Source organism: Ranitomeya imitator, chromosome 4 (assembly GCF_032444005.1).
Source record: "Ranitomeya imitator isolate aRanImi1 chromosome 4, aRanImi1.pri, whole genome shotgun sequence".
Lineage (NCBI taxonomy): Eukaryota > Metazoa > Chordata > Amphibia > Anura > Dendrobatidae > Ranitomeya > Ranitomeya imitator.
Window position 1 is genome coordinate 710,051,623 of NC_091285.1, and position 72,089 is coordinate 710,123,711.

A 72,089-nucleotide genomic window follows, 5' to 3' on the forward strand; every position below is an offset into this window, starting at 1 on the left:
CCATTCCACTTCACTTGGTCTGGCCTACTGGTTAACCAGTTGATATACGATGTGGAATTCAACTCTGCACATGTTGCAGTGACGGTGACAGAAGTGCAGTATGACATTTTGCATAGCCTGGGACAATGCAGTTCAGACATGGTGAAATTCACACATAGTAGACACAGATGAAAGACCTCTGCACCCTTCTGCACATTTTCAAAATGACTTCTAAGATGGTTAGCTGTGATGATGCCATCATCAATATTGCTATTAATGTCATCTACATGCTGGAGCACACTTTAAATGATCTGAGTGAGGAGGTGGTGTTGGTCCTGGGGTAAGAGAAGAAAGCAGAATAAGTTGCATTTAGGGTTAACAATATCTTTAAGTACAGGTCTGTCTTCTTACAGGCGGTTGGCAAGGGAGGAATAAATGGAGAAGGACCAGGAAAAGGCCGAGAAGGAAGAGGTGGTGAACGTGCAACAGTTAGGAGATGAAGACAATAATGATTCCCTCTCTGTAGTCTGTGGTTACCAGGAGGGGATGAAGGAAGAAAGCGTGAGTGTTATACCGCCACCAACACACTGTGGAGAGTGACCTTATGAATGAGCCCAACCAATGAGCGCCTTCTTGCAGCACTATCTGCAATACGATTGTTACCTGTATTGTTACGATTCGAAATATTGCTGACTACTGGGCTGCCTGTGTGTTCTATCCACAATATAAAAGTACATTTTGCCAGTTGCTTCTCCCCCTGGAAGGGTCACCCATGCTGCACTTTCTAAACATGCTGGAAGACAATCTTGACAGTGGTTTTCCTCAAGACAGCAGTGAGGCATGCAGTTTGCATAGCATTGCATCTAACCACAAAAACATTCAGTCGTCAACGCAAAAACATTAGAAGCCTTGCAGAGCTGGAGTCCTGTGCTCCAATCGCACCAAGAGCAGCATCTGCAAAAGTTTGTATGTTCTAGTGTATGTTATGTTCTCCAAAGACATACAGATAGCTAATTAAGATTGTGAGTCCCAATGGTGACAGTGTGAGTAATGTCTGTGAATGTCTGTAAAGCAAATGTTGAATTATTGGCGCTATACAAGTGATAAAAAAAGGAAAAATTAAATTGCTGCTCAGCCACACTCAGGTGGCACAAACATCAGTTTTGTACATTACTATTGCCAGATAAATCTAATGGTAGCTGAATCAAAAAGAGATTGGATGACTGCCACTATCTGAGGCCTACTGCTGCAGGAAACACCCATGAAGGAGACCAAATCAGGAATCTACACATTTCCAAAAATTTATTGGCAGAAACCAACAAAGTTACATTAATTTTACCATAGTAAAAATAGTCTAATAGGGACCAGAAGTTGTCATATGTGTTTGGATAGGGCATGACGTTGTTGGTTCAATAGGGCATTCACAAGCATTAAAACCTACCACACATACACTTTGAATACCAACCCTGATCCCCCTTCCACCACTACCTCCCTTTTCCCCTATCATGTTGTTCAGATAGCGTGATAGGAGCACATTATTTAAAACTAAAAATTAGATTTTTTCTCTGCACATAGCTGAATTTCAAAAGCACTAAAGAAGGTGAAGTATGGCATGCTCAATTGTGTTAGTCACAGATTAAAGCACTGTTTCAGTGTGGATAATGCATGTATAACATAGAATAGATGCTCCAAACAATTTGAAAGTGAGATTTCACCTACTGTATGACATTAGTAACAGAAGAAACATTTGTGTAAGGGTGGATGAGGTCTGTATGACAAAGAAGATAAGCTCCAAACAATTTTAAAAGTAAGATATTCTCTACTGTATGACATTAGTAACAGAAAAAATTACTTTTTAATGGTGGATGAGGCCTGTATAACATAGATTAGATGCTCCAAACAATTTCAAAGTCAGATTTCCCCTACTGCATGACTCTAGCAACAGAAGAAATAATTATGTAAGTATGGATGAGGGCAGTATGACGAAAGAACATATTCTCCATACAATTTAATATTAGATCTCCCTACTGTATGATGTTAGTAACAGGAAAAACTTTTTGCGACCTGTGGATGATGCCAGTATAACTTTGACTAGATGCTACAATTTTAAAGTGATATGTCCCCTACTGTATTACATTAGTAACAGAATATTTTTTTCTTGACTTATGGATGAGGCCTAAGTAAGAGACTAGATGTTCCAAACAATTTCAAATCAATATCTACCATATTGTATAATGTTAGTATTTAACACATAGGTCCAAGATTACATGATAAGGCCAAAAAAATAAGATACATTAAACCACTACAAGAAGGAGGAAAATAAATCAGCACCAAAGAGTGTAATCCTTTTAAATCTAATATATAATTGCAATTGGCTCTGTCACAGCTTCCGGCGATTGTGCCGCTATCCCACAATCCACTGCTGCCAGAAGTGACAAAAACGGCACCGCTATTCCGACAACATACAGTACATACAACATACAGTACATACAACATACGGTACATACAACATACGGTACATACAACATACGGTACATACAGTGCATACAACATACAGTACATACACAAGGTATAACATACAGTACATACAACATACAGTACATACACAACGTACAACATACAGTACATACAACATACAGTACATACAACATACAGTACATACAACATACAGTACATGTAGTAAATACAATATACGGTACATACACAACATACAACATACAGTACATCCAGTAGATAGTACATACAACATACAGTACATGTAGTACATACAACATACAGTACATACAACATAAAGTACATACAACATAAAGTACATACAGTACATACAACATACATTACATACAACGTACAGTACATACAGTGCATACAACATACAATACATACACAACATACAACATACAGTACATACAACATACAGTACATCCAGTAGATAGTACATACAACATACAGTACAGAGAGTACGTACAACATACTGTACATACAGTACAAACAGTACATCCAGTACATACATCATACTGTACAAACAACATACAGTACATACAACATGCAGCATACTGTATATACAACATACAGTACATATAACATACAGTACATACAGTGCGTAAAACCTACAGTGCATACAGTAAATACAAAATACAGTACATACAACATACAGTACTTACAACATACGTTACATATAACATACAGTACATGAAACATACATTACATACAACAGAGTACATACAATACATATAACACACAGTATATACAACATACAGTACAGACAGTACATACAGTAAATATACACAACACATACAGCATACAACACACAGTACGTACAGTACATACAGTACATACAGTGGGGCAAAAAAGTATTTAGTCAGTCAGCAATAGTGCAAGTTCCACCACTTAAAAAGATGAGAGGCGTCTGTAATTTACATCATAGGTAGACCTCAACTATGGGAGACAAACTGAGAAAAAAAAATCCAGAAAATCAAATTGTCTGTTTTTTTTAACATTTTATTTGCATATTATGGTGGAAAATAAGTATTTGGTCAGAAACAAAATTTCATCTCAATACTTTGTAATATATCCTTTGTTGGCAATGACAGAGGTCAAACGTTTTCTGTAAGTCTTCACAAGGCTGCCACACACTGTTGTTGGTATGTTGGCCCATTCCTCCATGCAGATCTCCTCTAGAGCAGTGATGTTTTTGGCTTTTCGCTTGGCAACACGGACTTTCATCTCCCTCCAAAGGTTTTCTATAGGGTTGAGATCTGGAGACTGGCTAGGCCACTCCAGGACCTTGAAATGCTTCTTACGAAGCCACTCCTTCGTTGCCCTGGCGCTGTGCTTTGGATCATTGTCATGTTGAAAGACCCAGCCACGTTTCATCTTCAATGCCCTTGCTAATGGAAGGAGGTTTGCACTCAAAATCTCACGATACATGGCCCCATTCATTCTTTCATGTACCCGGATCAGTCGTCCTGGCCCCTTTGCAGAGAAACAGCCCCAAAGCATGATGTTTCCACCACCATGCTTTACAGTAGGTATGGTGTTTGATGGATGCAACTCAGTATTCTTTTTCCTCCAAACACGACAAGTTGTGTTTCTACCAAACAGTTCCAGTTTGGTTTCATCAGACCATAGGACATTCTCCCAAAACTCCTCTGGATCATCCAAATGCTCTCTAGCAAACTTCAGACGGGCCCGGACATGTACTGGCTTAAGCAGTGGGACACTGCAGGATCTGAGTCCATGGTGGCGTAGTGTGTTACTTATGGTAGGCCTTGTTACATTGGTCCCAGCTCTCTGCAGTTCATTCACTAGGTCCCCCCGCGTGGTTCTGGGATTTTTGCTCACCGTTCTTGTGATCATTCTGACCCCACGGGGTGGGATTTTGCGTGGAGCCCCAGATCGAGGGAGATTATCAGTGGTCTTGTATGTCTTCCATTTTCTAATTATTGCTCCCACTGTGGATTTCTTCACTCCAAGCTGGTTGGCTATTGCAGATTCAGTCTTCCCAGCCTGGTGCAGGGCTACAATTTTGTTTCTGGTGTCCTTTGACAGCCCTTTGGTCTTCACCATAGTGGAGTTTGGAGTCAGACTGTTTGAGGGTGTGCACAGGTGTCTTTTTATACTGATAACAAGTTTAAACAGGTGCCATTACTACAGGTAATGAGTGGAGGAAAGAGGAGACTCTTAAAGAAGAAGTTACAGGTCTGTGAGAGCCAGAAATCTTGATTGTTTGTTTCTGACCAAATACTTATTTTCCACCATAATATGCAAATAAAATGATAAAAAACAGACAATGTGATTTTCTGGATATTTTTTTCTCAGTTTGTCTCCCATAGTTGAGGTCTACCTATGATGTAAATTACAGACGCCTCTCATCTTTTTAAGTGGTGGAACTTGCACTATTGCTGACTGACTAAATACTTTTTTGCCCCACTGTATACAGTACATATACAGTACATACACTATATACAACATAAAGTACACACTTACCAATCACCTTGATCCCGAAGCCATTGATCACCCATAAAAAATATTAAAATAATAAACCAACATGATCTACAGTAATCCAATTAATATGTATATCCCATGATGATCTCCCGTGTAGAGCTGCCACTTCAGCTGATGTGATCGCTCTCCAGGGGCTCCGGCGATACAATGATGGAAAGTATCCTTCAACACTGTATCTATCCACCGCTGTGAGTATAGTTCATACTCTCACTTGCGGCACTGCTATGTGGGAAAATTCCTACACAGCTTTACCATAACGTGAGAGCCTGAACTCAGGTAACCTCTTCAGTGATGCACCGCAGGAGCCATTGTCTCTCCTGTCAGTGTTTCACTGGAGGCCCTATAGAGCAGTGACATCAACCGATGTCACTGTTTAATACGGGAAAGGAGTATATGGTTTGTTTATTATTTTTAAATTTTTGCAGGTGATCGAGGGCGTCGCAGGAAGTAGGCGTGTTTGTAATTATGGTGAAATTAAGAATATTAAAATAGTTTTTTAGGACTGTATTTTTTTATCTTTCACTACTATAGGATTAGCAATGTATAGGCGTCTTATTGACGCCTCTCCATTATTAACTGGGCTTAATGTCACCTTACAATAGCAAGGTGACATTAACTCCTTATAACCCCATATCCCACCGCTACATGGGAGTGGGAAGAGAGGGGCTAAGTGCTGGAATTGGCGCATCTTACAGATATGCCATTTATGGGGTGGCTGCGGACTGATATTTGTAGTTGGGGAGGGCAAATATCCATGGTCATATTTGGGGGGCTCCCCCTATTTTAATAGCCAGTAAAGGCTATGCAGACAGCTGCGGGCTGATATTCATAGCCTGGGAAGATCTATGGGTATTACCCCTTTCCCAGGCTACAAATATGAGACCCCCGGCCGTTGGCTTTCCCCCTCTGGCACAGAAAATTGAACAGGAGCCCACGCCATTTTTTTTCCCTTTTTTTTTAAAATTAAACATGTTCATTAATAAACATCGGCTTTGCTATTATATATCTATGGATAGATGTAAATATATATATGGATAGATATATCTATGTATCTATAGATATACCTAACTATCCATATATCTATCTACATCTATCCATAGATATATCTATAGATAGATATATGAATAGATATATCTATCTATCTCATTCTATCTATCTATACCATATCTATCTATCTCATTCTATCTATCTATACCATATCTATCTATCTATAGATAGATAGAAGGAATGTGATAGACAGATAGATAGATAGATAGATAGATAGATAGATAGATAGATAGATAGATAGATAGATAGATAGATAGATAGATATTATAGCAAAAAGTGAGAGCAGCACAGAAAAAACAAAATCTGGGTGCAAAGCCCCTCAGGCATGTACCAAACCTTATAATGAGAGTCCAAGAAGTCAGAGGCAGCACATTATTGCAAAAGAGTTCAAAAAGTGTTCAAGTTTAATAGCCCATCATGGCGACGTTTCAGCTCATGGAGCCTTTCTCAAGCAAGGTAATGGTGTACAAACCTGGTATTTATCATACAGACAATTGAAACATACTTAATAGTATTTGTGCAAAAAGGTTCTAACAGCTCATGAGAGACAGTTTACATAAAGTGCAGATAGTGGCCAAAGATAAGTGCCAGTGTAATAAAGTGCAAGTGCAATAATACACAAACATGAGATAACATCCAGTAAACGATTCAGTATTAATTAGCAATCTACACTCCGCTGCATTTCATGAATCATTTCATGGCGCACCCCATCCTGCAATCACATCTGCGGCCGTATTCAGCATCCTGCTGCAAGAAGTGCACATGTCCAAACACATGTGCGCATGTCTCCTCCTATCTCTCTGACCGATCCTTCACTGTATGTTTTGCTGGTTCCTCCTCCTCTCACCTTCCCCTTACTGTTGGGGTTCCTCAAGGATCAGTCCTAGGCCCCCACCTCTTCTCGTTGTATACTGCCCCTATTGGACAAACAATCAGTAGATTTGGTTTCCAGTACCATCTCTATGCTGATGACACACAATTATACACTTCTGCTCCCGATATCACACCGACCTTTTTAGAAAACACCAGTGATTGTCTTACCGCTGTCTCTAACATCATGTCCTCCCTCTATCTGAAACTAAACCTGTCAAAAACTGAACTCCTCGTGTTCTCTCCCTCTACTAACCTAACCTACTTTGCCTGACATTGCCATCTCCGTGTGTTGTTCCACCATTACTCCAAAGCAACATGCCCGCTGCCTTGGGGTCATCCTTGATTCTGACCTTTCATTCACCCCCTACATCCGATCACTGGCTCGCTCTTCTTATCTGCATCTCAAAAACATTTCTAGAATTCGCCCTTTTCTTACTTTCGACTCTGCAAAAACTCTGACTGTTTCACTTATTCATTCTCGTCTGGACTATTGTAACTCTCTACTAATCGGCCTCCCTCTTGCAAAACTCTCCCCGCTCCAATCTGTCCTGAATGCTGCAGCCAGGATCATATTCCTCACCAACCGTTACACCGATGCCTCTACCTTGTGCCAGTCATTACACTGGCTACCCATCCACTCCAGAATCCAGTACAAAACTACTACCCTCATCCACAAAGCACTCCATGGCTCAGCACCACCCTACATCTCCTCCCTGGTCTCAGTCTACCACCCTACCCGTGCCCTCCGCTCCGCTAATGACCTCAGGTTAGCATCCTCAATAATCAGAACCTCCCACTCCCATCTCCAAGACTTTACACGTGCTGCGCCGATTCTTTGGAATGCACTACCTAGGTTAATACGATTAATCCCCAATCCCCACAGTTTTAAGCGTGCCCTAAAAACTCATTTGTTCAGACTGGCCTACCGCCTCAATGCATTAACATAACGATCCCTGTGTGGCCTATTTATAATAAAAAAAAAAAAAAAAAAAAAAAGGTTCCTCGCATCATGTTCTCATACACTTTATGCAGTATTAGCCCTCTGTGTCTGTACTGCTACATACTTAGGCAGGTAACTGGTTCATGCAGCTTTACATGAACACCTGAGCCTTACACTATGGCCGGTCCGAATAACTAAAGCAATTGTTACCATCCACCTCTCGTGTCTCCCCTTTTCCCCATAGTTTGTAAGCTTGCGAGCAGCAGGGCCCTCACTCCTCCTGGTATCTGTTTTGAACTGTATTTCTGTTATGCTGTAATGTCTATTGTCTGTACAAGTCCCCTCTATAATTTGTAAAGCGCTGCGGAATATGTTGGCGCTATATAAATAAAATTATTATTATTATTATTATTATAAAGGGAAAAAAAACAGAACCACATAACAAAAAGCTCCTGCCCATCCGCACGTGTGCAGTAGACAGCGTACAGAGCCAGCGCCATCTTGGTTGCTGGAAAACCAATCCCAAGACTCCACCTGCTGTCAGAATGAATGGTAATCCACACACGGAGCGTATGTTGTAACAGCGCCACCTTCTGGGCAATGGAGTTTAAAAGACAAAAGGAGTTCAAAACACTAAAAAATATGTTAAAGGGGCCTTAGCCCTCATACACTCCTATTAGATGTCTCATATGGTATAGCTTCATAACCCAACAGTGCTGGGATGGCCATGGTTAACCCATAATGGTACGTACACCCCCCATTTGCTGGGGCTGGTCACGTACCATAAAGGACCAAGGGAGACCAATGACCTGTGACAGACATGATCGCATCCTCAGTTACCACTGGGAACATCAAGCAAATCTTCAATAACTGTGAGAAAAGAGAACCACCATAAATGCCCACTCGGATTCCATTCTATTCACATATCCAATAAAACAAACATAACAAAAATAAATTTAATGAAAAAAGCATTCCAATAGTTGACTTCATGAATAGGGTAAGCCATGAACCCTGATGTTCAGACAAAAAAAATCTTCTTTCATACTTCTCAATATATCTAGAAAATAGAAAACATAAAAAAAAATTGTAATTAATACCATCACATTGCTATACCCATGAAAGAGGCAAGACCCCAAGTACAGATGAAAAGGAATATATACTGCAATCCTACTATAATGTTACTTGCAACTTAAAATCCACATTTAAACCGTGTGGCTTCAATGTGTTTAGTCTTCGAATCCACTTCAGTTCTCTGATCTTTAAAAGATGCGCTCCGTGTGTGGATTACCATTCATTCTGACAGCAGGTGGAGTCTTGGGATTGGTTTTCCAGCAACCAAGATGGCGCTGGCTGTGTACGCTGTCTACTGCACACGTGCGGAGGGGCGGGAGCTTTTTGTTATGTGGTTCTGTTTTTTTCCCTTTGGACATGTGCACTTCTTGCAGCAGGATGCCGAATACGGCGTGCATATGTGATTGCAGGATGGGGTGAGCCATGAAATGATTCATGAAATGCAGCGGAGTGTAGATTGCTAATTAATAGTGTTGAGCATTCCGATAGCGCAAGTATCGGGTATCGGCCGATATTTGCGGTATCGGAATTCCGATACCGAATTCCGATACTTCCCGCGTATCGGATACCGGAATCGGAAGTTCCCAGAATTCAAACTGAACGCAGGAGCCAATGAGGAATGATTGGAAGTGTGGGCACATCCTGTTTAGCATGGTGGGCATGTAAGTACTGGCAAGGCTTGGATTGGCTGCTGAAATGATGTCACTCTGCACTATAAAAAACGCTGCCGCCATTTTGGGATCACTCTGCTGTGAATTCAGTTAGGGACAGGACGCTGTGTTCTAACTGAGGGCCAGTTGAGATAGCTTATTGCTTTATTTTCCTTTCCCAATGCTAATTTAGCAAAACGCTGTGTTCTTCACTGTTCACCTTGCTCTTGCCTTGCAGCGCTGTTTTAACAACGTTCTGCAACGTCTCTGTGTGTGTGTACAGCTCACTCTGTAGTCTGTGTGCAGCCATATACCCGGTTGTATTCAGCTCAGGGGGGGTTCACACTGCCTCACACAGTTGTTCTTTTTTGCTCTTAGTGCAGCCTGCTGCACATTTTTTCTCAAATTTCCTATTAGTGTTTTTCCACCAGTCTCCAGCTCTATTGTGGAAAAACACTACATAGGATAACCTAGAGGAGGGTTTTTTGGCCTTGCAGCGCCGTTTACGGCTGTCTGCACGGTCTCCGTGTGAGCCCAGCTCGCCCTGCAGTCTGTGTGCAGCCATAGCCGGTTGGATTCAGCTCAGGGTTCGTTACTGGCTCATACCTTGCGAAAAATTTTCCTTTTTTTCAAATAGTGCAGCCTGTTTAAAATTTGAAAAAAAAAATTCCTATTAGTGTCTTTCCACTCGTATCCAGCTAAATAGTGGAAAAACACTATATAGGATAACCTAGAGGAGGGTTTTTTGGCCTTGCAGCGCCGTTTACGGCTGTCTGCATGGTCTCCGTGTGAGCCCAGCTCGCCCTGTAGTCTGTGTGCAGCCATAGCCGGTTGGATTCAGCTCAGGGTTCGTTACTGGCTCATACCTTGAGAAAAATTTTCCTTTTTTTTCAAATAGTGCAGCCTGTTTAAAATTTGAAAAAAAAAAAATCCTATAAGTGTCTTTCCACTCGTATCCATCTAAATAGTGGAAAACCACTATATAGGATAACCTAGAGGGGTTTTTTTGGGCCTTGCAGCGCCGTTTACGGCTGTCTGCACGGTCTCTGTGTGAGCGCAGCTCGCCCTGTAGTCTGTGTGCAGCCATAGCCGGTTGGATTCAGCTCAGGGTGCGTTACTGCCTCATACCTTGAAAAACAATTTCCTTTTTTTCAAATAGTGCAGCCTGTTTAAAATTTGAAAAAAAAAATTCCTATTAGTGTCTTTCCACTTGTATCCAGCTAAATAGTGGAAAAACACTATATAGGATAACCTAGAGGAGGTTTTTTTGGCCTTGCAGCGCCGTTTACGGCTGTCTGCACGGTCTCCGTGTGAGCCCAGCTCACCCTGTAGTCTGTGTGCAGCCATAGCCGGTTGGATTCAGCTCAGGGTGCGTTACTGGCTCATACCTTGAGAAAAATTTTCCTTTTTTTTCAAATAGTGCAGCCTGTTTAAAATTTGAAAAAAAAAAATCCTATAAGTGTCTTTCCACTCGTATCCAGCTAAATAGTGGAAAAACACTATATAGGATAACCTAGAGGTTTTTTTTGGGGCCTTGCAGCGCCGTTTACGGCTGTCTGCACGGTCTCTGTGTGAGCGCAGCTCGCCCTGTAGTCTGTGTGCAGCCATAGCCGGTTGGATTCAGCTCAGGGTGCGTTACTGCCTCATATCTTGAAAAACAATTTCCTTTGTTTCAAATAGTGCAGCCAGTTTAAAATTTGAAAAAAAAAATTCCTATTAGTGTCTTTCCACTTGTATCCAGCTAAATAGTGGAAAAACACTACATAGGATAACCTAGAGGAGGGTTTTTTGGCCTTGCAGCGCCGTTTACGGCTGTCTGCACGGTCTCCGTGTGATTTAAACTAGCTCTGTAGCCCGATCTGCACCAAAAAAAAAGTTAAGTTCACCAAACACAACTTAACACTTGTGTAGGCCACATTTGAAAAATAATAAAGTTTAGTCCACAATTTACAACATTAGTGTTTCTTACACCTGTTAGGAGGAGCATTACAGGAATAAGCACACTAAGGCGTTAGTACTTTTCTGCTTATCTTTATCTGTCAACCAAGATGAAGAGGGCAGGGAGTAAGGCACGTGGGCGTGGGCGCGGAGCAGGGAGAGGAGCAGGGAGAGGACGTGGTGATTCTGTGCCTGCTGCGGGCGCCGGTGACTCGTCGTCACTCAGTTTCAGCAGGGAACAGTCCTTCATGCGCAGCTTTGTCGGAGAGCGCCGTGCACCGCTGCTGCGTGAAGACCAAATTGAAGCCGTTGTCAGGTGGATGGCAGCTAACGCCTCGGCATCGACTTCAGTTAGTGCCACATCCTCTCAGGCACAGAGCACTGGAGAGCAGCCATCTGTCTCTTCACCACCTGCCAAATTGGCCAGGCAGTCAGAGAGCCCAGGACAGGAGCCGTCTCTACTTCTGTTCTCTGAATCTCTTGGCTTGGAAACAGGGGGCCAGCCAAGCAGCATTGGAGAAATGGAAGAAGAGGCAGTGTGCAGTGATGCCCAACACCTTTTTCTCTCTGACTCTGAAGAGGCAGGTGGGCCAGTGCCTCCGGTGACCACAGCGCAGTACGCATCTGATGATGAAACTCAGGTGCCGCTTTCTCGTGCGTACTGTGCTGCTGAGACTACCCAGGAGGAGCAGTTGGTGGCAGAGGGTAGTGGAGATGATGAGGTCCTTGACCCATCGTGGCGTGAGGAACAGGAAGGTGGTGGGAGCAGCTCAGAGGAAGAGCTTCCTCTTACGGGCCAAAGAGGGAGAGGGAGGGGGAAGACTGCGGAGCCTGTAGCCTCCACTTTGGCACCCGTTAGGAGCCTGTCTCTTTCCAAAGCCAAAAAGGGCGCTCCCAAGACTTGCAGTGCCTGGTCCTTTTTTGACACAGTTGCAGATGACATTTGTTTTGTCAAATGCAAGCTGTGTCATCATAAAGTAAAAAGAGGGAAACATGTCAGCAACCTCAATACCACAAATATGTGGAAACATGTGCGGACCAGGCACGCGGTGGAGTTACAGAAACACACTGAAGATGTAGGCCAACCAACAGCGGCAGCTACCACCTCTTCAGCTCGTGTTGCCTCTTCCTCCAGCTCACGCACAGCTGGTTTGGCTTCCTCCCAGAGACCTTGTGTAATTCCACCCACAGCACCACCTTCCCAGTCATCCTCACACTCCCAGTCTACTCTACAGCCATCGGTAGTACAGGCATGGGAGAAAAGGCGGGCATTCTCGGCCAACCACCCACGAGCACAGGCTCTGAATGCAGGCATTGCCAAACTGTTGTCCCTGGAAATGCTCTCGTTCAGGCTGGTGGAGACTGACAGCTTCCGTGACTTGATGGCATTGGCAGTCCCACAGTACAAGGTGCCCAGCCGCTTTTACTTCAGCAGGCAGGCTGTCCCTGCCCTGCACAGGCATGTTGAGGCAAACATAAAACATGCGCTACTGAACGCCGTCAGTAGCAAGGTCCACCTCACCACCGATGCGTGGACCAGTCAGCATGGACAGGGGCGATATGTTTCCCTAACTGCCCATTGGGTTAATGTTGTTGAGCCAGGTACAGATCGTGCGAGTGGCGCAGGACGTGTCCTGCCCACTCCAAGGATTGCAGGAATCCAGTCTGTACGCATCGACTCCTCCTCTTACACCAGTTCCTCTGATTCCTCTCTGCAGGATCCGTCACAGTCCACCCCCACATGGACCCGTGAACGTTTACCTATGACCGACATGAGCACAGCCGTGGCCAAACGTCAGCAGGCCGTCTTGAAACTAGTTTCATTGGGGCATCGAAGCCACACAGCGCAGGAGCTCTGGAATGCCATCAAGCAGGAGAGCGATGTGTGGTTACTGCCAGCGAATCTCCAGCCAGGCCTGGTAGTGTGTGACAATGGCCGAAATCTGGTGGCAGCTTTGGCCCTTGGCAACCTCACTCACATCCCATGTCTGGCACATGTGCTCAATTTGGTTGTGCAGAGTTTTCTGAGGGACTATCCGGATCTTGATGCCCTGCTGCACAAGGTCCGCCTAGAGTGTGCTCACTTGCGGCGTTCCAGCTTGGCCAGATCCCGCATTGCTGCTCTGCAGCGCAGATTCCGCCTTCCGGAACACCGCATCATATGTGACCTACCTACCCGGTGGAATTCCACGTTACATATGTTGGAGCGGTTGTGTGAGCAGCAGCAAGCAGTTATGGAGTACCAGCTGCATCAGGCGCAAAGAAGTCGCAGTCAGCGCCGATCAGACTTCACAACCACAGAGTGGGCCACTCTGAAGGACGTCTGCCAGGTTTTGTGTCCTTTTGATTATTCCACGCGGATGGCAAGTGCAGATGATGCACTAGTCAGCATGACTGTCCCCCTTATCTGCCTGCTTCAGCAAACTTTGCAAGGGTTAAGGGATGATGTGGTGGAAGAGGTGGAGGATGAGGAGTCACCTTTTCCATCAGCTTCTGGAGAGTCAGCGCCACGTGGTTCCTCACAAAGGGGTACGCAGGGGCCAATTTGTGAGGAGGATGAGGAGGAGTCAATGGACGAGGAAGAGCTCCGTCCAGAGGAGGGAGCGACACAATTGTCCAGTGGTCAGTGTGTACAGCGAGGGTGGGGTGATGACGAGCGGGCAGAGATCATGTCTCAAGCAGGGGACAGCGTTTCTGGGCCGGTTGGCACTCTGCAGCACATGGTGGATTTTATGCTGCAGTGCCTGAGAAATGACCGCCGCATCGACCACATTCTCAACATGCCTGATTATTGGGTGTTCACCCTCCTCCATCCTCGCTACCGGGACAACGTCCAAAACCTCATCCCTGCGTTGACCCGGGAACGTAAATTGCGGGAGTACCACGACACACTGGTGAATTCCATCATCTTCTCCTGTCCAACTGAGAGGAGTGCTGCTAGTGCTTTACAAAGCAGCTCAGTGCGTCGAGGCAGTGGGGGAGGCTCTGCCCAAAGAGGGAGCAGAAGCAGTGCCTCTGCCCAAGGCAAGCCGAGTATGGCACAACTCTGGCACACTTTTGTGTGCCCGCCCCAAATGTCTACACCATCACCGGCGGCTCCAGTCAGCAGGAGGCAACGGTTCCGTCAGATGGTGACAGACTACATGGCTTGCCCTCTTACTGTACTCCCCGACGGCTCTTCCCCGTTCAAGTTTTGGGTCTCTAAGCTGGATACATGGCCAGAGCTAAGTCAGTATGCATTGGAGGTGCTGGCTTGCCCTGCGGCTAGTGTCTTATCGGAACGTGTCTTTAGTGCCGCAGGTGGTGTACTAACAGACCGTCGCATGCGACTATCCTCCGAAAACGTTGACCGGCTTACTTTCCTGAAAATGAACCAGGCCTGGATCTCGCAGGAATTTGCCACTCCTCTGCCTGATTAATTAATTGGGTGTCATCCAGGTCTTCTGCTGTGTTCATCTTTCTACCACCTGAAATGCTATTCCTGGGCTCCAACACCGCCAGTTGCGGCTCAGAAGTGCAGGCTGCACAGTCAAAACATACGACCCAGTGTTATTGGGTTTCAGTAACGTCAGCTGATCCCCAGCTGTGTAGCCGGCAATGTGTCCTGCGACCGCTACGCTGGCACAACAACCTGAATGTAAGGGAACCTGCCCCCCCCCCCCCGTCGTTTGTTACTGAAAGAGCCATCTTGTGCAGCAGTAATGCTGCACAAGGAAAAGGTAGCTATTTTTTTTGGGCTCCTTGCACACGCAGAACTTAACACTTATAAAATGTGTTCACTGATACCGTTATACCGTCCCAGAGCTGGGACTTTCCTTCGTAATGTGACGCAGCACAGCCGTCATTCCTACCCCCTTGGTGCCATGCGCTGCCTCCTCAGCGTTGTTTTAAGCTGTCACGGAGCCTGCGCTGTTCTGTTATCCCTTGGCCATGCCCTATTTGCGCTGCCTGTCTTCTGACATAATTTGGTGTCAGGCTGGCTGCGCCTGTGCGGCCGCGCTGCCATAGATCCCGCCTCGCAGTGTCTTCTGATTGAGTCACACTGCGGGCCTGGGATCCATGGGCATGCGCAGTGCATATCTTCCCCTCGGGCTCTCGCTCATTTCCCTCCGCCTTCTTTAGACTGTGCGCCGTCAGCTGATCCCTAATAGCATGCCACGGCCGTGACAACGCACAGTCTGAAGAAGAGGGAAGGAGGGGAGTGAGAGTCGAGGATATGCACTGTGCATGCCCATGGATCCAAGGCCCGCAGTGGGATTACGTTAGACGAGACTGCGAGGTGGGATCTGGAGCAGCGTGGACGCACAGGCACTGACAGCCTGACACCAAATTATGTCAGAAGACAGGCAGCGCTAATTGGGCATGGCCAAGGGATAACAGAACAGCGCAGGCTCCGTGACAGCTTAAAACAACGCTGAGGAGGCAGCACACGGCACCAAGGGGATAGGAATGACAGCTGTGCTGTGTCCCATTACGAAGGAAATTCGCACCTCCGTGACGGTTTAACGGTATAAGGGGACACATTTTTAGTGTTTACTTCTGTGTTTGCAAGGAGCATAATTAAAAGAGCAACCTTTTCCTTTTGCATCCTTAGCGCTGCACAAGATGGCTCTTTCAGCTACAAACGTCTTGGGGGGGGCGGTTAAAGGTTCCCTTTCAACTTGCTCCAATCAGGCTTCGGCCTACACTCTGTTCCTCTGCTCCTCCTGCTGTCCCTGGGCTCTAACACCGCCAGTTGGTGCCTGGAAGTGCTGTGTGCACAGTCAACAGTCGCTCCTCTGTTATTGGGGTTCAGTAACGTCAGCTGATCCCCAGCTGTGTGTGTGGTAATACCTCCAATCTGCTCCTCCTGCTGTCCCTGGGCTCTAACACCGCCAGTTGGTGCCTGGAAGTGCTGTGTGCACAGTCAACAGTCGCTCCTCTGTTATTGGGGTTCAGTAACGTCAGCTGATCCCCAGCTGTGTGTGCGTTAATACCTCCAATCTGCTCCTCCTGCTGTCCCTGGGCTCTAACACCGCCAGTTGGTGCCTGGAAGTGCTGTGTGCACAGTCAACAGTCGCTCCTCTGTTATTGGGGTTCAGTAACGTCAGCTGATCCCCAGCTGTGTATCCGGCAACGTGTCATGCGACCGTCACGCTGGCACAACTAAAATGTAAGGGGACCTGTCCCCCCCCCCCCCCTAGGCGTTTGTTACTGAAAGAGCCACCATGTGCAGCACTAATACTGCACAAGGGAAAGGTCGCTCTTGAAATTAGGCTCCTTGGAAACGCTGAACTACACACTCATGTAATGTGTCCCCTCACACCGTCCAACCGTCCCAGAGGTGGGACTTTCCTTTGTAATGTGACGCAGCACAGCCGTCATTGCTACCCCCTTGGCACCGTGCGCTGCCTCCTTAGCGTTGTTTGATTCCGTCATGGACCCTGCACTGTTATGTTATCCCTTGGCCATGCACAGTTTGCGCTGCCCGTCCTCTGACATCATTTGTTGTCGTCCTGGCTGCGCCTGTGCGTCCACGCTGCCCGAAATCCCACCTCGCAGTGTCGTCTAATGTGATCCCACAGTGGGCCTGGTATCCATGGCCATGCGCAGTGCATATACTAGCCTCTCATTCCCCTTCTTCATGCTTCTTCAGACTAGGCGGCGTCAGCTGATCCCTAATAGCATGCCACGGCCGTGACGCCGCACAGTCTGAAGAAGCATGAAGGAGGTGAGTGAGAGGCGATGATATGCACTGCGCATGCCCATGGATCCCTGGCCCGCAGTGGGATTACATTTGATGACACTGCAAGGTTGGATCTCGGGCAGCTTTGACGCACAGGCACTGCCAGCCTGACACCTAAATGATGTCAGAAGACGGGCACCGCTAACTGTGCATGGCCAAGGGATAACATTACAGCGCGGGCTCCGTGACAGAACCAAACAACGTTGAGGAGGTGGCGCACGGCACCAAGGGGGTTGGAATGACGGCTGTGCTGTGTCACATTACAAAGGAAAGTCCCACTTCCGGGACGGTTTGACGGTGTGAGGGGATACATTATATGAGTGTGTACTTCAGCGTTTGCAAGGAGCATTATTTTCGGAGCCACCATTTTCCATGTGCAGTATTACTGCTGTACAAGATGGCTCTTTCAGCAACAAATGCCTGGGGGGGGGGGGGTTAAAGGTTCCCTTTACACTTGCTCCACTGCAGGCTTCGGCCTACACTCTGCTCCTCTTTGATTCCCTGGGTTTCAACACTGTCAGTTGACACCTGGAAGTGTTGTCTACACAGAAAAAACACTAGGTGATGTGTCAGTGGGGTTCAGCACCGCCAGCTGTTCCCCTGCTGTGTAGTCGGCATCGTGTCCAGCACAAGCCACGCTGGCACAACCGACCAAAAGCTTCCACCAGTGCAGGCTTCGGCCTACACTTTGCTCCTCTCCTCCTCCTCCTGCTGACCCTGGGCTCTAACACCGCTAGTTTTTGCCCGGAACTGCTAGCTGCACAGAGAAAAACACCAGTCAATCTGTCAGTGGGGTTCAGCAACGCCAGCTGTTCCCCTGCTGTGTAGCTGGCAACGTGTCCTGCAAACGCCACGCAGGCACATGAACTGAAATTGAAGGGAGCCTGGCCCTCTCTCCCCCAGGTGTTTCTATGTATAACAGCCACCTTGTACAGCAGTACTGCTGCATTTGTACAAGGTGGCTGACTTTTTATCCTTGCCCACGTGGAACTCAACACGTACAAAATGTGTCTCTTTGAGACCATTCCACTGTCCCTGAGGTGTGACTTTCCTTTCTAATGATACGCAGCACCCCCCTTGGTAGCGCTTCCCGTCTTCTGACATCATCGGTTGGCTAGTTGCGCCTGTGCGTCCGCCCTGCCTGAATAAAATGCTCCTCGTTGTCTTAATTATTTTGACTGCGAGGGTGTGATTGATGGGCACGAGCAGTGCATATCTTCGCCTGTCTTAACTCATCTCCTTCCGCCTTCTTCAGACTGTGCAGCCTCATGGCCGCGGCATGCGAGAAGGGATCAGATGAGGCCGCCCAGTCTGAAGCAGGTGTAAGGACATGTGTGAGCGGCAAACATATTTAGTGCACCAGGGCACGAATCCCAGCACCGCAGTGTGATTTTTTAAAAACACACTGTGGGTCTGGGATTCATGTCCACCGCTAACCGCAACGGCCAACATGAAATGAGGTCATAAGACAGGAAGCGCTCACAGCGCATGGCCAAGGGATCACAAGAGCGCAGACTCCTGTACAGCAAATAACAACGCTCAGGAATCTGCGCACAGCAGCTATGTGTTAATTTTGACACCTGTGCTGCATCTCCGTAAAAAGGAAAGTCACGCCTCCACTACTGTTTGACAGTATAATGGGCTAAATAGTGTACGTGTTTTATTCATCGTGTGCAAGGAGCAAATTAAATAGAGCAACCTTTTACTTGTGCAGCATTAATGCTGCACAAGGTGTGGCTCTTGTACCTTGCAACACCTGAGGGGGGGTTAAAGGTAACCTTTGAAATTGGTTCAACTAGGCTTCGGCCTACACTCTGCTCCTCTACTCCTCCTGCTGACCCTGGGCTCTAACAACGCTAGTTTTTGCCCGGAAATGCTAGCTGCACAGAGAAAAACACCAGCCAATGTGTTAGTGGGGTTCAGCAACGCCAGCTGTTCCCCTGCTGTGTAGTTGGCATCGTGTCCAGCACAAGCCACGCTGGCACAACCGACCAAAAGCTGCCACCAGTGCAGGCTTCGGCCTACACTTTGCTCCTCTCCTCCTCCTGCTGACCCTGGGCTCAAACACCGCTAGTTTTTGCCCGGAAATGCTAGCTGCACAGAGAAAAACACCAGCCAATGTGTTAGTGGGGTTCAGCAACGCCAGCTGTTTCCCTGCTGTGTAGCTTGCATCGTGTCCAGCACAAGCCACGCTGGCACAACCGACCAAAAGCTGCCACCAGTGCAGGCTTCGGCCTACACTTTGCTCCTCTCCTCCTCCTCCTGCTGACCCTGGGCTCTAACACCGCTAGTTTTTGCCCGGACATGCAATCTGCACAGAGAAAAACACCAGTCAATGTGTCAGTGGGGTTCAGCAACGCCAGCTGTTCCCCTGCTGTGTAGCTTGCAACGTGACCTGCAAACGCCACGCAGGCACATGAACTGAAATTGAAGGGAGCCTGCCCCCCACCCCCAGGTGTTTCTATGTATAACAGCCACCTTGTACAGCAGTACTGCTGCATTTGTACAAGGTGGCTGATGTTTTCTCCTTGCCCACGTGGAACTCAACACGTACAAAATGTGTCTCATTAGAGACCAATGCTAATGTCCCTGAGGTGTGACTTTCCTTTTTAATGACACGCAGCACCCCCATTGTTAGCGCTGCCCGTCTTCTGACATCATTGGTTGGCTGCCTGTGCCTGTGCGTCCGCCCTGCCCGACACAACGCCCCTCGTTGTCTCATATTTTGGATGCGAGGGTGTTATTGATGGGCATGTGCAGTGCATATGTTCGCCTGTTTTAAGTCACCTCCTTCCGCCTTCTTCAGACTGGGTGTCCTCATGGCCGCGGCATGCGATAAGGGATCAGATGAGGCCGCCCAGTCTGAAGCAGGTGTAAGGACATGTGTGAGCGGCAAACATATTTAGTGCACAAGGGCAAGAATCCCAGCACCGCAGTGTGATTTTTTAAAAAAACACTGTGGGTCTGGGATTCATGTCCACCGCTAACCGCAACGGCCAACATGAAATGAGGTCATAAGACAGGAAGCGCTCACAGCGCATAGCCAAGGGATCACAAGAGCGCAGACTCCTGTACAGCAACTAACAACGCTCAGGAAGCTGCGCCCATGCAAAAAGGTGTTATTTTCGACACCTGTGCTGCTTTTCTTTAAAAAGACAAGTCACGCCTCCACTACTGTTTAACAGTATAATGGGCTAAATAGTGTACGTGTTGCATTCAGCGTGTGCAAGTAGACAAATTAATAGAGCAACCTTTTACTTGTGCAGCATTAATGCTGCAGAAGGAGTGGCTCTTGTACTTTGTAACACCTGAGGGGGGGTTAAAGGTAACCTTTGAAATTGGTTCAACTAGGCTTCGACCTACACTCTGCTCCTCTCCTCCTCCTGCTGACCCTGGGCTCTAACACCGCTAGTTTTTGCCCGGAAATGCTAGCTGCACAGAGAAAAACACCAGCCAATGTGTTAGTGGGGTTCAGCAACGCCAGCTGTTCCCCCGCTGTGTAGCCGGCATCGTGTCCAGCAAAAGCCACACTGGCACAACCGACCAAAAGCTGCCACCAGTGCAGGCTTCGGCCTACACTTTGCTCCTCTCCTCCTCCTCCTGCTGACCCTGGGCTCTAACACCGCTAGTTTTTGCCCGGACATGCGATCTGCACAGAGAAAAACACCAGTCAATGTGTCAGTGGGGTTCAGCAACGCCAGCTGTTCCCCTGCTGTGTAGCTTGCAACGTGACCTGCAAACGCCACGCAGGCACATGAACTGAAATTGAAGGGAGCCTGCCCCCCACCCCCAGGTGTTTCTATGTATAACAGCCACCTTGTACAGCAGTACTGCTGCATTTGTACAAGGTGGCTGATGTTTTCTCCTTGCCCACGTGGAACTCAACACGTACAAAATGTGTCTCTTTGAGACCATTCCACTGTCCCTGAGGTGTGACTTTCCTTTCTAATGATACGCAGCACCCCCCTTGGTAGCGCTTCCCGTCTTCTGACATCATTGGTTGGCTACTTGCGCCTGTTCGTCCGCCCTGCCTGAATAAAATGCTCCTCGTTGTCTTGCTTATTTTGACTGCGAGGGTGTGATTGATGGGCACGAGCAGTGCATATCTTCGCCTGTCTTAACTCATCTCCTTCCGCCTTCTTCAGACTGTGCAGCCTCATGGCCGCGGCATGCGAGAAGGGATCAGCAGAGGCCGCCCAGTCTGAAGCAGGTGTAAGGACGTGTGTGAGCGGCCAAAATATTTACTGCTCAAGGCCACGAATCCCAGCACCGCAGTGTGGCTTTATGAAAAGACACTGTGGGTCTGGGATTTATGGCCATCGTTAACCGCACAGGCCAACATGAAATGATGTCATAAGATGGGCAGCGCTAACAGGGCATTGCCAAGGGATAACACAAGAGCGCAGACTCCTGTACAGCAAATAACAACGCTCAGGAAGCTGCGCCAAGCACCAAGGCGTTATTTTGGACACCTGTGCTGCGTCTCATCAAAAAACCAAGTCATGCATCCACTACAGTTTGACTGTAGAATGGGGTAAATTGTGTATGTCTTTCATTCAGCGTGTGCAAGTAGACAAATTAATAGAGCAACCTTTCACTTGTGCAGCATTAATACTGCACAAGGTGTGTCTCTTGTACTTTGTAACACCTGAGGGAGGGGTTAAAGGTTTCCTTTGAAATTGGTTCAACTAGGCTTCGGCCTACACTCTGCTCCTCTCCTCCTCCTCCTGCTTCAACACGGGCTCTAACATCGCTAGTTTTTGCCCGCAAGTGCTAGCTGCACAGAGAAAAACACACGCCATTGTGTTAGTGGGGTTCAGCAATGCCAGCTGTTCCCCCAGTGTGTAGCCGGCAAAGTGTCCTGCAAACGCAACGCAGACACAAAGCTGCCTCCAGTGCAGGCTTCGGCCTACACTCATCTCCCCCTGCTTACCCTTTGCTCCAACACCGCTAGTTGGGGCTCTAGGAAGACAATCTTTAATAGGCAACGCATCCGGGTTCCAGCACCGCCAGCTGGTTCTCGGCAGTGTTCTTGTCACAGGTACTCCCTCGTGCCAAGCCTGGTTTCAGCACCGTCAGCTGTTTCCGGGTTGTGTCAAGCTCACTGAGACGCCTATGCTTGCCCCGTCGTGGTGCGGTCGAGTTAGCCAACTCCAGGGTGCCTCCAGTTTAGGAGCTTCCTATGTGGGCTGCGTGAACTGGTAGTCAAGGCTGGTTCTGTAGTGCCAGTAGGCCCAGCTCCCCCTGTAGGACTGTTGGGGTTCGGTAACTGCGGCTGCCTCGCGGCCTAGCTGTTCTCTCCTCTCCTGTGGACCTTCGGGTCCACCACCTGGTTCCAGCACCGTCAGCTGGTTCCGGGCCGAGCCTTTGGCTTAGGTGCCTCCTCCTGGGTATCCGAGTTCCGCCAACGCCAGGCGGTCCTTGGTAGTGCTTTTAAGCGCGGGCACCTACAGCTTAGTAACCGGGTTCCAGCACCGTCAGCTGGTCCTCGGTCGTGCCATTGGCTCTTGCACACTGGGGCAACGCATCCGGGTTCCAGCACCGCCAGCTGGTTCTCGGCAGTGTTCTTGTCACAGGTACTCCCTCGTGCCAAGCCTGGTTTCAGCACCGTCAGCTGTTTCCGGGTTGTGTCAAGCTCACTGAGACGCCTATGCTTGCCCCGTCGTGGTGCGGTCGAGTTAGCCAACTCCAGGGTGCCTCCAGTTTAGGAGCTTCCTATGTGGGCTGCGTGAACTGGTAGTCAAGGCTGGTTCTGTAGTGCCAGTAGGCCCAGCTCCCCCTGTAGGACTGTTGGGGTTCGGTAACTGCGGCTGCCTCGCGGCCTAGCTGTTCTCTCCTCTCCTGTGGACCTTCGGGTCCACCACCTGGTTCCAGCACCGTCAGCTGGTTCCGGGCCGAGCCTTTGGCTTAGGTGCCTCCTCCTGGGTATCCGAGTTCCGCCAACGCCAGGCGGTCCTTGGTAGTGCTTTTAAGCGCGGGCACCTACAGCTTAGTAACCGGGTTCCAGCACCATCAGCTGGTCCTCGGTCGTGCCATTGGCTCTTGCACACTGGGGCAACGCATCCGGGTTCCAGCACCGCCAGCTGGTTCTCGGCAGTGTTCTTGTCACAGGTACTCCCTCGTGCCAAGCCTGGTTTCAGCACCGTCAGCTGTTTCCGGGTTGTGTCAAGCTCACTGAGACGCCTATGCTTGCCCCGTCGTGGTGTGGTCGAGTTAGCCAACTCCAGGGTGCCTCCAGTTTAGGAGCTTCCTATGTGGGCTGCGTGAACTGGTAGTCAAGGCTGGTTCTGTAGTGCCAGTAGGCCCAGCTCCCCCTGTAGGACTGTTGGGGTTCGGTAACTGCGGCTGCCTCGCGGCCTAGCTGTTCTCTCCTCTCCTGTGGACCTTCGGGTCCACCACCTGGTTCCAGCACCGTCAGCTGGTTCCGGGCCGAGCCTTTGGCTTAGGTGCCTCCTCCTGGGTATCCGAGTTCCGCCAACGCCAGGCGGTCCTTGGTAGTGCTTTTAAGCGCGGGCACCTACAGCTTAGTAACCGGGTTCCAGCACCGTCAGCTGGTCCTCGGTCGTGCCATTGGCTCTTGCACACTGGGGCAACGCATCCGGGTTCCAGCACCGCCAGCTGGTTCTCGGCAGTGTTCTTGTCACAGGTACTCCCTCGTGCCAAGCCTGGTTTCAGCACCGTCAGCTGTTTCCGGGTTGTGTCAAGCTCACTGAGACGCCTATGCTTGCCCCGTCGTGGTGCGGTCGAGTTAGCCAACTCCAGGGTGCCTCCAGTTTAGGAGCTTCCTATGTGGGCTGCGTGAACTGGTAGTCAAGGCTGGTTCTGTAGTGCCAGTAGGCCCAGCTCCCCCTGTAGGACTGTTGGGGTTCGGTAACTGCGGCTGCCTCGCGGCCTAGCTGTTCTCTCCTCTCCTGTGGACCTTCGGGTCCACCACCTGGTTCCAGCACCGTCAGCTGGTTCCGGGCCGAGCCTTTGGCTTAGGTGCCTCCTCCTGGGTATCCGAGTTCCGCCAACGCCAGGCGGTCCTTGGTAGTGCTTTTAAGCGCGGGCACCTACAGCTTAGTAACCGGGTTCCAGCACCGTCAGCTGGTCCTCGGTCGTGCCATTGGTTCTTGCACACTGGGGCAACGCATCCGGGTTCCAGCACCGCCAGCTGGTTCTCGGCAGTGTTCTTGTCACAGGTACTCCCTCGTGCCAAGCCTGGTTTCAGCACCGTCAGCTGTTTCCGGGTTGTGTCAACTTCACTGAGACGCCTATGCTTGCCCCGTCGTGGTGCGGTCGAGTTAGCCAACTCCAGGGTGCCTCCAGTTTAGGAGCTTCCTATGTGGGCTGCGTGAACTGGTAGTCAAGGCTGGTTCTGTAGTGCCAGTAGGCCCAGCTCCCCCTGTAGGACTGTTGGGGTTCGGTAACTGCGGCTGCCTCGCGGCCTAGCTGTTCTCTCCTCTCCTGTGGACCTTCGGGTCCACCACCTGGTTCCAGCACCGTCAGCTGGTTCCGGGCCGAGCCTTTGGCTTAGGTGCCTCCTCCTGGGTATCCGAGTTCCGCCAACGCCAGGCGGTCCTTGGTAGTGCTTTTAAGCGCGGGCACCTACAGCTTAGTAACCGGGTTCCAGCACCGTCAGCTGGTCCTCGGTCGTGCCATTGGCTCTTGCACACTGGGGCAACGCATCCGGGTTCCAGCACCGCCAGCTGGTTCTCGGCAGTGTTCTTGTCACAGGTACTCCCTCGTGCCAAGCCTGGTTTCAGCACCGTCAGCTGTTTCCGGGTTGTGTCAACTTCACTGAGACGCCTATGCTTGCCCCGTCGTGGTGCGGTCGAGTTAGCCAACTCCAGGGTGCCTCCAGTTTAGGAGCTTCCTATGTGGGCTGCGTGAACTGGTAGTCAAGGCTGGTTCTGTAGTGCCAGTAGGCCCAGCTCCCCCTGTAGGACTGTTGGGGTTTGGTAACTGCGGCTGCCTCGCGGCCTAGCTGTTCTCTCCTCTCCTGTGGGCCTCCGGGTCCACCACCTGGTTCCAGCACCGTCAGCTGGTTCCGGGCCGAGCCTTTGGCTTAGGTGCCTCCTCCTGGGTATCCGAGTTCCGCCAACGCCAGGCGGTCCTTGGTAGTGCTTTTAAGCGCGGGCACCTACAGCTTAGTAACCGGGTTCCAGCACCGTCAGCTGGTCCTCGGTCGTGCCATTGGCTCTTGCACACTGGGGCAACGCATCCGGGTTCCAGCACCGCCAGCTGGTTCTCGGCAGTGTTCTTGTCACAGGTACTCCCTCGTGCCAAGCCTGGTTTCAGCACCGTCAGCTGTTTCCGGGTTGTGTCAACTTCACTGAGACGCCTATGCTTGCCCCGTCGTGGTGCGGTCGAGTTAGCCAACTCCAGGGTGCCTCCAGTTTAGGAGCTTCCTATGTGGGCTGCGTGAACTGGTAGTCAAGGCTGGTTCTGTAGTGCCAGTAGGCCCAGCTCCCCCTGTAGGACTGTTGGGGTTCGGTAACTGCGGCTGCCTCGCGGCCTAGCTGTTCTCTCCTCTCCTGTGGACCTTCGGGTCCACCACCTGGTTCCAGCACCGTCAGCTGGTTCCGGGCCGAGCCTTTGGCTTAGGTGCCTCCTCCTGGGTATCCGAGTTCCGCCAACGCCAGGCGGTCCTTGGTAGTGCTTTTAAGCGCGGGCACCTACAGCTTAGTAACCGGGTTCCAGCACCGTCAGCTGGTCCTCGGTCGTGCCATTGGCTCTTGCACACTGGGGCAACGCATCCGGGTTCCAGCACCGCCAGCTGGTTCTCGGCAGTGTTCTTGTCACAGGTACTCCCTCGTGCCAAGCCTGGTTTCAGCACCGTCAGCTGTTTCCGGGTTGTGTCAAGCTCACTGAGACGCCTATGCTTGCCCCGTCGTGGTGTGGTCGAGTTAGCCAACTCCAGGGTGCCTCCAGTTTAGGAGCTTCCTATGTGGGCTGCGTGAACTGGTAGTCAAGGCTGGTTCTGTAGTGCCAGTAGGCCCAGCTCCCCCTGTAGGACTGTTGGGGTTCGGTAACTGCGGCTGCCTCGCGGCCTAGCTGTTCTCTCCTCTCCTGTGGACCTTCGGGTCCACCACCTGGTTCCAGCACCGTCAGCTGGTTCCGGGCCGAGCCTTTGGCTTAGGTGCCTCCTCCTGGGTATCCGAGTTCCGCCAACGCCAGGCGGTCCTTGGTAGTGCTTTTAAGCGCGGGCACCTACAGCTTAGTAACCGGGTTCCAGCACCGTCAGCTGGTCCTCGGTCGTGCCATTGGCTCTTGCACACTGGGGCAACGCATCCGGGTTCCAGCACCGCCAGCTGGTTCTCGGCAGTGTTCTTGTCACAGGTACTCCCTCGTGCCAAGCCTGGTTTCAGCACCGTCAGCTGTTTCCGGGTTGTGTCAAGCTCACTGAGACGCCTATGCTTGCCCCGTCGTGGTGCGGTCGAGTTAGCCAACTCCAGGGTGCCTCCAGTTTAGGAGCTTCCTATGTGGGCTGCGTGAACTGGTAGTCAAGGCTGGTTCTGTAGTGCCAGTAGGCCCAGCTCCCCCTGTAGGACTGTTGGGGTTCGGTAACTGCGGCTGCCTCGCGGCCTAGCTGTTCTCTCCTCTCCTGTGGACCTTCGGGTCCACCACCTGGTTCCAGCACCGTCAGCTGGTTCCGGGCCGAGCCTTTGGCTTAGGTGCCTCCTCCTGGGTATCCGAGTTCCGCCAACGCCAGGCGGTCCTTGGTAGTGCTTTTAAGCGCGGGCACCTACAGCTTAGTAACCGGGTTCCAGCACCGTCAGCTGGTCCTCGGTCGTGCCATTGGTTCTTGCACACTGGGGCAACGCATCCGGGTTCCAGCACCGCCAGCTGGTTCTCGGCAGTGTTCTTGTCACAGGTACTCCCTCGTGCCAAGCCTGGTTTCAGCACCGTCAGCTGTTTCCGGGTTGTGTCAACTTCACTGAGACGCCTATGCTTGCCCCGTCGTGGTGCGGTCGAGTTAGCCAACTCCAGGGTGCCTCCAGTTTAGGAGCTTCCTATGTGGGCTGCGTGAACTGGTAGTCAAGGCTGGTTCTGTAGTGCCAGTAGGCCCAGCTCCCCCTGTAGGACTGTTGGGGTTCGGTAACTGCGGCTGCCTCGCGGCCTAGCTGTTCTCTCCTCTCCTGTGGACCTTCGGGTCCACCACCTGGTTCCAGCACCGTCAGCTGGTTCCGGGCCGAGCCTTTGGCTTAGGTGCCTCCTCCTGGGTATCCGAGTTCCGCCAACGCCAGGCGGTCCTTGGTAGTGCTTTTAAGCGCGGGCACCTACAGCTTAGTAACCGGGTTCCAGCACCGTCAGCTGGTCCTCGGTCGTGCCATTGGCTCTTGCACACTGGGGCAACGCATCCGGGTTCCAGCACCGCCAGCTGGTTCTCGGCAGTGTTCTTGTCACAGGTACTCCCTCGTGCCAAGCCTGGTTTCAGCACCGTCAGCTGTTTCCGGGTTGTGTCAACTTCACTGAGACGCCTATGCTTGCCCCGTCGTGGTGCGGTCGAGTTAGCCAACTCCAGGGTGCCTCCAGTTTAGGAGCTTCCTATGTGGGCTGCGTGAACTGGTAGTCAAGGCTGGTTCTGTAGTGCCAGTAGGCCCAGCTCCCCCTGTAGGACTGTTGGGGTTCGGTAACTGCGGCTGCCTCGCGGCCTAGCTGTTCTCTCCTCTCCTGTGGGCCTCCGGGTCCACCACCTGGTTCCAGCACCGTCAGCTGGTTCCGGGCCGAGCCTTTGGCTTAGGTGCCTCCTCCTGGGTATCCGAGTTCCGCCAACGCCAGGCGGTCCTTGGTAGTGCTTTTAAGCGCGGGCACCTACAGCTTAGTAACCAGGTTCCAGCACCGTCAGCTGGTCCTCGGTCGTGCCATTGGCTCTTGCACACTGGGGCAACGCATCCGGGTTCCAGCACCGCCAGCTGGTTCTCGGCAGTGTTCTTGTCACAGGTACTCCCTCGTGCCAAGCCTGGTTTCAGCACCGTCAGCTGTTTCCGGGTTGTGTCAACTTCACTGAGACGCCTATGCTTGCCCCGTCGTGGTGCGGTTGAGTTAGCCAACTCCAGGGTGCCTCCAGTTTAGGAGCTTCCTATGTGGGCTGCGTGAACTGGTAGTCAAGGCTGGTTCTGTAGTGCCAGTAGGCCCAGCTCCCCCTGTAGGACTGTTGGGGTTCGGTAACTGCGGCTGCCTCGCGGCCTAGCTGTTCTCTCCTCTCCTGTGGGCCTTCGGGTCCACCACCTGGTTCCAGCACCGTCAGCTGGTTCTAGGCAGTGTCTTTTGCTCTTGTACCTTCTGCTCCCCATCCTGGTTCCAGTAACGTCAGCTGGTTCCGGGCAGAGCCTTTGGCTTAGGTGCCTCCTTCTGGGTATCCAAGTTCCACCAACGTCAGGTGGTCCTTGGTAGTGCTTTCAGGCACGGGTACCTCCTGCTTAGTAACCGGGTTCCAGTAACGTCAGCTGGTCCTCGGTAGTTCCATTGGCTCTTGGACCTTCGGCTACCCATCCCGGTTCCAGTACCGTCAGCTGGTTCTCGGCAGTGTCTTTTGCTCTTGTACCTTCTGCTCCCCATCCTGGTTCCAGTAACGTCAGCTGGTTCCGGGCAGAGCCTTTGGCTTAGGTGCCTCCTTCTGGGTATCCGAGTTCCGCCAACGTCAGGCGGTCCTTGGTAGTGCTTTTTAGCACGGGTACCTCCTGCTTAGTAACCGGGTTCCAGTAACGTCAGCTGGTCCTCGGTAGTTCCATAGGCTCTTGAACCTTCGGGTAGCCATCCGAGTTCCAGTTCCATCAGCTGGTTCTTGGCATTTTCTCAGCCTTCTTGTACCTTGTGCTACATTTCCAAGTTTAAGACCCTAAAGTCGACGACCCGGAAGACCACCCCGATGACGACTACGACGACGACCCGGAAGACCACCCCGATGACGACGACGACGACGGCGGAGACGACGACGACGACGGCGGAGATGACGACGGCGGAGACGACGACGGCGGAGATGACGACACTGAAGACGACGACCCTGGAGACGACGACATGGAAGACCGAAAAGCAGAAGAACAAGAGGCTGCAGAACAAAGAGCAGAAGAACATTAAGCATAACACTTAATATCAGAGCAAAAGATATTATCTAAATTATATGCAGAAGAAGACTAAGCAGTGTATGGGGGTGAGTCCGTTCCTCCTCGTGGTGCCCCTGGATAAAGCCTGATGCTGCAGGCCAAACTGAACGCGGACAAATGTAACTTTTGTGACTGGCAGAACGGAAGGTGTAATCTTCAAACTTTTATAGATAACAACTACGGGAATGCCTGTCACAAATGAGAATATGATGAAGAAGTAGAATAGGAAGAATAATAACAGTGGAATAAAAAGAATATGTAGAATAGGAAGAATAATAATAGTTGAAGAAAATGAATATGAAGAATGTAATAAAAAAAAAAATAGGTAGAAGATGAAGAAGAAGATGAATAAGGTGAAGAAGTTGATGTCAAAGATGCTGATGATGATGAAGATGAAAGTGTGGGAAAAGGAAAAAAAAGAAGGGGAAGGTCGTGGAATAGTGAAACATCAATATCTGACAAAATAAAAAAATATTTACATAGTCAATATCTTTTTCAATCCGAACGTCTTTAAAAAAAAAAAAATCATGCTATTCTATTTGATTGGGCTAATCCTCATTGCCTTTAATGTCTCCGCCACCTCCCCCAATACATCCTACATTATTCTTAGTTGTTTTCCTTCATGTAGAATGAACCTACAAGGAAAGAAAGGGTTTATTTTAATTCCGATATTTTGGTCCCATTGACTTGCATTGGGATCGGGTATCGGTATCGGCGATATCCGATATTTTTTGAATATCGGCCGATCCAAACCGATACCGATACTTTCCGATATCGGAAGGTATCGCTCAACACTACTAATTAACATTGAATCGTTTACTGGATGTTATCTCATGTTTGTACATTATTGCGCTGCACTTTATTACACTGGCACTTATCTTTGGCCACTATCTGCACTTTATGTAAACTGTCTCTCATGAGCTGTTAGAACTAGGGTTGAGCGAAACGGGTCGGCCAGATTCAGAAGTCGCCGACTTTTGGCAAAGTCGGGTTTCATGAAACCCGACCCGACCCCTGTGTGGGGTCGGCCATGAGGTCGGCGATCTTCTGATCTGGAATCGGAATTCGGATACTGAGTTCTGATATGTTTAAGATATCGGGAATCGGTATCGGAATTCATATTTCAGTGTAAAATAAAGAATAAAAGTAAAAAAATATTGATATACTCACCCTCGGACGCGCCCTGTTTCTAACCGGCAGCCTGCGTTCCTAAAATTGAGCGCCTGAAGGGCCTTCGATGACGTCGCGGCTTTTGATTGGTCCCGTGAGCGGTCACATGGGCGGCCACGAGAACAAATCACAAGCCGCGACGTCAACTAAGGTCCTTCAGGCGCTAATTCTTAAGAAGGAAGCGTCCGATGGCGCGTCCGAGGGTGAGTATATTCCTAAGGCCAGGATCACACATGCGAGAAACACGTCCGTGTCTCGCATGTGAAATCCAAGCTCTGGCGCCGGCACTCCAGAGCGGAGCGTGCAGCCGCATAGGAACACATGGAGCCGCACGTTCTGCTCTGAAGTGCTGGCGCCAGAGCTTGGATTTCACATGCGAGACACGGACGTGTTTCTCGCATGTGTGATCCCGGCCTAATAGGTACAGTGGGGCAAAAAAGTATTTAGTCAGTCAGCAATAGTGCAAGTTCCACCACTTAAAAAGATGAGACGCGTCTTTAATTTACATCATAGGTAGACCTCAACTATGGGAGACAAACTGAGAAAAAAAAATCCAGAAAATCACATTGTCTGTTTTTTTAACATTTTATTTGCATATTATGGTGGAAAATAAGTATTTGGTCAGAAACAAAATTTCATCTCAATACTTTGTAATATATCCTTTGTTGGCAATGACAGAGGTCAAACGTTTTCTGTAAGTCTTCACAAGGTTGCCACACACTGTTGTTGGTATGTTGGCCTATTCCTCCATGCAGATCTCCTCTAGAGCAGTGATGTTTTTGGCTTTTCGCTTGGCAACACGGACTTTCAACTCCCTCCAAAGGTTTTCTATAGGGTTGAGATCTGGAGACTGGCTAGGCCACTCCAGGACCATGAAATACTTCTTACGAAGCCACTCCTTCGTTGCCCTGGCGGTGTGCTTTGGATCATTGTCATGTTGAAAGACCCAGCCACGTTTCATCTTCAATGCCCTTGCTGATGGAAGGAGGTTTGCACTCAAAATCTCACGATACATGGCCCCATTCATTCTTTCATGTACCCGGATCAGTCGTCCTGGCCCCTTTGCAGAGAAACAGCCCCAAAGCATGATGTTTCCACCACCATGCTTTACAGTAGGTATGGTGTTTGATGGATGCAACTCAGTATTCTTTTTCCTCCAAACACGACAAGTTGTTTTTCTACCAAACAGTTCCAGTTTGGTTTCATCAGAACATAGGACATTCTCCCAAAACTCCTCTGGATCATCCAAATGCTCTCTAGCAAACTTCAGACGGGCCCGGACATGGACTGGCTTAAGCAGTGGGACACGTCTGGCACTGCAGGATCTGAATCCATGGTGGCGTAGTGTGTTACTTATGGTAGGCCTTGTTACATTGGTCCCAGCTCTCTGCAGTTCATTCACAAGGTCCCCCCGCGTGGTTCTGGGATTTTTGCTCACCGTTCTTGTGATCATTCTGACCCCATGGGGTGGGATTTTGCGTGGAGCCCCAGATCGAGGGAGATTATCAGTGGTCTTGTATGTTTTTCATTTTCTAATTATTGCTCCCACTGTTGATTTCTTCACTCCAAGCTGGTTGGCTATTGCAGATTCAGTCTTCCCAGCCTGGTGCAGGGCTACAATTTTGTTTCTGGTGTCCTTTGACAGCTCTTTGGTCTTCACCATAGTGGAGTTTGGAGTCAGACTGTTTGAGGGTGTGCACAGGTGTCTTTTTATACTGATAACAAGTTTAAACAGATGCCATTACTACAGGTAATGAGTGGAGGAAAGAGGAGACTCTTAAAGAAGAAGTTACAGGTCTGTGAGAGCCAGAAATCTTGATTTTTTGTTTCTGACCAAATACTTATTTTCCACCATAATATGCAAATAAAATGTTAAAAAAACAGACAATGTGATTTTCTGGATTTTTTTTTCTCAGTTTGCCTCCCATAGTTGAGGTCTACCTATGATGTAAATTACAGACGCCTCTCATCTTTTTAAGTGGTGGAACTTGCACTATTGCTGACTGACTAAATACTTTTTTGCCCCACTGTATATACTCACCCTCGGACGCGCCCTGGTTCTAACCCGCAGCCATCCTTCCTAAGAATCAGCGCCTGAAGGACCTTAGATGACGTCGTGGCTTGTGATTGGTCGCGTGACGCCCATGTGACCGCTCACGCGACTAATCACAAGCCGCAACGTCATCGAAGGTCCTTCAGGGGCTCATTCTTAGGAAGGAAGGCTGCCGGTGAGAACCAGGGCGCGTCCGAGGGTAAGTATATCAATATTTTTTATTTTGATTCTTTATTTTACACTTAAATATGGATCCCAGGGCCTGAAGGAGAGTTTCCTCTCCTTCAGACCCTGGGAACCATTGGAAACCCAATGCACTGCATTGGGTTTCGTGTTTCGGCCGACCCCGACTTTTCTATAGGATCGGCCGCTTTCACTCGACCCGACTTTTGAAAAAGTCGGGTTTCGTGAAACCCGACCCGACCCTATAAAAAGAAAAGTCGCTCAACCCTAGTTAGAACCTTTTTGCAAAAATACTATTAAGTATGTTTCAATTGTCTGTATGATAAATACCAGGTTTGTACACCATTACCTTGCTGGAGAAAGGCTCCATGAGCTGAAACGTCGCCATGATGGGCTATTAAAACTGAACACTTTTTGAACTCATTTGCAATGGTGTGCTGCCTCTGACTTCTTGGACTCTCTAGATAGATAGATAGATAATATCTATTGATCTATGTATAGCGATTGCGTGGGGGTGTCAGCTGTATGTGATAGCTGACACCCAACAGCAATGCCCACGAGCAGTGCTAGCACCGCATGTGGGCATTTAACTCCTCTGATGCCGCTGTCAGTAATGACAGTGGCATAGAGAAGCATCGCACAGTGAGGGGGCTCCCTGCATGCTTTCTTCAAGCCCACGGGATGTTATCACATTGGCCTGATGGTCTCCATGGAGACACCCCCCCGGCACCAAGATGGTGCAGGGTTCCTCCGGGTCCTGCAGGGAGATGCTAAGAGCAGGACCTGAGAATCCTCCTTCACTGCCTGTCAGATCGCTGATCTGATACAGTGCAGTACAGTGTCAGATCAGCGATCTCACATGATATAGAGATGTCCCACACTGAGACATTGTAAAAAAGTAAAAAAAAAAATATTAGCATATGTAAAAATATTTTTTAAAAATCCCTAAATAAATAAAATAAATAAATAAATATTTTTCCAATAAATATATTTATTTGTGTAGATAAAAAAATAATAAAAGTACACATATTTGGTATCACCATGTCCGTAACAACCCACTCTATAAAACTGTCCCACTAGATAAACCATTCATTGAACACCGTAAAGAAAAAAAAAAAAAATAGGCAAAAAAAACAACGCTGAACAAAAGTGCAATAAAACGCGATCAAAAAGATGGATTTAAGTAATAATGGTCCAGCTGAAAACGACATCTTGTCCCGCAAAAAACATGCCACTATAAAGCTCCATCAGCAGAAAAATAAAAAAGTTATAGCTCTCAGAATAAAGCGATGCAAAAATAATTATTTTTTATATAAAATAGTTTTTATTGTGCAAAAGCGCCAATATGTAAAAATAAGATATAAGTGAGGTATCACTGTAATTGTACTGACCCAAAAAATATAAGCTCACTTACCAATTTTACCACAAGCAGAACGGTATAAAAAAAAAACAAAACAAAAAGCAATTCCTGAATTGCTGGTTTTTGTTCATTCTGTACCCCAAAAATCAGAATAGAAAGCGATAAAAAAGTAATGTGCCCGAAAATGTTACCAATAAAAACGTCAGCTCGTCCCGCAAAAAACAAGACCTCGCATAACTCTGTTAACCGAAATATGAAAAAAATTATAGCTCTCAAAATATGGTGATGCAAAAACTAGATTTCATAACAAAAACCTGATATATATCTGGTATCGCTATAATCGCACGGACTCTAACAATAAAGTCGCCTAATCACTTATACCGCACGAAGAATGGCATAAAAACTAAATAAAACTGATTTTTCACATGCTGTTGTTTTTTTCATTCTGCCTCCCAAAGATCGACTCGGGGCACATTCATCCTGCTCTCTGCGCTGAGCGCTTGTACCGGGGTTTCCGTGTAAATCTCTGAAAATACGTGATTCAGACTGAACCCCCTGCAGAAAATTCCCTATAATGAGGCAGATGGAGTCACTGTGCATGCCATCAGACCCGTGATCAGCGGTGTCCATCTTTTAAGGATTGTACAATTTTGTGCACCGCTGAACAGAGGCCAGACGGAGTCCAGAGTAAATCTTCTGCCTCAGGGGTTTCATCTGTTACATCACTCAGAGATTTAGATGGAAACCCAAAAGTAAGTGGTCAGCGTAGCGCGCCAAATAATCGTGATCCCAAGCGTTATGTAAAATGTTCCCAACAAAAGCTTCAACTGCATCCAAAAAAAAAGCAAGTCCCCATTCAGGTCCGTCATCTGTTATTGGAAATATAGGGGGCTTCTACGTTACTTGTAGCACAAAGGCTCTGGGAAATCATAGTGGTTCCTCACCCAGCAAAAGAAATTCAGCAAATTCCCAGCTCCCAAATCAACTTGTCGGGGTTTCCACTGTTTAGGCGCATTAGCGGCTGTCAAAACGCAACATGGCAACTGCTAATTATGCCAACATATTTTACATTCAAAAAGCCAAATGGCGCTCCTTCCCTTCCAACAACTGCGGTGCGCCCGAACAGTAGATTTCCCCCACATGTTGGGTATCTGCGCACTCAGGAGAAATTGCACAACAAAATGCATGGTACATTTTCTCTTGTAACCTTTGTGAAAGTAATAAAGAATAGGTCTAAATGAAATTTTTTATAAAAGAAAAGTAAATGTTTATTTTTTTCCTTCCACATTCCAAAAATTCCTGTGAAGCACCTGAAGGGTTAATAAACTTCATTTTGGGGTATTTCCTGTCATATATGCCTCCAAAGTCACTTCAAGTGTGAAGTGGTCCCTAAAAAAAAATGTTGTAAATTGTTGTAAAAATGAGAAATTGCTGGTCATCTTTGAGCCCTTATAACCTCCTAACAAAAAAATTATGTCTCCAAAATTTTGCTGATGTATGGAAAATGTTATTTATGAACTATTTTTTGCAATTTGGCTCTCTGATTTAAGGGCTGTGATGCAGTGACCCCTGTAGCAGGTAGGGGGCGCTGCATGGTCTCCCTAGTATACGCACGGAGGCATATTGTGGCTGTGAGAGTGCATGGCAGTTGCATGCATGGATGTGATGATGTGACAAAGTCCGGCATTGTGGTGAATGGCCGATATGTGTGTCGCAGAGGAGGAGACTCTGTGCTGCCAGCCTGAAGCGATATGGTGTTCTGGGATCTGTAGTCCTACAAGTATAGTGTTGTATAATAGTCATGGGAGGTTGGCAGGGCTAGTTATGTGAGATGGGCGGGACAAACTAGCCACACACCCACACTCCCACCCAGGGGAGTGGTTAAGGATATATAATGTGACCAGGGTGTGGGTCACCTGTCGCTGTGAGTTTCCTGTTTGAAGCCTGTGCTGGAAGACCTGGGAGGAGGCTTCCTGAAGAGCACATGGTGGGGCTTTGCTACTGGTGGCCTGGGTATTGGACGGTCCCAGCTGGGGATGGACGTCCTGAATAGTACCCGGACAGGCCACCTGTATGATCCTGAGTAACCTGGGTGTTGTTGGTAGGTCCTGCGAGTAGGACCGAATCCCTGAACAGCACGAGGTGAGGACAGGGATCTGCAGAGCCAGTGACAGCTACTGTGTGGGGAAGCTAAAGTCCTTCGGTGGGTCTGGACTGACTAATGTGTGCCGACCAGGCAAGTTGGTGATCCCCCTAAGGCAGTTTCCCAAGAGAGAGGACTGACAAGGAGTCAGCAGGTGGAGCAGGAGCTCCCGTAAGGTACCATAGACTGTTGGTGCTTGTGTTGTGATATGAACTGAGCGGTAACCCACGGCAACTGGTCAGAGGAGGACCAGTGTGATTAGTTGCTGCAACCTGTTAATGGGAAGATAATGAGTTAACCACATCTTGCTGTGTTAGAGAATGGACTACATGTAAGTCAGTGAAATGCAACTTGGCTTACGATGCAGTTTGTGCTGTATATAATAAACCATATGGACTGATTTGTGTGAAAAACCGTGCCCGTGTGCCTGAATCTCGTGCCAAGCGAGTGTCCCCCAACACACTCAGTAAGAGCAATTTTACAGGGCATAAAAATTAAATCCTTGAAAATTGCAACATTTTCAAAATGTTCACCAAATTTCCATTATTTTAACAAATAAATGCCAGTTATATCAAATAAATTTTACCACTAACATGAATTGCAATATGTCACAAGAAAACAAACTCAGAATCACAGAGATCCGTTGAAGCGTTCTAGAGTTATGACCTCATAAACTGACAATGGTCAGAATTGTAAAAATTGTAAAAATTGGCCTGTCACTAAGGTCAAAACAGGCTTTGCGGTGAATGGGTTAATGTGTCAGTGACAGTGCATAGACCACATAATATTAACAGCAAGTTAGGAAAGTGCAATTTACTAGCAAAGTGCAATGTGCCAGCAAAATATGACTGAATAATTATAAATTCGCATACATCAGAAGACTTTATAAAGGGATGCCCGTCCAATGGCTGATCCTGTGTATGTGCGGGGAATACAATACAGGTGTTCAGGCTTGTGGCAACTGATAAGCGCATGCGCAGTAATATCCACAAAGTCCCCATGATTGTGGCACATGTGTGGCCAACCACGCATCCACAGGGATTTTCTGCCACCCAGTCCCAGAACACAAATTTTGATATGCCACTTTTAATTTGCATTTGCACACTGCACTTTTTTATCTGCTGCTAATTTCATTTGTAGTCTGTTGCATCTGAATGTATAGAATCACCTACCCATTGAATATAAATATATGCTCTTTTCATTTTACTGGTAACCTTTTGTCTCTGCTTGTTGGTGTCCAGCAGTCATCTGTTTCTTATTTTAAGTGTTATATTTAATAAAAAATTTATTTTTTAAAGGTATTATACTCTTTGGTGGCAGTTTATTACCCTCCTTTTTCTAGTGGTTTAATGTATTAAAAATAAATAATTTTTGTATTGTGGATGAGGCCTATATAACATTGACTAGATACTCTAAACAATTTCAAACTGAGATCTCCCAAACTTTATGACATTACTAACAGAATACTTTTTTGGTTTGTGGATGACAAGTATACAACATAGACTAGATGCTTCAAAATGAGATCTCCCCACTGTATCACGTTAGTAACAGAAACAAAAATCGTTTTTCATGTGGATGAGGCCTGTATAACATGGAAGATAGGCTCAAAACAATTTGAAACTCGGATCTTGGCTGCTGTATCACGTTTGTAAAAAAAATAATTTTTGAATGTGCAACAGCTCTGCACACAGAACAATTTCAACACTACTTAATGGCAAAGTGGGATATGGTGTCCTGTATCATGTTTAGCAACAGAAAAAAAACACTTTTTTTAATGTGTGTGAGGTCTGCAGACAGATTCATATCACCACCACAAAATTACAATGCATGACAAAGCAGGCTGTGTCTCATTTAACAAGGGAAACATATATATATATATATATATATATATATATATATATATATATATATATATATATAGTATATACAGGTCCTTCTCAAAAAATTAGCATATAGTGTTAAATTTCATTATTTACCATAATGTAATGATTACAATTAAACTTTCATATATTATAGATTCATTATCCACCAACTGAAATTTGTCAGGTCTTTTATTGTTTTAATACTGATGATTTTGGCATACAACTCCTGATAACCCAAAAAACCTGTCTCAATAAATTAGCATATCAAGAAAAGGTTCTCTAAACGACCTATTACCCTAATCTTCTGAATCAACTAATTAACTCTAAACACATGCAAAAGATACCTGAGGCTTTTATAAACTCCCTGCCTGGTTCATTACTCAAAACCCCCATCATGGGTAAGACTAGCGACCTGACAGATGTCAAGAAGGCCATCATTGACACCCTCAAGCAAGAGGGTAAGACCCAGAAAGAAATTTCTCAACAAATAGGCTGTTCCCAGAGTGCTGTATCAAGGCACCTCAATGGTAAGTCTGTTGGAAGGAAACAATGTGGCAGAAAATACTGTACAACGAGAAGAGGAGACCGGACCCTGAGGAAGATTGTGGAGAAGGACCGATTCCAGACCTTGGGGAACCTGAGGAAGCAGTGGACTGAGTCTGGTGTGGAAACATCCAGAGCCACCGTGCACAGGCGTGTGCAGGAAATGGGCTACAGGTGCCGCATTCCCCAGGTAAAGCCACTTTTGAACCATAAACAGCGGCAGAGGCGCCTGACCTGGGCTACAGAGAAGCAGCACTGGACTGTTGCTAAGTGGTCCCAAGTACTTTTTTCTGATGAAAGCAAATTTTGCATGTCATTCGGAAATCAAGGTGCCAGAGTCTGGAGGAAGACTGGGGAGAAGGAAATGCCAAAATGCCTGAAGTCCAGTGTCAAGTACCCACAGTCAGTGATGGTGTGGGGTGCCATGTCAGCTGCTGGTGTTGGTCCACTGTGTTTCATCAAGGGCAGGGTCAATGCAGCTAGCTATCAGGAGATTTTGGAGCACTTCATGCTTCCATCGGCTGAAATGCTTTATGGAGATGAAGATTTCATTTTTCAGCACGACCTGGCACCTGCTCACAGTGCCAAAACCACTGGTAAATGGTTTACTGACCATGGTATTACTGTGCTCAATTGGCCTGCCAACTCTCCTGACCTGAACCCCATAGAGAATCTGTGGGATATTGTGAAGAGAAAGTTGAGAGACGCAAGACCCAACACTCTGGATGAGCTTAAGGCCGCTATTGAAGCATCCTGGGCCTCCATAGCATCTCAGCAGTGTCACAGGCTGATTGCCTCCATGCCACGCCGCATTGAAGCAGTCATTTCTGCCAAAGGATTCCCGACTAAGTATTGAGTGCATAACTGAACATTATCATTTGATGGTTTTTTTGTTTGTTATTAAAAAACACTTTTATTTGATAGGATGGGTGAAATATGCTAATTATTGAGACAGGTTTTTTGGGTTATCAGGAGTTGTATGCCAAAATCATCAGTATTAAAACAATAAAAGACCTGACAAATTTCAGTTGGTGGATAATGAATCTATAATATATGAAAGTTTAATTGTAATCATTACATTATGGTAAATAATGAAATTTAACACTATATGCTAATTTTTTGAGAAGGACCTGTATATATATTTTAATGTGCGTGAGGTCTGCAGTCAGCTTCATGTCTGTTAGGGCTGGCAAAATGCACCAAATAAATGTAATAATAACAATAAGATACGTTCGCAGCCTGGGGTCCACCATGCAGAGATGGTAACTTATGCGCGGTAATGGCGGACACTAAATGGCGGTATCACACTGGACACACATGGGTTAACAGATCCTGGCAAACTCTGTTACCTCACAGAGTCTCAATACCACAGAATATGAATGTCTCACAGAGCACAGCAGAATGAGCGCTAGTGTTCGGTCAAAGGTCTCAGCCGCAAGGACGCGGGGTTAGAGTCCCTCTAGACCCACTATGCGCACGGCGTTGCCCTTGCGATACCTCAACAACCACTAACTAAAGATTTAGCACACTGAGTGCACGTAGCGTTGCTCTGGCGAATGCCACTAACCACCCTGTCTAGGGAATTTAGCACACTGCTTGCGCACGGCGCCGCACAAGCGAATGTCACTAATAGATGCTGGTATTGTGCTCAGTGCTGGCTATGCACTACTTGGCGCTGAACTTGCTCCAAACACCCTGACATAACAGGAGGGAAGGGGATAATTAGGAGCTTGCACCAGTTACATACATGCATCCACACACACCACGATAACTGATATACTAGTACACAGATGTGCAGTCGTGCGATAAATTTTTAGTCACAGCCTTCCGGGACATTGCTGATGGCCCAATCTGAGCTGCTTGAGGACCTGAGCATGTGACCTCCGACCACCAATGAGCGGTCATCTCAAAGGCATGCTCAGATGGAGAAAAGCAGGACTTAGACCCAGGAGCACCTGCTCACTGCTGACTAATGCTGGTTGCTATAGCTGAACCTGGGACAGCAGCAGCAATCAAATGCACAACATTAGCTTGGACCGATGTTGCTGCTGGGCAGGATCCTCTGCGGCTGAAGAAAAATAGGAGAACGTGGAGGACATAGCTCGAGATTCCCCCTGTGCAGCGATGGGATCTCAATGCCTAATATTACCCCCCTCCTAGGGCCCCCCTTGGGCCTCGCTATGCTCAAATGCTGCAATTAGCTGAGGAGCCCAAACATGCTCAATAGGATCCCAGGTCCTGTCCTCTGGGACATGACCCTTCCAGTCCACCAGATAGAACTTTTTGCCATGTACCACCTTGAACCCAACAATGGCATTCACCTCATTATCCTCCACGGATTAACCCGATGTCCCGGCAGATGACTCAGAAAACCAGGACATGTGAACATGTTTTAGGAGGGACACATGAAAGGTGTCAGTGATTCCTAGGCGTGGAGGAAGAGCCACATGATAAACCACAGTATTGACCTGTTCCAGGACCTTGAAGGGACCTATGTAGTTAGGAGAAAACTTAGTGGAGCAAACATCACAGCCCGATGTTACTGGTGGAGAGCCACACTAAGTTGCCAGGGGTTAAAGTCAGCACGAGGCATGAATGTGCATCAGTAGAGACCCTCATTCTCTCCTTGGAGACCGGGATGGCATCCTAAGTGCGGTTCCAAATATCATGAGCCTCCACCGCCCAGTCTGCCACCCTAGAGTCAGTGGACGACAAAGGCATGGGTGAGGGAACACAAGGATGCTGGCCGTAATTAAGGAGGAATGGGGTCTGCCAAGTGGAATCGGCTACAGCGTTGTTCAGTGCAAACTCTGCCCATGGTAGCAAGGATGCCCAGTCGTCCTGCCTAGCAGAAACATAATGTCTTGCCCAGAGAAACAGACTTTAGCGAAAGAGTAGCCACAGTTCTCAGACTCTCTGAAGGGACAATAAGCCTAGGCTCCTCTACCTCCTCAGATTGCACTAATGAGCAGGAGAGAGCCTCAAAACAAGTGTTCTTCTCCCCAAAGAGTAAAGGCCCCTTCATATTAAGCAACGCTGCAGCGATACCGACAACGATCCGGATCGCTGCAGCGTCGCTGTGTGGTCGCTGGACAGCTGTCACACAGACAGCTCTCCAGCGACCAAGGATCCCGAGGTCCCCGGGTAACCAGGGTAAACATCGGGTAACTAAGCGCAGGGCCGCGCTTAGTAACCCGATGTTTACCCTGGTTACCAGCGTAAAAGTAAAAAAAACAAACGCTACATACTTACCTACCGCTGTCTGTCCCCGGCGCTCTGCTTCTCTGGTCTGGCTGTGAGCACAGCGGCCGGAAAGCAGAGCGGTGACGTCACCGCTCTGCTTTTCGGCTGACCGACACTCACAGCCAGTACAGGAGGAGGGCAGAGCACAGCGCCGGGGACAGACAGCGGTAGGTAAGTACGTACGGTTTGTTTTTTTCACTTTTACGCTGGTAACCAGGGTAAACATCGGGTTACTAAGCGCGGCCCTGCGCTTAGTTACCCGATGTTTACCCTGGTCGCTGGATCGGTGTCACACACGCCGATCCAGCGATGTCCACGGGAGATCCAGCGACGAAACAAAGTTCTGGACTTTGTTCAGCGACCAACGATCTCCCAGCAGGGGCCTGATCGTTGGTCGCTGTCACACAGAATGATATCCTTAACGATATCGTTGCTACGCACAAGATGCAACGATATCGTTAACGATATCGTCTAGTGTGAAGGTACCTTAAGTGAAGGGTAAAGTTGAAATGGGAGAAGAACAGGGACTATCTGGCCTGGCAAGAATTTAGCCACTGGACAGTGTGCAAACACACCAATTTCTTGTGGTCAGTGAAAACCTGGAAGGTGTAATGAGCCCCCTCCAGGAGATATCTCTACTTAGAAAAGGCCAACTTCATTGCTATCAACTTCCTATCACTGATGGAATAATTCCTCTCTGCCGGTGAGAAAGTCTTGGAGAAAAAGAAGCAAGGATGCTTCCGACCTTGAGCATCCTTCTGAAATAGGACAGCTCCAGCACTGACAGAAGAGTCATCCACCTCCAAGATAACCAAGATTAATAGCTTATCAACATCGGGGCGATGTTAAATGGGAGCGCTAGTGAAGTGTGTCTTTATGGACAGAAAGTTCTTGGATATCTCTTCTGACCATTATTTGGGGTTAGCTCCCTTCTTGGTGAGGGCATCCAAGGGAGCTACCAAAGTTGATAAGTGGGGAATGAGCTGGTGATAATAATTGATGAACCCCATATAGCACTGCTCCGCTTTAAGGGAATGGGGTTCCTGCCAGTTCATTACATAGTTTACATAGTTACATAGTTACATAGTTATTAAGGTTGAAGGAAGACTAAGTCCATCTAGTTCAACCCATAGCCTAACCTAACATGCCCTAACATGTTGATCCAGTGGAAGGCAAAAAAAACCCAAAGAGTAAGCTCCACATTGGGGAAAAAATTCCTTCCCGTCTCCACATATGGCAATCAGACTAGTTCCCTGGATCAACGCCCTATCAAGGAATCTAGTATATATACCCTGTAACATTATACTTTTCCAGAAAGGCATCCAGTCCCCTTTTAAATTTAAGTAATGAATCCACTTTGGCTGGATCCATGGCCAATCCCTGGACTGAGATGATATAGCCCAGGAAAGGCAAGGACTCCTGCTCAAACACACACTTATCCAACTTAGCATAGAGGGATCTTGGCATATGATCCTCTGAGGCTGAAGAAGAATGGGAGTGGCAAGATCTTGACGCCTAACAATATCAACGCCACAAAATTACAATGTGCGATATGGCGGGCTGTATCATGTTTGGCAACAGAAAAAATATATATTTTTAATGTGTATGAGGTCTGCAGAGAGATTCACATCACCGCCACAAAATTACAATGTGGGATACGGAAGGCTGTATAACGTTTTGCAATAGAAAAACAAATTTTTCATCTCATTGAGCACTGCAGACAGATTTATTTCACCACCACAAAATTACAACATGGGATATGGTGGGCTGTATCTCGTTTTGCAGCAGAAAAAGTTATTATTTTTTTTTATGTTCATGAGCTATGCAGAAAATGGAATTTTACTGCGACTAAATAAGGTGATATATAGCATGGTGAATCACAGTAGCAATTGCCAACATTTTTTTTCATGCACAACAGCTCAAATCACAGAACAATGTCACCACACCACTAAATAACAAGGGGGGATATGGCAGGCTGTTTCAGATTGAGCAATTTAAAAAATAAGACTTAAAATGCTGTACTCGTACATGGAGCACAATAACTCAGTAATGGCCCAAAAATAAAATCTGCTGGAAGGTCGATTTCCACAGCCACACATGACACTAACTAGCTAAACTATCTGACTAATAAACCACTGCCTAGCGAGCTAACTAAAATCTAGCTGCAAACGGTGCCAGTGTCAGGAGCAGCCTCTCTGCGCTGTTAATGTCAAAATGGGGCCAAAACAAGATATCTGCTCCTTATATAGAGAGGGACATGATTTCAACTGCCAATGACACAAGCCATGGTGTCAGGACATTGTGGTTGTTTCCTGCACCCTGATTATCTAGCCGAAATTTGCACATATAAGGAGGAAGACCTGGCTGCGGGTACCTGTACCAAGTCTGTTCCGGAACTGTTGAGGCTGCCTCCCTTGCTGCCTTGAGAAAAGATTTAGGAGCTGGACCAACCTCATGACCCGGGTAGGAGGGGCAACATAAAAGCAAAAGCGTGTGCAGCAGCCGGCAGTTTTGGGCAAACTAGAAGCAGCACGCAGATGGGTGAGCAGCGTGCTCCATCAGCCGAGGGGGAAATGACGCACTGTTCTTCGAAAATGTTTGGTGAATGTCTAAACATTTGACCAATTGAATCGAGCTGAACCTTAAAAGGTTTGCTCAGCTATACATCTGAGCACCGTGATACTGAAATGATAAGCATGTTCGCTCATCCCGACTCCCTATATGTTACCTCTTCTTCTGTGGACACAATAGCTTCTATTAGATCATTAAGTCAAATGGCATATACTGCTTCAATATGGTCCATATGACCGCCCCGATGAGTCAATAGCTAACTTCAGTTCTGTAAGCATAACTCACAGATATTCCAGAAGAGAGGCTCTAAGTGAGCGGATCAGGGTCCGCATGGTGTTATTTGTAAGAGGAATCTCAGAACCATCACCATCATCTGCATCCAGCATTGCCCCGGAGCCTCCATGTGAGGACGGCTAAAACGCTAGAGGTGGAGATGACGCTGCACTTCCAGATATTACTGGAGATAGCTTCCATGTAAAAAAGTCTGTAAGTATTGCTGGGGACTTATGCCTCTTACATCTCAGCATTGTATTCACTGGAGCAACACGCCAGAGGAGGAAACACTTCACGTATGTATAGCCAATATGCGCTGCTCCAGAGTCTATGAAGGCTGGAGCTCCGGCTTCAAGCAGCCAGCGCCATCAGTGTGAAAGCCATGCCCACCTACAATTGTCATTATTAATGTTTATATTAGAAGAAAAGTGGAAATTTAATAGAATGAGTTTTATACAAAAAGGTTGATGAATTAGTTATTATGGTGTCAACTAATTTTACTTACAAATGATAACTAAATACAATATAAAAGAGGAAAGGATTTTATTTAAGTACCATAAAGTTCCACAAAATATCTGGAAACATTTCCTATTTCTATTTAGTTTCATACATTTTTAAAAGCAATATTAAAATACCGGTGACTGTTCCCACCAGAGCCCATTAGTCAGGTCTCCACGGCTTTGTCTTGGCATTCTCATAAAATTTCCTCTATAAATGGGAAGAACAATAATAATCTGATGTCTGGTGTGTTCTCAGACAGGAAGAAAGGTTTTTGCTGTGCTACACAAAGAAGAATCGAGATCTTCATTCCTTCATCGCTCTCTTTATTATGTTGCATTTTACATTACAACATTATGGGACCTTCATTATTATGAATATGTTTTTTCTCATTTTAGAATCATTACATTATTTATTTGCTTTTTATTATTAACGTTTGTTTGAAAATTCATCTTCCACAATATGCAGTCCAGCAATTCCAACAGAGTGACTGATATTGTGCTCTTAGGATTCCAGAATTTACATAGTTTTAGGATTTCTTTCTTTCTTCTCCTCCTGATCATCTACTGTGTGACTATATGTGGAAACCTCCTGATCATTCTGGTGGTGTCCTCCAGCCGATCGCTCCACTCTCCCATGTACTTCTTCCTCACACAACTCTCCTTCTCCGATATTCTTCTCTCCACCACCATCGTACCCAACATGCTCCACATTGTGCTGTATGAGGGAAGTTCTGTGTCCTTTATGGGATGTTTGATACAATTTTATTTCTTTTCAACCTCAGAAACATTGGAAACTCTTCTCCTGACCATGATGTCCTATGACCGGTATCAGGCCATCTGTCACCCTCTACATTACACCTCAGTGATGACTCTCACATTTTGTGTAAAAGCCGTTCTCTCATGTTGGGTGATGATGATTGCTGTTATATTGGCTCTTTCCATAGCCATGAGTTATCTGTGGTTCTGTGGACCAAACGTCATTGACCATTTCTTCTGTGATTTAGATCCAATACTTGAACTTTCCTGCTCAGACACCTTCTTCATGAAAATAGAAGACATGATATTGGCGGTACCATTAGGTCTTTGCCCCTTTACTGTCATTATAATTTCTTATGCCTATATTATCATCACCATACTGAAGATCCCCTCTGAGACCGGACGAAAGAAGACCTTCTCCACCTGTAGCTCTCACCTGGTTGTGGTGTCCTTATATTACGGGTCACTTCTCAGTATCTATTTATTTCCAAATACAGAAAATATAAAGAAAATCTTCTCCATGTTCTACACGGTTATAACCCCGCTCCTCAATCCTATAATTTACAGCCTGAGTAATAGAGATATTAAGCAGGAATTTATAAAGCTCAAGAGAAAAATGTTGTCTGGTTGGTAAATGAAATGAAATATTGATTTTACTACATTTTCTATCGGTAACCTGGTGAGTTGCTGCTAGTTAATGAGGTGTGCTGCAGCTATCAGAGTAACTCTACGCTATCCCTGACCTCACATAGCAGCATTAGTACAGGTGACTCTACCTTGTCCTGACCAACTATTGGTAGAGGTTTATTTAGTAGTGCAAATGCTACCACATGTGAGCAGTGCAGGGATAGTGAGGAGCGTTATCGTATACTACTTGCTGCGGCGCACCTCACTAACTAGAAGCAGCACACCAGGTTACGGCACAGGGAGCAGACTGCAGATAGCTGATACTTGGGTGCAATATATCATTTCTGACTAGTGTTGAGCGATACCGTCCGATATTTGAAAGTATCGGTATCGGATTGTATCGGCCGATATCCGAAAAATATTTGGATATCGCCTATACCGATACCCGATACCAATTCAAGTCAATGGGACACAAATATCGGAATGTATCCTCGATGGATCCCAGGGTCTGAAGGAGAGGAAACTCTCCTTCAGGCCCTGGGATCCATATTTATGTGTAAAATAAAGAATAAAAATAAAAAATAGCGATATACTCACCCTCGGACGCGCCCTGGTTCTAACCGCTGCTACCGGCAGCCCCCGTTCCTAAGAATGAGCGGGTGAAGGACTTTCGATGACGTCGCGGCTTGTGATTGGTCGCGTGAGCGATCACATGAGCGGTCACGCGACCAATCACAAGACGCAACGTCATCGCAGGTCCTTTACCCGCTCATTCTTAGGAATGGGGGCTGCCGGTTAAGGTCCAGGGTCCGCCGGAGGGGTGAGTATACTCATATTTTTTTTTTTATTCTTTATTTTACACATGATTATTCATCCCGATCCCGATTACCGATATCGCAAAAATATCGGAACTCGGGATCGGAATTCCGATACCGCAAATATCGGCCGATACTTGCGTTATCGGAATGCTCAACACTATTTCTGACAGCTATTCACACTGTCACCTACATACAGCAGGGTGACTATGTCTTCTCATGACCTTTACTATAAATGAACTCATAGAAGATTTGCAAATGGCTCAGTCACAAAATTCTTTAATAATGCTGTTGCAGATTGGGCAGCAATGTTCTTTCAGTTAAAGAGGTTGTCCATTACCTCTGCACATAATAACTGAATAGTGGGTATAGATGTCTGACATTTGTGTGGTTGTACAACACTTTGAGGAATGCACAAAGCCGATGAGTGGCAATGATGTCATAATCAGGGCAATGATCCCGCTTCTAGGCCTTCCTAATCAGTCTCTTCTCACAATTAAAGCTGGAGCCTTGCACGCATCCCAGGTGGAGATGTAGGAAGACATGAAACAGGGAGATACCACCTAGCCCAGCCTCATCTCATCTGCTCAGGGCAGATTGGGTAACAATGAGGCAGTGGAGGCTAAGGAGGATGAGGAACAGGAACTGGTTGCCAGAGCAACAAAGCTAGTACCCACACAAGCTCTGTCCTGTCTCTCCTACATGGATGGGCATAAGAGAGCAATGATGAGGAAGAGATGTAGGAGGAGGAGATGGTGATTAGTCATGACAGTGGAGACAGAGAAGTGTTGGCTGTAGGGAGATTGGCACATATGACCAACTTTTTGCACTGCTGCCTTTCCTGTGACCTTCCTATTTAATTCACTTGGCCAAAAAAGAATACTGGTTGTTCACACTGCTAGACCCATGCTACAAGGAGAACCTTGTATCTGTCCTTCCTGATGAGGATGGGTCTACTAAAAAGGTGCTATAGCAGAACGCCATTGGGGAAAATATTTTGAAAAATTTACATCAGAAAAAGCTAGCCGCAGAAAGTAATCTTCCTTGCCCAAGGAAGAGAGGAGAGGGATACTCACCCCAGGTACAGCAGAAGCAAAGGTACACTGTCGCTGGGCCAATTTCATGGCATCTCCCCAGCATCTGGGACCTGATTACCAGGTATTTTTAGCAAGGCATGGTGCAGCAATAGCTGGCCGACAAAACCAGTAAACTACCTAATTTCTCTGCGCCCCTTGATTTCCATGGGGGAAGCATCTGGCAAAATTTATTCTTGTGCTGTGGCCTAACAGAGTGGAAACTCAGTAGTCAGCACTATTTCTAATCCTTTCAATACAGGCATCATGCTGCATGTAGTGCAGAAAGAAAGAGCTAATGTGTCGGGTGTTTCCATGAGGTCCAACTCCATGGTGTGTTGTTGGTGGTGTAACGCTCAAGCTTGCTTCCTCTGTCACTGCTCGCCAACCACAGACAACAGACAGGGGATCTTTATCCTCTTCATCTCTTGGCACATCCACCACCTCTTCCTACTCATCCTCCTCCATTTGTTCTTTGGCTCCTGCACCTTGAATAACAGTTTGTCTGGTACCATGAGCTATCCTCGATCACTGTAATCCACCCTCCTGTGGCACCCCTCTGTGCGATGAAAGTCTGGAACTTAGAGATATTTTTATCCTTTTCACATCCTCCTCTGGAATATCAATCTCATCAAATAGACTATTCAAAGTGTGCTCCGGCATGTAGATGACGTGAATAGTGATGCTGATGACGGCATCATCAGTGCCAACCATCTTAGCCGTTTCAAAACTGTGCAGAAGTGTGCAAAGGTCCATCATCTATGCCCACTATGCAAGCATAATTGCAGCACATTCGCACTTCATTGGCCCAGGCTGTGCAAAAGGACACACGGCACCAGGGCTCGTTGCTGCTGCCACAGTCACTGCAACATATGCAGTGTGGAATTTTACTGTGTTGGCACATAGCATTGCATCCCTTGGTGTTTAATCGTTTAGTTCACTAACTTCTGGTGTGTAGAATTTAATTCTACAACCCTGAGTGTTTAGTAATTTAGTTCTCTAACACCTGTTAATATTTTACTTGACTACTACTGTGGGACTGAGGGCTGAATGCTGTGTATGAGAATGGGTAGAGTTGTGTGAACACGACAAACTGCGAATGAGGTTCAGGCAAAGATGTTATGGTAGATTGAGAAAGATGTGATGTGCCAGGTTTCTGAGATCGACCAAAAACAGCAGGCATGTCCACTTCTATACAGCTGATGGGCTATCACTCACCTCGACTGTAGCGGGTAAACAGGTGGAGGTTTTGTCACCAAAGACCTGTGTGAGAACACTTGACGGAGGAGGAAGAAGCAGAAGATGCGATTGGTGAGGTGGCCAGTGGTCGGCGAGGCCCGCTAGGCCGCATTTGAGTACAGTAAGATTCCCAAACTGATGCATGTTGATAGCACATGTGACAGCTCATGGATGTAGTTGTCAAAGTATTGGAATTTTTGCTTCTACTGAGTATTTTGTACAAAGTTGGCAGATAACTTGAGTTGCGTCATTCTTTTTTTACCTCATAAAATACCCAGGCTAGACAAACCTTGCTGCTCATGCGCATTGCAGACTCATGACTGCTGCTGGCCACAGGCACAGTTGGGGCTGAGGACGCAGTGCTTGTCATGGTTGCATAACTCTGTGTCTATGTGGGAAGCCGCAACTTTAAAATCCTCATCTTCCTCCTCCTCCACTTCCTCATCTGAGCTACTCAACTGCATGCCTCTGGGTTCGCACTGAGTGGGATCTACAAGGATGAGAGGCCACTTGATGCAGCGCTTGACATCCTCTGGAGCACATGCTCTTTCTGATTCTCATCTGCAATGTGCAGATGAAGATGTCCCACATGTTCTTGCCTCGGGGTAAGCTTTTACTCTGATCTCTTCTTCAAAACACATATCCATGCCCCATGCAATTATAAAATTTCTGCTGTGGGTCAATTGATGCAACTTTTCCTGGTGTTTGCCCCTAATGTTTGAAAATATTTGGACTACAATTTGGATTTCTTTCATGTGTGCTGCCTGAAATTGGTAGGGCCATCAGACCAGGAGGCCTACAAAGGTCACTCATCCATGTGTTACTGATCAATGTTTAAGCTAGAAATGCTGGTCCAAGCCCTGTCCCGTGCATCCATGCTGCACAATCATTTTATTTGTACTCTGGGTCAATTGATGCCATTTTTCTTGGCATCTGCCCCTAATTTGAGCTGCTTTGGCAGCTTTTTTTGCCCCCCCCCGGAGGTGTTGTCTATGTGTTTGGCTTTACCTCCCATTAATTTCAATGGGGTTCAGATATGTTCGATGAATTGTCCAGCAAAAATTGGATCGTTCGCCATTACGAACTGAACTTTGAAAGTTTTGCTCATCTCTACACATGGTCTGTGTGAAAAACCTGACATGTGCACCACCATTGAATTCAATGGGTGTGCATATGCCAGCATTTGCGGTCCTTAGAAAATGGAGCACACACGGACATAAAAAATGGATGTGGGAAGGGAGCTTAATAATTGTCCTTTCATTAGATTCTCTCCCTTAGCTGTGGATCTCTGCAGTTCCTCCAGTGACCATGGATCTCTCGGCTGCTTCTCTAACTAATCCTCGCCTTGCTTGGGATGTCAGTTTAGGTCTTGGTAGAATTGTAGTTATACCATACTCCTCCCATGTTTGGATGATGGATTGAACATATGTTCAGAGCATGAGCTTTTCTTTTAAAATCTAACCCTGTTTTACTTTTCTCCAGAGCTTTATCCCTGACCCGTCTGGTGTGCTCTTTGGTCTTCATGATGCTGTTTGATCCCTAATCTTCTCAAACAAGCACCTTCCCTGTTAAACAAATCTCATCCCAGTTAAGCAGATGTGTTGCCTCGAATGCACCGAGGCACCCTTTCATCACCTGTTGATATTGACAGACATCTACTGGGCTCTCTTAAACACTACCTATGGGCTTTTTTTAATCTCTCCTCTCTCTGCACACGTATACATCTAATTTCCAAGTTGGCTTGCCCACAGAACACAACTTTCCTGCCAACACCCACCAAGACACTTCTCTCCTCTGCCTTCAGTAAACATTACACAACTTCAGCTTTTCACAGCCTAATGAATCTTTGTGCTGTTTAAAAAATACCTTTTACATATTTTTGCCTTTTAAATCATACATTTCTGGACACATTTGAGGGAATGTACAAAAAAATGTTTTTTGGTCTCCATTGCATTGTAAATGATGTTAAAACCCTGCTGTTGTCTTCGGTCTGGGGAGACCGATTTTGAACTTCGGTATTTTTTGGGGTGTTCAAGATGCGGTTCAGAAACTTGTGGTTGATTGACTTAAATGAGGATGGGTCAGTCGGCCACGCGTTTCAGAGCCGCATCTTGAATATTTTAAAGAATATTGAAGTTCAAGGTCGGTCGTTTTTGACCGAAGACAACAGCAGGGTTATATACTTATTTTGTATAATTATTTATTCAGGACTTCTCACCAGATACGATACGATAAAGAAAATATTAACAACATACAAAAAACTAAGTTTAGATTAAGTTAATTATATATTATTTATTTCAAGTGTTAAATAAATAAAATCCTGCAACTTCCTGTGTGAATAAATACATAAATCCATGTAAGAAGTTTTTGGTCAAATCCTGCTTTGAAATTATAATTCTAAGGAAAAATAAAAGATAAGATTAAGTATCAAATTCATACAGAAACAAAACAGTTAAAATATTGTATACATACAGTATATGCATTGGTTTTAATGTAAATCTAAATGTTATTACTGGAGTAATTATATCACTATACATATAAAAATACAGTTATACAACCTCTACTTATACAACAGGAACACATGGGCTACTTGCACAGTGAACAAGTCTGTATGATCATGTTCACACACCACCAAGAAACCTGAAGACACAAAAGAGAATAGTAAAACCAAAAACACTCAGTTTGAAAAAATGTTGCAGTAATCCGCAAGTGCTAGTAAAAGATGTAAAAAACAGGGTATTTGGTTGATACGTTTTTTGCAAAAAATGTATACTAAGCTGCTCTACCAATCTTCACGGTATACCCTTATCAGAGCAGTCCTAACTAATGTATGCAATCCCTATCTGATGTATTTAAAAACCTGATCATCTGTATATAACCTGTGTGAACAGGGTTCAGAGAGGAAAAATCCATGTGTGCATACAGGGTAGAACAGCTTTTGTGCAGATAGCCCTTGCGGATTACTGCAACATTTTTTCAAACTGAGTGTTTTTGGTTTTACTATTCTCTTTTGTGTCTTCTCTACTTATACAAGTATACTATATACAGAGAGTACAGAAAGCATTCAGACCTCTTTACATTTTTCAATCTTTGTTTCATTGCAGCCATTTTGTAAATTCAGAAAAGTTATTATTTTTTTTTCACATTAATGTACACTCTGTGTTAAGGCTGGCGGAATGCACAAAGATAATATAAAGGAAGATAAAAGGTGCGTTCGCAGCCCGGGGTCCACCGTGCAGAGATATTACCTGCTGCTCAGTAATGGCAGACAGCATATGGCGTTATAATGACACACAAGTTAACATCATCCGGTATGTATGGAGACGGACCCTGTTGCGTCAGCCGCTCTACTGCTGAACGAATCCTAGTGTTTGATCACAGAACTCTACCCCAAGGACACAGGGTTAGAGTCCCTCTAGACTCCTCTAGCATTTGGCGCTGCACCTGCGGTGCGAAGGAAAACTCTAATAATAAATTTAGCGCAGTAAGTGCGCGCAGCACCGCTCTGGCGGACACCACTAACTGCCCTAAATAGGGACCGGAAAGCGCACTAATTAAGCACGGTGCGGCACTGGCAAATTCTGCTAAGGACGCTGCAGAAAACATGCTCAGTGCTGGATGGCACTTAATTGGCGCTATTCAGCTCCAATCAACCACACTCAAACAACAATGCTAGGGAAGGGGTTCAGTTAGGAGATTTCACCAGAACATACATTCATCCATACACACCATGTTTGGAGGTTATACTAGCGCATAGCCGAGCGGCTATGCAAACCTTTCATAGTTGAAGCCTTCTGGGACCTTCCCAGTGGCCCAATTGGAGCCGCTTGAGGAACTGGGCATGTGACCCCCGACTTCCATTGAGAGGTCGTTCCATGGGCATGCTCATTAGGCAAAAAACAGGACTTAGTCCCAGGAACATCTGCTTGCCGCTGACTAATGCTGGTTAGAATAGCTGGACCAGGAATAGCAGCAGTAACCGGATGCACAGCATGAACTTGAGCAATATGCTGAGACCGACGTCTCTGCTGAGCAGGCTTCTCTGTGTTTGGGGAAGAATGGGAGACCACAGAAGACATGGTTTGAGAGTTCCCCTGTGCAGTGGCGGGAACTAGACACCTAACATTACCACCCCCTCCGAGGCCCCCCTCCTTGGGCCTTACTACGTTCAAAAGCTGCAATGAGCTGAGGAGCCCAAATGTGTTCAATAGGTTCCCAGGTCCTGTCCTCTGGTCCATGAACCTTCCAGTCAATCAGATAGTCCTTTTTGCCTCATACCACAGCCTCACTAAGTTGCCAGGAGAAAAGTTCGGAGCGGGAGGCCGATGTGCATCAGTGGAGATCCTCATTCTCTCCTTGGAGGCCCGCATGGCTGTTGTGAATTCTGTTGTCGAACTCCCTCCTGTGGTCGTGAATGGTACTTCGGCGAGTTCTGTCTATGGGCTCCCTCTGGTGGCTATGAGTGAAGCTGCTGCTTCTGAGGTTCCTTACACAAGTGACGTGGTTTATCCTTTGGTTGGCTTCTCTATTTAACTCCACTCAGATCGTTACTCCATGCCAGCTGTCAATGTTTTAGCATTGGTTTAGTTCGCTCCTGGATCTGCCTGGTGACCTGTCTTCTCCTGCAGAAGCTAAGTTCCTTATTGTTATTTTTGCTCATTGTTTCTTTGTCCAGCTGGTTATCCTGATTTTGTCTTGCTAGCTGGAAGCTCTGGGATGCAGAGTGGCACCCCCCGCTCCGTGAGTCGGTGCGGAGGACCCTTTTGCACACTCTATGTGGTCTTTTGTAGGTTTTTGTGCTGACCGCAAAGATTCCTTTCCTATCCTCTGTCTATTTAGTAAGTCTGGCCTCCCTTTGCTGAAACCTATTTCAATTCTGCGTTTGTGACTTTCATCTTTACTCACAGTCATTATATGTGGGGGGCTGCCTATTCCTTTTGGGAATTTCTCTGAGGCAAGGTAGGCTTTATTTTCTATCTCTAGGGCTAGCTAGCTCTGAGGCTGTGACGAGGTGCCTAGGGAGCGTCAGGAGCGCTCCACGGCTATTTTTAATGTGTGCGAAAGGATTAGGGCTTGCGGTCAGCAGAGTTCCCACATCCCAGAGCTCGTCCTGTATGAGTTTAACTATCAGGTCGGGTGCTCCTAACCACCAGGTCATAACACATGACATCCTGTGTGCGATCCCAAATGTCATATTCCTCCACCGCCCTATCTGTCACCCTAGAGTGGAAGACACAGGCATGGGCACAGGGACGCGCATTTGCTGCCCGTAGTTAAGGAGGAAAGGGGTCTGCCCAGTGGAATCGGCTACGGCATTGTTCAGCGCAAAATCCGCCCATGTTAGCAAGGATGCCCAGTCATCCTGCCTGGCTGAAATTAAATGCTGCAGGAATGTGACCAGGGTCAGGTTGCCCCTTTCAACCAACCCATTCATCTCAGGATGGTAAGCTGAATAGCTGAGTAGACGACTAAGCTCTCTTCAGAACTGAGACACAAACTAGGGAACCCGGTCACTGACAATTTTGTCAGGCATACCGTGTAGGCGAAAAACGTTCTTAATGAAGAATGTCTCCAAGGCCCATGCAGGAGGTACCTGGGAAAAGGCACCAGGTGCACCTTTTTGGAAACATGATCAATGACAACCCAGATAACGGTGCAGCTACGGGACTTGGGAAAGCCCACCACAAAGTCCATCCCCACAATTTCCCAGAACCTGTCCGTCACCAGCAGGGGGGAAAGTAGTCCAGCATGCCATTGTCGAGAAGACTTATGGTGCAGGAGACACATGCCCAAATATTGTGTCCGATGTCATGGGCCATATGCGGCCACCAGTACGTCCTCGCCAGGAGTTGAGATGTCCACTTGGTCTCAAAATGTCCACGCATCCTGGACAAGTGATCCCAAGAGAGAACCTCTGGTCACAAATTAGGTGGCACAAAGGTTTTGTCCGGGGGCACAGACTCTAGCAAGACCGGGGCCACAGTTCCCAGGCTCTCTGAAGGGACAATTAACCGAGGTTCCTCCTCCTCCTCCTCTGATGACACTACGAAGTGGGAGAGAGCATCTGCATGGATGTTCTTTTAACCAGAAAGTAAATGGAAGGTGAAGTGAAAATAGGTGAAGAACAGGAACCATCTAGCCTGGTGAGAGTTTAGCTGCTGGGCAGTTTGTAAATAAACAAACTTCTTGTGTACGGTGTACACACAGTTTGCACACATTATCATCGCTGTCCCCATTGGGGCTCACAATCTAAATTCCCTATCAGTATGTCTTTGGAGGTGTCTACACTCCAAAAAGGCCAACGTCATAGTTAACAACTCCCTGTCCCCAATGGAGCAGTTCCTCTCTGCCGGTGAGAAGGTCTTAGAGAAGAAGAAACAAGGATGCTTCCGACCTTGAGCATCCTTTTGGAAGAGGACTGCTCCAGCACAGACAAAAGAGGCATCCACCTCCATAATAAATGGTTTATCAACGTAAGTGCGGTGTGAATTGGGAGCTCTAGCGAAGCATGCCTTGATAGAGAGGAAGGCATTGGAGACCTCCTCCAAACACAATTTGGGATTAGCTGCCTTCCTAATGAGGGCAACCAAGGGAGCTACCAAAGATGAGAAGTGAGGTATGAACTGGCGGTAATAGTTAATGAACCCCATAAAGCGCTGCACTAATTTGAGAGAACGGGGTTTCTGCCAGTCCATCACAGCCTGTAGCTTGGCAGGATCCATGGCCAATCCCTGGGTAGAGATGATATAGGCTAGGAAAGGCAATGACTCCTGCTCAAACACACACTTCTCCAACTTGGCATAGAGGGAGTTTGCCCGTAGGAGGTTGCAGACTTTGCAAACATCTTTCCGGTGGGAGTCTATATCTGGATAGTAGATGAGAATATCATCCAGATAGACTACGACTGAGGTGATGATCATATCCCAAAATATATCATTCATAAGGTCTTGGAAAATGGCCGGGGCATTACAGAGCCCGATGGGCATCACCAGATACTCATAGTGGCCTTCCCTGGTGTTAAAGGCCATCTTCCATTTGTCCCCTCCACAGATGCAAATTAGGTTGTAAGCACCCCGCAGATTAAGCTTAGTAAAAAGCCACGCTCCCTGCAACCTGTCAAAGAGCTCAGATATCAGTGGCAGAAGATACTTGCTCTTAACGGTAATGGCGTTAAGACCCCTGTAATCTATGCATGGACGTAGTACTTCATTCTTCTTCTGCACGAAGAAGAAACCAGTCACCGCGGGCGACATTGACTTCTTAATGAATCCTCTTGCCAGATTCTCCTGGATGTACTGAGTCATGGCCTCCATCTCCGGGAGAGAGAGCGAATAGACTAGACCCCGGGGAGGCTCTGCACCAGGCAAGAGGTCAGTAGGACAGTCATAGGGGCGGTGAGGCGGAAGGGTCTCATAGGGCCAATAGAGCTTGGGGAGAGAGGAAAGATCTGTGGGTACCTCAGTTGTAGCAACCTGAACGCACTCCCTCAGACATCTATCCTCACTAGATTCACTCCATCCCAGAATTCTCCCTGATGACCACTCTATATGAGGGGAGTGATAACGTAGCCAGGGTATACCTAAGAGGACCTCATCAATTCCCTCGGGAATGACTAGCAGGGAGATAATCTCCTGATGGGAAAGAGACATAGAAAGAGTGAATGTGATGGTTTGGTGTGTTATCTGTAAGGTCAATGCCGACCCATTTACCACTCGCATGGTAACTGGTTTGGTGAGTATCATCAGGGGTATTGCGTGCCATTGGGCAAATGCAGAAGACATTAAGTTGCCATCCACCCCGGAATCCATGCAAAGTTTAACCATTTGAGTGGATGGGCCTATGGTAATTGTCCCATTGAAGGACAATTTGGAGGAGTGTACCTTCTCGTACAGCCACTAGACGCTGAAATTTTCCAGATCGCTGAGGACATGTATAGGCAAAATTTCCTTACTGCCGACCGACATGGCCGACCATGAATGTACGAACAGGCTGAGACTTAGATCCCGCAAATGAGACCTCCATAGCCTCCTGAGACTTGGACGTCTGGACCAGAGATTCCCGAGGTTCGGCAAAGTTGGGTGCCAGGCAAAACCTCTGCCAACACTCGGCTCACTCCAACCTTTTATCAGTAAAACAAAGGTTGATACTAATGATGAGTGAGCACTAAAATGCTCGGGTGCTCGTTGCTTGGGTCGAGCAGATTGGAGTAGTGTATAATCGGGATGATTCGTCAAACTCAATCTGACAGGTGGACCCGCCCCTATCAAAGTGTATCAAAGTGTGTAACCAATCCCAGCCCCTGTCAGCCAGCTGTCCCTGTGTATGGCTGATTTCCCCTTTTTATATAGTTTGATATTGTTAATTTGATCCTGTGATTATTATCCCCAGTATTTGTTATTATATTAGATTGTTATATGTCGTTGTTGTGAGATTGCATATTGCATTCTGTAATCAGGGCAGTGTGTTTTATTACCAATGAGCACATATAGTCAAGTATTTGTTTTTTTTATATTAGATTTTCATATGTATTTGTTGTGAGATTGCATATTGCAGTCTGTAATCAGGGCAGTGTGTTTTATTAGCAATGAGCACATATAGTACAAAATTGTGTTTTATAACACATCATGCTGTTTTATATATTTTATATCCTATGCGTGTATTTATTTGACACTGGGGATTCTCATTTTTACACGTGGTTTATAACGCCACACTCATTATATGGGGCATATTATGTATATGACCCATGTTACAACACCCGCAAGTATGAAGCGGTGTGTTTTATACGTTTATAAAAAAGCCACGATATTGTAAAAGTTTAAAATATTTTATTGTTGCAAAATAAACACAGCTCAAAGACATTTCAATAATATAAAAATTCTTACAGAATATAAAAAGTAAATACATCATTCATTACACTTCTTACAAGATAAATAATATAGTGTTACAATCCGAGTACAGCATTTATCCAGTACATTCTTTACATCGTGAGCCACATGGTTTGTAGCATCGGTAGAGACCTTTTTTTAGGTAGCAGAGTTCCGCGTGTGGTACCTAATGACGGGGAATGTAAAGATTGAATTGTACGGGGAGCCGCCGCTAACTTCAGCAGTGTAGATACAGAGCGTGTGTCTCACTGCCGGAAATTTTTAATTCATCTAAAAGCTTCCTAGTAGCGGGATTACCCACAACTGTAGACGGTATATTTAGCTCGGCCATAGCCTGCATAAATGAATCCCAACCCGGAGGTAAATTTCTGCTGTTCAGAGCATGACTCTGCGTTGCACTACGCACCAAATCCAGTAAGTTGGACCCTGGTATTACGGATCCTTTGAAAATAAATTCAGCCTTATTATTCCAGGCTGTAACATTTTTATTCTAGTAACATAGTAACATAGTTAGTAAGGCCGAAAAAAGACATTTGTCCATCCAGTTCAGCCTATATTCCATCATAATAAATACCCAGATCTACGTCCTTCTACAGAACCTAATAATTGTATGATACAATATTGTTCTGCTCCAGGAAGACATCCAGGCCTCTCTTGAACCCCTCGACTGAGTTCGCCATCACCACCTCCTCAGGCAAGCAATTCCAGATTCTCACTGCCCTAACAGTAAAGAATCCTCTTCTATGTTGGTGGAAAAACCTTCTCTCCTCCAGACGCAAAGAATGCCCCCTTGTGCCCGTCACCTTCCTTGGTATAAACAGATCCTCAGCGAGATATTTGTATTGTCCCCTTATATACTTATACATGGTTATTAGATCGCCCCTCAGTCGTCTTTTTTCTAGACTAAATAATCCTAATTTCGCTAATCTATCTGGGTATTGTAGTTCTCCCATCCCCTTTATTAATTTTGTTGCCCTCCTTTGTACTCTCTCTAGTTCCATTATATCCTTCCTGAGCACCGGTGCCCAAAACTGGACACAGTACTCCATGTGCGGTCTAACTAGGGATTTGTACAGAGGCAGTATAATGCTCTCATCATGTGTATCCAGACCTCTTTTAATGCACCCCATGATCCTGTTTGCCTTGGCAGCTGCTGCCTGGCACTGGCTGCTCCAGGTAAGTTTATCATTAACTAGGATCCCCAAGTCCTTCTCCCTGTCAGATTTACCCAGTGGTTTCCCGTTCAGTGTGTAATGGTGATATTGATTCCCTCTTCCCATGTGTATAACCTTACATTTATCATTGTTAAACCTCATCTGCCACCTTTCAGCCCAAGTTTCCAACTTATCCAGATCCATCTGTAGCAGAATACTATCTTCTCTTGTATTAACTGCTTTACATAGTTTTGTATCATCTGCAAATATCGATATTTTACTGTGTAAACCTTCTACCAGATCATTAATGAATATGTTGAAGAGAACAGGTCCCAATACCGACCCCTGCGGTACCCCACTGGTCACAGCGACCCAGTTAGAGACTATACCATTTATAACCACCCTCTGCTTTCTATCACTAAGCCAGTTACTAACCCATTTACACACATTTTCCCCCAGACCAAGCATTCTCATTTTGTGTACCAACCTCTTGTGCGGCACGGTATCAAACGCTTTGGAAAAATCGAGATATACCACGTCCAATGACTCACCGTGGTCCAGTCTATAGCTTACCTCTTCATAAAAACTGATTAGATTGGTTTGACAGGAGCGATTTCTCATAAACCCATGCTGATATGGAGTTAAACAGTTATTCTCATTGAGATAATCCAGAATAACATCCCTCAGAAACCCTTCAAATATTTTACCAACAATAGAGGTGAGACTTACTGGCCTATAATTTCCAGGTTCACTTTTAGAGCCCTTTTTGAATATTGGCACCACATTTGCTATGCGCCAGTCCTGCGGAACAGACCCTGTCGCTATAGAGTCACTAAAAATAAGAAATAATGGTTTATCTATTACATTACTTAGTTCTCTTAGTACTCGTGGGTGTATGCCATCCGGACCCGGAGATTTATCTATTTTAATCTTATTTAGCCGGTTTCGCACCTCTTCTTGGGTTAGATTGGTGACCCTTAATATAGGGTTTTCATTGTTTCTTGGGATTTCACCTAGCATTTCATTTTCCACCGTGAATACCGTGGAGAAGAAGGTGTTTAATATGTTAGCTTTTTCCTCGTCATCTACAACCATTCTTTCCTCACTATTTTTTAAGGGGCCTACATTTTCAGTTTTTATTCTTTTACTATTGATATAGTTGAAGAACAGTTTGGGATTAGTTTTACTCTCCTTAGCAATGTGCTTCTCTGTTTCCTTTTTGGCAGCTTTAATTAGTTTTTTAGATAAAGTATTTTTCTCCCTATAGTTTTTTAGAGCTTCAATGGTGCCATCCTGCTTTAGTAGTGCAAATGCTTTCTTTTTACTGTTAATTGCCTGTCTTACTTCTTTGTTTAGCCACATTGGGTTTCTCCTATTTCTAGTCCTTTTATTCCCACAAGGTATAAACCGCTTACACTGCCTATTTAGGATGTTCTTAAACATTTCCCATTTATTATCTGTATTCTTATTTCTGAGGATATTGTCCCAGTCTACCAGATTAAGGGCATCTCTAAGCTGGTCAAACTTTGCCTTCCTAAAGTTCAGTGTTTTTGTGACTCCCTGACAAGTCCCCCTAGTGAAAGACAGGTGAAACTGTACAATATTGTGGTCGCTATTTCCTAGATGCCCGACCACCTGCAGATTTGTTATTCTGTCAGGTCTATTAGATAGTATTAGGTCTAAAAGTGCTGCTCCTCTGGTTGGATTCTGCACCAATTGTGAAAGATAATTTTTCTTGGTTATTAGCAGAAACCTGTTGCCTTTATGGGTTTCACAGGTTTCTGTTTCCCAGTTAATATCCGGGTAGTTAAAGTCCCCCATAACCAGGACCTCATTATGGGTTGCAGCTTCATCTATCTGCTTTAGAAGTAGACTTTCCATGCTTTCTGTTATATTTGGGGGTTTGTAACAGACCCCAATGAGAATTTTGTTACCATTTTTCCCTCCATGAATTTCAACCCATATGGACTCGACATCTTCATTCCCTTCGCTAATATCCTCCCTTAAAGTGGACTTTAGACAAGACTTTACATAGAGACAAACCCCTCCTCCTCTCCGATTTTTACGATCCTTTCTAAACAGACTGTAACCCTGTAAGTTAACTGCCCAGTCATAGCTTTCATCTAACCATGTCTCGGTTATTCCCACTATGTCAAAGTTACCTGTAGATATTTCTGCTTCTAGTTCTTCCATCTTGTTTGTCAGGCTTCTGGCGTTTGCGAGCATGCAGTTTAGAGGATTTTGTTTTGTTCCAATCTCCTCACTGTGGATTGTTTTAGAAATGTTCTTACCTCCCTTCTGAGTATGTTTTCCTGGGTCGTCTTTGTACGAGTCTAATGTTTTTCTTCCCGTCCCCTCTTCTTCTAGTTTAACGCCCTCCTGATGAGTGTAGCGAGTCTTCTGGCGAATGTGTGTTTCCCAGGTTTGTTGAGGTGTAGTCCGTCTCTGGCGAGGAGTCCATCATACCAGTAATTCACACCGTGGTCCAGGAATCCAAATCCTTGTTGTCTGCACCATCGTCTTAGCCAGTTGTTTGCATCAAGGATCCTGTTCCATCTCCTGGTGCCATGCCCATCTACTGGAAGGATAGAAGAAAAAACTACCTGTGCATCCAGTTCCTTTACTTTCTTCCCCAACTCTTCAAAGTCCTTGCAGATTGTCGGTAGGTCCTTCCTTGCCGTGTCATTGGTGCCAACATGTATCAGAAGAAATGGGTGGACGTCCTTGGAGCTGAAGAGCTTTGGTATCCTATCAGTCACATCCTTGATCATCGCACCTGGAAGGCAGCATACTTCTCTTGCAGTTATGTCCGGTCTGCAGATGGCTGCTTCTGTGCCTCTCAGTAGTGAGTCTCCCACCACCACCACTCTTCGTTGCTTCTTGGCTGTACTTTTTGCTGTCACTTGTTGCTGTGTGCCCTTTTCTTTTTTGCTTGCTGGTATTGCTTCATTCTTAGGTGTGCCATCTTCATCCTCTACAAAGATTTGATATCGGTTCTTCAGTTGTGTGGTTGGTGATTTCTCCATGGTCTTCTTGCTTCTTTTGGTCACATGCTTCCACTCATCTGCTTTTGGAGGTTCTCTGACACTTTTTGCACCTTCTGTGACCAGTAGAGATGCTTCTGTTCTGTCTAGAAAGTCTTCATTCTCTTTGATGAGTTTCAAAGTTGCTATTCTTTCTTCCAGACCCCGCACCTTTTCTTCTAAAAGGGCCACTAGTCTACACTTCTGACAGGTGAAATTGGATTCTTCTTCTGGTCGATCTGTGAACATGTAGCACATGCTGCAGCTCACCATGTACGTTGTCACATCTGCCATGTTGCTCCTAGATCCTGCTGACTTGCTGTGTGTTTTCCTTCTTGTGTAATCTACTCAGCCAAGCTCTCTTGCAATAATGTCCTACAGGCAAAAATTCGCGCGCCGTAAGGCGCGCGGTTTGGTGATGCTTTCGAAGCAGCTGGTCCCGGCTGTACCCAACGATCTTCTAGCTTAGGGAGACTTCGCTTCTCCCAGAAGGCACCTGGAATATGCAAATTAGCCTCCTGAAGCTTGAATCCCTGGTTTGGTGATGCTTTCGAAGCAGCTGGTCCCAGCTGTACCCAACGATCTTCTAGCTTAGGGAGACTTCGCTTCTCCCAGAAGGCACCTGGAATATGCAAATTAGCCTCCTGAAGCTTGAATCCCTGGTTTGGTGATGCTTTCGAAGCAGCTGGTCCCGGCTGTACCCAACGATCTTCTAGCTTAGGGAGACTTCGCTTCTCCCAGAAGGCACCTGGAATATGCAAATTAGCCTCCTGAAGCTTGAATCCCTGGTTTGGTGATGCTTTCGAAGCAGCTGGTCCCGGCTGTACCCAACGATCTTCTAGCTTAGGGAGACTTCGCTTCTCCCAGAAGGCACCTGGAATATGCAAATTAGCCTCCTGAAGCTTGAATCCCTGGTTTGGTGATGCTTTCGAAGCAGCTGGTCCCGGCTGTACCCAACGATCTTCTAGCTTAGGGAGACTTCGCTTCTCCCAGAAGGCACCTGGAATATGCAAATTAGCCTCCTGAAGCTTGAATCCCTGGTTTGGTGATGCTTTCGAAGCAGCTGGTCCCGGCTGTACCCAACGATCTTCTAGCTTAGGGAGACTTCGCTTCTCCCAGAAGGCACCTGGAATATGCAAATTAGCCTCCTGAAGCTTGAATCCCTGGTTTGGTGATGCTTTCGAAGCAGCTGGTCCCGGCTGTACCCAACGATCTTCTAGCTTAGGGAGACTTCGCTTCTCCCAGAAGGCACCTGGAATATGCAAATTAGCCTCCTGAAGCTTGAATCCCTGGTTTGGTGATGCTTTCGAAGCAGCTGGTCCCGGCTGTACCCAACGATCTTCTAGCTTAGGGAGACTTCGCTTCTCCCAGAAGGCACCTGGAATATGCAAATTAGCCTCCTGAAGCTTGAATCCCTGGTTTGGTGATGCTTTCGAAGCAGCTGGTCCCGGCTGTACCCAACGATCTTCTAGCTTAGGGAGACTTCGCTTCTCCCAGAAGGCACCTGGAATATGCAAATTAGCCTCCTGAAGCTTGAATCCCTGGTTTGGTGATGCTTTCGAAGCAGCTGGTCCCAGCTGTACCCAACGATCTTCTAGCTTAGGGAGACTTCGCTTCTCCCAGAAGGCACCTGGAATATGCAAATTAGCCTCCTGAAGCTTGAATCCCTGGTTTGGTGATGCTTTCGAAGCAGCTGGTCCCGGCTGTACCCAACGATCTTCTAGCTTAGGGAGACTTCGCTTCTCCCAGAAGGCACCTGGAATATGCAAATTAGCCTCCTGAAGCTTGAATCCCTGGTTTGGTGATGCTTTCGAAGCAGCTGGTCCCGGCTGTACCCAACGATCTTCTAGCTTAGGGAGACTTCGCTTCTCCCAGAAGGCACCTGGAATATGCAAATTAGCCTCCTGAAGCTTGAATCCCTGGTTTGGTGATGCTTTCGAAGCAGCTGGTCCCGGCTGTACCCAACGATCTTCTAGCTTAGGGAGACTTCGCTTCTCCCAGAAGGCACCTGGAATATGCAAATTAGCCTCCTGAAGCTTGAATCCCTGGTTTGGTGATGCTTTCGAAGCAGCTGGTCCCGGCTGTACCCAACGATCTTCTAGCTTAGGGAGACTTCGCTTCTCCCAGAAGGCACCTGGAATATGCAAATTAGCCTCCTGAAGCTTGAATCCCTGGTTTGGTGATGCTTTCGAAGCAGCTGGTCCCGGCTGTACCCAACGATCTTCTAGCTTAGGGAGACTTCGCTTCTCCCAGAAGGCACCTGGAATATGCAAATTAGCCTCCTGAAGCTTGAATCCCTGGTTTGGTGATGCTTTCGAAGCAGCTGGTCCCGGCTGTACCCAACGATCTTCTAGCTTAGGGAGACTTCGCTTCTCCCAGAAGGCACCTGGAATATGCAAATTAGCCTCCTGAAGCTTGAATCCCTGGTTTGGTGATGCTTTCGAAGCAGCTGGTCCCGGCTGTACCCAACGATCTTCTAGCTTAGGGAGACTTCGCTTCTCCCAGAAGGCACCTGGAATATGCAAATTAGCCTCCTGAAGCTTGAATCCCTGGTTTGGTGATGCTTTCGAAGCAGCTGGTCCCGGCTGTACCCAACGATCTTCTAGCTTAGGGAGACTTCGCTTCTCCCAGAAGGCACCTGGAATATGCAAATTAGCCTCCTGAAGCTTGAATCCCTGGTTTGGTGATGCTTTCGAAGCAGCTGGTCCCAGCTGTACCCAACGATCTTCTAGCTTAGGGAGACTTCGCTTCTCCCAGAAGGCACCTGGAATATGCAAATTAGCCTCCTGAAGCTTGAATCCCTGGTTTGGTGATGCTTTCGAAGCAGCTGGTCCCGGCTGTACCCAACGATCTTCTAGCTTAGGGAGACTTCGCTTCTCCCAGAAGGCACCTGGAATATGCAAATTAGCCTCCTGAAGCTTGAATCCCTGGTTTGGTGATGCTTTCGAAGCAGCTGGTCCCGGCTGTACCCAACGATCTTCTAGCTTAGGGAGACTTCGCTTCTCCCAGAAGGCACCTGGAATATGCAAATTAGCCTCCTGAAGCTTGAATCCCTGGTTTGGTGATGCTTTCGAAGCAGCTGGTCCCGGCTGTACCCAACGATCTTCTAGCTTAGGGAGACTTCGCTTCTCCCAGAAGGCACCTGGAATATGCAAATTAGCCTCCTGAAGCTTGAATCCCTGGTTTGGTGATGCTTTCGAAGCAGCTGGTCCCGGCTGTACCCAACGATCTTCTAGCTTAGGGAGACTTCGCTTCTCCCAGAAGGCACCTGGAATATGCAAATTAGCCTCCTGAAGCTTGAATCCCTGGTTTGGTGATGCTTTCGAAGCAGCTGGTCCCGGCTGTACCCAACGATCTTCTAGCTTAGGGAGACTTCGCTTCTCCCAGAAGGCACCTGGAATATGCAAATTAGCCTCCTGAAGCTTGAATCCCTGGTTTGGTGATGCTTTCGAAGCAGCTGGTCCCGGCTGTACCCAACGATCTTCTAGCTTAGGGAGACTTCGCTTCTCCCAGAAGGCACCTGGAATATGCAAATTAGCCTCCTGAAGCTTGAATCCCTGGTTTGGTGATGCTTTCGAAGCAGCTGGTCCCGGCTGTACCCAACGATCTTCTAGCTTAGGGAGACTTCGCTTCTCCCAGAAGGCACCTGGAATATGCAAATTAGCCTCCTGAAGCTTGAATCCCTGGTTTGGTGATGCTTTCGAAGCAGCTGGTCCCAGCTGTACCCAACGATCTTCTAGCTTAGGGAGACTTCGCTTCTCCCAGAAGGCACCTGGAATATGCAAATTAGCCTCCTGAAGCTTGAATCCCTGGTTTGGTGATGCTTTCGAAGCAGCTGGTCCCGGCTGTACCCAACGATCTTCTAGCTTAGGGAGACTTCGCTTCTCCCAGAAGGCACCTGGAATATGCAAATTAGCCTCCTGAAGCTTGAATCCCTGGTTTGGTGATGCTTTCGAAGCAGCTGGTCCCGGCTGTACCCAACGATCTTCTAGCTTAGGGAGACTTCGCTTCTCCCAGAAGGCACCTGGAATATGCAAATTAGCCTCCTGAAGCTTGAATCCCTGGTTTGGTGATGCTTTCGAAGCAGCTGGTCCCGGCTGTACCCAACGATCTTCTAGCTTAGGGAGACTTCGCTTCTCCCAGAAGGCACCTGGAATATGCAAATTAGCCTCCTGAAGCTTGAATCCCTGGTTTGGTGATGCTTTCGAAGCAGCTGGTCCCGGCTGTACCCAACGATCTTCTAGCTTAGGGAGACTTCGCTTCTCCCAGAAGGCACCTGGAATATGCAAATTAGCCTCCTGAAGCTTGAATCCCTGGTTTGGTGATGCTTTCGAAGCAGCTGGTCCCGGCTGTACCCAACGATCTTCTAGCTTAGGGAGACTTCGCTTCTCCCAGAAGGCACCTGGAATATGCAAATTAGCCTCCTGAAGCTTGAATCCCTGGTTTGGTGATGCTTTCGAAGCAGCTGGTCCCGGCTGTACCCAACGATCTTCTAGCTTAGGGAGACTTCGCTTCTCCCAGAAGGCACCTGGAATATGCAAATTAGCCTCCTGAAGCTTGAATCCCTGGTTTGGTGATGCTTTCGAAGCAGCTGGTCCCGGCTGTACCCAACGATCTTCTAGCTTAGGGAGACTTCGCTTCTCCCAGAAGGCACCTGGAATATGCAAATTAGCCTCCTGAAGCTTGAATCCCTGGTTTGGTGATGCTTTCGAAGCAGCTGGTCCCGGCTGTACCCAACGATCTTCTAGCTTAGGGAGACTTCGCTTCTCCCAGAAGGCACCTGGAATATGCAAATTAGCCTCCTGAAGCTTGAATCCCTGGTTTGGTGATGCTTTCGAAGCAGCTGGTCCCGGCTGTACCCAACGATCTTCTAGCTTAGGGAGACTTCGCTTCTCCCAGAAGGCACCTGGAATATGCAAATTAGCCTCCTGAAGCTTGAATCCCTGGTTTGGTGATGCTTTCGAAGCAGCTGGTCCCGGCTGTACCCAACGATCTTCTAGCTTAGGGAGACTTCGCTTCTCCCAGAAGGCACCTGGAATATGCAAATTAGCCTCCTGAAGCTTGAATCCCTGGTTTGGTGATGCTTTCGAAGCAGCTGGTCCCGGCTGTACCCAACGATCTTCTAGCTTAGGGAGACTTCGCTTCTCCCAGAAGGCACCTGGAATATGCAAATTAGCCTCCTGAAGCTTGAATCCCTGGTTTGGTGATGCTTTCGAAGCAGCTGGTCCCGGCTGTACCCAACGATCTTCTAGCTTAGGGAGACTTCGCTTCTCCCAGAAGGCACCTGGAATATGCAAATTAGCCTCCTGAAGCTTGAATCCCTGGTTTGGTGATGCTTTCGAAGCAGCTGGTCCCGGCTGTACCCAACGATCTTCTAGCTTAGGGAGACTTCGCTTCTCCCAGAAGGCACCTGGAATATGCAAATTAGCCTCCTGAAGCTTGAATCCCTGGTTTGGTGATGCTTTCGAAGCAGCTGGTCCCGGCTGTACCCAACGATCTTCTAGCTTAGGGAGACTTCGCTTCTCCCAGAAGGCACCTGGAATATGCAAATTAGCCTCCTGAAGCTTGAATCCCTGGTTTGGTGATGCTTTCGAAGCAGCTGGTCCCGGCTGTACCCAACGATCTTCTAGCTTAGGGAGACTTCGCTTCTCCCAGAAGGCACCTGGAATATGCAAATTAGCCTCCTGAAGCTTGAATCCCTGGTTTGGTGATGCTTTCGAAGCAGCTGGTCCCGGCTGTACCCAACGATCTTCTAGCTTAGGGAGACTTCGCTTCTCCCAGAAGGCACCTGGAATATGCAAATTAGCCTCCTGAAGCTTGAATCCCTGGTTTGGTGATGCTTTCGAAGCAGCTGGTCCCGGCTGTACCCAACGATCTTCTAGCTTAGGGAGACTTCGCTTCTCCCAGAAGGCACCTGGAATATGCAAATTAGCCTCCTGAAGCTTGAATCCCTGGTTTGGTGATGCTTTCGAAGCAGCTGGTCCCGGCTGTACCCAACGATCTTCTAGCTTAGGGAGACTTCGCTTCTCCCAGAAGGCACCTGGAATATGCAAATTAGCCTCCTGAAGCTTGAATCCCTGGTTTGGTGATGCTTTCGAAGCAGCTGGTCCCGGCTGTACCCAACGATCTTCTAGCTTAGGGAGACTTCGCTTCTCCCAGAAGGCACCTGGAATATGCAAATTAGCCTCCTGAAGCTTGAATCCCTGGTTTGGTGATGCTTTCGAAGCAGCTGGTCCCGGCTGTACCCAACGATCTTCTAGCTTAGGGAGACTTCGCTTCTCCCAGAAGGCACCTGGAATATGCAAATTAGCCTCCTGAAGCTTGAATCCCTGGTTTGGTGATGCTTTCGAAGCAGCTGGTCCCGGCTGTACCCAACGATCTTCTAGCTTAGGGAGACTTCGCTTCTCCCAGAAGGCACCTGGAATATGCAAATTAGCCTCCTGAAGCTTGAATCCCTGGTTTGGTGATGCTTTCGAAGCAGCTGGTCCCGGCTGTACCCAACGATCTTCTAGCTTAGGGAGACTTCGCTTCTCCCAGAAGGCACCTGGAATATGCAAATTAGCCTCCTGAAGCTTGAATCCCTGGTTTGGTGATGCTTTCGAAGCAGCTGGTCCCGGCTGTACCCAACGATCTTCTAGCTTAGGGAGACTTCGCTTCTCCCAGAAGGCACCTGGAATATGCAAATTAGCCTCCTGAAGCTTGAATCCCTGGTTTGGTGATGCTTTCGAAGCAGCTGGTCCCGGCTGTACCCAACGATCTTCTAGCTTAGGGAGACTTCGCTTCTCCCAGAAGGCACCTGGAATATGCAAATTAGCCTCCTGAAGCTTGAATCCCTGGTTTGGTGATGCTTTCGAAGCAGCTGGTCCCGGCTGTACCCAACGATCTTCTAGCTTAGGGAGACTTCGCTTCTCCCAGAAGGCACCTGGAATATGCAATTCTGCAGCAACCTGTTTAGTAAAAATTCAGCATTCTTTTTATATCTTTGGTTTATATGGCTGACAATTTCAGCGACCTCTTGATTTTTATCAGAGTCGGTATTTGGCAATTGTTGCTGATCTGGATCAGGAGGGCTAACGAGATTTAAAGCCGTTACTTCTTTTGAGCTGTGCCTCGTATGTACCAAGTAGCGCTGTAGCACGGAGCTATACATTTTAATTTTCACATCATCGGGAATGTCACGACGTTGTAAAATGTTGCTCATTTCACCATCAAGGCGGCGAATAACACTGTCGCGGATGTTATCTGTAGCACCGGGTCTTAGTTTGTGTATGCTCCATTATCTTCCGGCGAGCAGGCTTGTTATTATTGGAATTGCAAAAGCTAAAAGAGGGCCGATAAACCCGCCGGCCTGCTTTATTAGGTGGCTTCTTTTTCTTTATGGGCGGAGATCTGTCGCTCAGGGTTCTTATAGCGATGGAGGAGGAGGAGATAATAAATAATAATAATCTTTATTTATATAGCGCCAACATATTCCGCAGCGCTTTACAGTTTAACAGTTTCAAACACAACAGTCATAGGTAACAACGTTAACAATACAGTAATAAAGCAAAATAAGACGACCCTGCTCGTGAGAGCTTACAATCTACAAAGAGATCGAGAGTAGTCATTATAGTGAAGACAGGGAAGTTTTGGCTTTAGGGACTTTTTTTTCTAAATAATAATTTAGGTTACAAACTTGTCAGACATAGAATGCCAGTAAAATCAAATAACTCGCTTTATTCATGTTGTCCAAAAGGAAATAACGAGTATGGCCACAGCTCTTTTTGTCAACACCATATTACTAGCTATCCACTAAGAACAGGTCCTATTACCCATCAGGCAATCAAGTTTATTTCATATAGGACAAATTATATTGTCTATATGACTTATTGCCCGTGTCATTTTTACTACATCGGAAAAACTATTCATCCTGTCTTTTTTGTTTTTGTGAAAACTTTTGTTCTTTTACAACAAAAATAAGTTCCCCTAATTTGATTAACCATGTCCATGAATATCATGCTGGTGATCCTGGAACCTTGCGTTTTTCAGATCTAGAATAAATTAAATATCCACTGCAAGGAGGAGACCACATCAATTACTTTTAAAAAAGAAGCAAAGTGGATTATAAAGGCATCAGCCCAAGACCCCTTAGGTCTAGATGATAGACTAGATATATCTGTCTTTTTGTATCGCAGTTTATAGAAAGGATTTTATCTGTTGCATTCACTACTTTAGTTAAGTATTTTATTGCATTGCCTTAAAAGAAGGCTGTCTCACATTATCCCTCACTTGGACCCGTGGAAGTGTCTCATTAACCTGCAGGTTACAAGCATGTCCTGATTGCCACCATAAAGGACTTTTAATTCTGGAAATAGTGAGTACTGATTTTTCTTTTTCTACAGAATAGATCTCAAATAGTGATAAGTGAACGTGCTCACCACTGCTCGTTACTCGCCCGAGTATCACTATGCTCGGTGTACTCGGTGAGCACCGAGCATTTCCAGGATTATTCGGCGATAACTGGTGTCTCCACCCAGCATTTTTGGAAGGCTTTAGAGACTCACACTGCAAGGATTGTCTGCTAGGCCGTGAAATGCCGCAGCCATCTTTGTTGTGGTCGTGCAGTGATTGGCTGGGCCGCACAGCATCATCCCGAGTATAAGAGACTTGGCACCGCCCTGCTTGCCACATTCTGCTCCGGATTCAGCGAGAGTAGGGAGAGCTGCTGCTGAGATTGGGTCAGAATCGTGGTTTTAGAGTTATTGTAGGTCTGCAACTCTTACATCCACAACTCCTGAGAAACCAACAGTCATTTTTAGGGCTAATTCATGGGTCCCGATATTGCAGCGCTAGGCAGGCAGGGCACAGCATATCCACATCAGTGCAAGGCCTGCAGCCACTGTATGTGCGTCCATTGCTCCAACTGCATCCTTCCCAAAGCTCCATAACTGCCTGCTGCTGCCGCTTCTTTACTATATACCTAGTTCCTTTTTTTTCCCAAAAAATCCCCCCGAAAAAAATATACAGTCTGTTCTGTGAGACTGAGGCCTGTTTAAAAATCATAGTTTGTCAGGCATACAAAGCATAGTTGTGTGTGCAAGGCTTGTGCCCCCTTTTTTTTTTGGTGTTTTAAATTCAGCAAAGAATGCCTCATATATCTGCATGCTTCAAGTTTGGTCATTGTAGGCCGGAGGACCACTTTTTTTGCTTTTTTTGTTGTCTGTTACTCCAATTATATACAGCACTATTTAGCTTAAAAAAATATAAAAAGGGCACATATTTGCCAGTGTGGTATCTCCGTGACAGCCCTCATATATCTGC

General features: G+C 46.9%; 1 protein-coding gene across 1 annotated transcript; it reads left to right on the forward strand.

Moving 5' to 3' along the window:
* The first annotated feature begins 45,677 nt into the window (after positions 1-45,677).
* On the forward strand, positions 45,678-46,607 carry LOC138674866 (olfactory receptor 11L1-like). Its single transcript, XM_069762686.1, has one exon. The coding sequence runs from the start codon at positions 45,678-45,680 to the stop codon at positions 46,605-46,607; it is 930 nt and encodes a 309-aa protein (XP_069618787.1).
* Positions 46,608-72,089: the final 25,482 nt, after the last annotated feature.

Excerpts from the sequence above, each read along its gene's own strand:
- LOC138674866 (XM_069762686.1), top strand. The coding sequence starts at position 45,678 with ATGCAGTCCAGCAATTCCAACAGAGTGACTGATATTGTGCTCTTAGGA.